At 34.9% G+C, this 72,089-nt stretch overlaps 2 protein-coding genes across 4 annotated transcripts; both read left to right on the top strand.

The window, feature by feature from the left end:
• The first annotated feature begins 35,762 nt into the window (after positions 1 to 35,762).
• Positions 35,763 to 41,493, top strand: LOC111888322 (paired amphipathic helix protein Sin3-like 4). 3 transcript variants are annotated; one of them, XM_023884479.2, is made up of 19 exons: positions 35,763 to 36,061; positions 36,150 to 36,183; positions 36,288 to 36,360; positions 36,441 to 36,581; positions 36,669 to 36,855; positions 36,926 to 37,024; positions 37,118 to 37,418; positions 37,535 to 37,671; positions 37,858 to 37,933; positions 38,180 to 38,376; positions 38,461 to 38,615; positions 38,715 to 39,097; positions 39,177 to 39,850; positions 39,935 to 40,029; positions 40,117 to 40,255; positions 40,341 to 40,493; positions 40,603 to 40,778; positions 40,926 to 41,037; positions 41,179 to 41,493. In XM_023884479.2, the coding sequence occupies exons 2-19, from the start codon at positions 36,159 to 36,161 to the stop codon at positions 41,362 to 41,364; spliced, it is 3,309 nt and encodes a 1,102-aa protein (XP_023740247.1). In that variant the 5' UTR covers positions 35,763 to 36,061; positions 36,150 to 36,158; the 3' UTR covers positions 41,365 to 41,493. The 3 variants fall into 3 exon arrangements, with proteins under 3 accessions (XP_023740247.1, XP_023740248.1, XP_023740249.1); XM_023884480.2 differs by lacking the exon at positions 36,150 to 36,183 and having other exon boundaries at positions 35,763 to 36,102; XM_023884481.2 differs by lacking the exon at positions 36,150 to 36,183 and having other exon boundaries at positions 35,763 to 36,102; positions 36,184 to 36,360.
• Positions 41,494 to 43,409: 1,916 nt separating this feature from the next.
• On the top strand, positions 43,410 to 49,155 carry LOC111888371 (DExH-box ATP-dependent RNA helicase DExH15 chloroplastic). The gene is made up of 18 exons (XM_023884559.3): positions 43,410 to 44,012; positions 44,123 to 44,298; positions 44,383 to 44,496; positions 44,574 to 44,682; positions 44,773 to 44,859; positions 44,929 to 45,047; positions 45,134 to 45,281; positions 45,366 to 45,965; positions 46,056 to 46,334; positions 46,540 to 46,746; positions 46,839 to 47,186; positions 47,265 to 47,504; positions 47,580 to 47,800; positions 47,998 to 48,097; positions 48,217 to 48,363; positions 48,500 to 48,598; positions 48,697 to 48,834; positions 48,925 to 49,155. Exons 1-16 carry the CDS (start codon positions 43,509 to 43,511, stop codon positions 48,596 to 48,598), a joined length of 3,498 nt encoding a protein of 1,165 aa, XP_023740327.1. The 5' UTR covers positions 43,410 to 43,508; the 3' UTR covers positions 48,697 to 48,834; positions 48,925 to 49,155.
• Positions 49,156 to 72,089: the final 22,934 nt, after the last annotated feature.

The following is a 72,089-nucleotide window of genomic DNA, read 5'->3' as shown; positions in this document are numbered from 1 at the left end:
TTTATGTGTGTGCACCAAAATTAGGATTCCATGACATAGTCCTTAATCCACTCACACACACTTGCAAAACATACACTAAAACAAAGTTTTAAGAATTGTAACTCAAATGTGTTGGGTTTTTCTTAATCAAAACTCAATGGAAATCATTTGTTGTTTTATTTTCTCAATGGTAACTCAAGAATTAGAATCCTATATTCGAATAAAAAACTGAAATCGTGTGTGTTTTTGTTTTTAGAAATCAATTTGAGATAGTGTGTGTGCTCTCATGTCTAAAAATCAATTTGTGTGTAGGTGATCATCCCCCCATAAATTGATTTGTATGCGGGTGTTCATGCCTCACTGGTCATTAGAGAGAAACAATTATTCCATTAGCTCTAATAACAATCAACCAAAATTTTGATTCAAGGCAACTACACCAATTCTTCATTAGTATCATCAAATGAAATAAGAACACATATATATCACCATCGATACCCAATTCATTTTTCCTTCAATCATGAATATAATATTTTCATCCCCCCCCCACACTCTCTCTCTCTCTCTCTCTCTCTCTCTCTCTCTCTCTTTCCCTCTTTATCTCTCTCATGGTGATGTTCCAACGACCATTACCATGCTCTTCCTATTGAATATGTCCTCCTATGAGATTCGATAGCCATGGTGACACTGAGATGCTTTTCATTTGGTCAAATAATTAATTGAAAATTCGATTAGGTTAATACTTTATTTTTAATAGGTTGATGCTTTATTTTTACTTTAAATGGACGCACTAAACTGTATCAACATTGCTTAGATTTATAAACGATTTCAATATGGGGTAATGTGATTTCAATGACGGTGGATTAATTTGGGTTGATCGTCATCAGAACTTGGTGGTCGTATTTTGAAACATAATTATGATGTTTTGATCAATGTCTTTGGTGGTATTGATCTTTGATGGCAGTGGAACAGTTTCACTAATTATAATGGAGTGTTAATGTATTTCGATGGCATCTAATGTATTAATGGTGGTGATATTTTACAAAGTGGTCAACAAACGAGAAAGAGAGAGGGAGAGAGAGAGAGATGATGTGGGCCCTGCCATTTATTGTCTTTATGTATATATATATATATATATATATATATATATATATATATATATATATATATATATAGAGAGAGAGAGAGAGAGAGAGAGAGAGAAATGAAAAGGGCATATAATTCATTTTAGACAAAACTATAAAATTGGTCCATGTAGTATTCAAAAAACTTTGGATAAGGTCCAAAAAGTCTCCAACTTGCATGGATGGTCCAAAATCAAGATTTTCATGTGTATTTGGTCCCTGAAGAACTTAAAAAGACTGTTTTGCCCTTTTTATTTATTTATTTATTTGTATTTTTTTATATTTCCTTTAATAAATGATTAATTAAAAATTAAAAATGAAAGAATTGGGCCCACCCTACCTCTAACGATTCTCTATCTTTCTCTCTCTCTCTCTCTCTCTCTCTCTCTCTCTATATATATATATATATATATATATATATATATATATATATATATATATATATATATATATATATATATATATATATCATGAACATTGTTCCAGAGACACTCAGTGTTCTATATCTAAAACATAGATTGTAAAATATCGATTTCAATAATCTTTAAAAGTTGCATCAAGATACAAGCTTTACAATTCCCACCTCCAATTTTACACACACAAATCGGTTTCTGGGTTTTTTTAGGAATAACGATTAACATAAACACATACAAATTGATGGTTGATGGAACTAACAGAAGAAGAAGCGATGTATTTAGGTTTGAAATTGGATGTAATGTATTTGGGCTGTGTAGATTTCGATCTGATATTCTACTTTTCCCCAGGGAAGAAGACACAATGAAGTTGGGTTTTGTTTGAGGTAACGAAACCCACAATCCACAAACAAATTTGGATTTCCGGTGATGCTAAAACCAAACAGCGTCAATGGTGGTGTCTCCGAATGGATCTCCGATGGAGAGGAGGAAGACGCTCTTGCTCCACCGCTAACTTCAAATCTTCGTCGATGGTGAATCTCCTAAGTTCGTCATTGTTCCAGGCGGTGTTCATTGGGTGTGTTCGAAGCGGTGTTCGTTGGAGTTTGTCTTCGTTTCAAACGGTGTTCTTCGGGTAGAGTTTTGTATGTGGTTTTCGTTTCAGATATGGCCTTCTCCATCTTTGTTTCAGACCACGAAAGAAAAAACCCACCTTCAAGAGAGAGTTTGATTTACAGAGAAGAAGAAGAAGATATGAGAGAGAAAGAGAAAGTATCAGTAGGGGTAGGGTGGGGTGGGCCAAATTCTTTCATTTTAATTTTTAATTAACAAATTACTAAAGGAAATATAAAAATACATAAAGAAACAAAAAGGGCAAAACGGTATTTGCAAGCTCTTCAGGATCAAAACAAAATTTTGATTTTGGATCATCCATACCAGTTGGAAACTTTTTGAACTTTTTGAACCATATCCAAAGTTTTTTTGAATACAGGACCAATTTTATAGTTTTGTCTTAATTTTTTTTGTTGTATTTTGTAATGTTATAAAGTCTTACCAATATGTTTTATATAATATTTCGCATATGTCAAAAATAATATTTTCTTTGAAAGGTTAGCAACTTAACATGTGCCCGAATGGAGACGACGCGTAAAGTCGTAAACAATGGTCTCCTCAATCATAACGAACCTAAAAAGGGTGCAAAATTCCTAATGCAATAATGGATGACATCATGCCACATTCCTAAATTATACCCTCTGTTACGCTATTGCATTGTAACATGCTAGAAAAGTATTTTTTAAAATACTTTTCTTAAAATCATTTTGTGTAAGTTTCTTAAATCCACAAGAAAAAATAACTTTTCTACTATTCTGTCGTACTCACATTAACTCAATAAATAAAAACGTGAAGATATTTACGTTATAGCAAAACTGTCTAAAAAAAAAAAAAAAAAAAAAAAAGAAAACTGCCGTTGTAACAAAATTGTTTCAAATAAAAAGTTAAAAAATGCATATTATTCATAGTTTTAACTTTGAAATAATTGTTTGATTACCAAAATACAGAAAGAGGTGTTTAAAAATATTAACAATAATCTTACAACTCATAAGAGAAGAAATCAATAAAATAATTAATTACGGAGCCGAAAATGCAAGGTTTGATTTATATAATTGAGCTATGTGTAAAACGCATGTATTAGATGAGTTTATTTAATAGAAAAAATAAATATGAAATTCTAAGCATTTAAAAGTTTGAATTTATAAGAAAATTAGAAAAATATTGAATTATTAAAATTAATATGTTTTTTTTACTTTAAACAAATAATTTAGATAAATAAACAAAAGAAACTAATAAAGTTTTAATTTATAAATTTTAAAATTAAAAGGAAAGTCAATTATTGAGATTGATATGCATTTATTATTACATTTAGACAAAATTTCAAAAATGGTCCCTGTGGTTTTCGAAAATATCAAGTTTGGTCCCTAAGTTCAAAAAACCTTACGGATCATCCCTGTGGTTTCAAAACTTTTAACATTTGGTCCTTCCGGCTAACTCCGTTACCATTTAGCCGTTAAGTCAGGGGCAATTTTGTCATTTTACTACACAGGGACCATTTATGAGGTTTTTAATTACTTTTTTTTAAATAAATAAATATATAATATTTAATATGCAAGGGGTCCCTCTCTCTCTCTCTCTCTCTCTCTCTATATATATATATATATATATATATATATATATATATATATATATATATATATATATATATATATATATAAGAAAGCATAAAGGTTTCGTTACCCTTGTTGATAAATCTTTAGATAGTTCATCTCTTTCGGTTCTTGCCCTCATCTTATTCTTCAATTCTCCAATAAATCAAATACCTTGTTGTTCATTCAAGAACTATGGAAACAAATCGAATGTACTAAAGGAAGTTAATTGAGTAGAAGCTCACAAGGTTCGCAAATCGCACTTGAATTTCCATTTTTGCTCATCCAATATGTACCTATCTGAAGGAACCCAACATCGAATCATAACTCAGTAGCAGATCAACAACGAAAACCTCTCACTGTTGATTTTGAGGGACTGAAAAAACTAGGGTTTCAGGGTGACAAGGATAACATAATGAAATCAAACGAAAGGGATGAGTTGTTGTGACTGAAGAAGAAAGAAGAAAGAAGAAAGAACTAAATGAATCTAGGGTTTAAAGAACTTGAAGGCGTCATCACCTACATGAATGGACTCAATAGAGAAGGCCACCCCGTGTGCTACAATGCTTAGGGCATCTTCAAAAACCATGAAATGCGGTGGAAGAAGATTCGTATTTATACGCTAATCGAAGCATAATTGGTGCGCAATTCTTGTTGGAGATAAAAGCGCGAAGCTCTCGACGAGCTTTATCAATCTGTTTGAGGTATTCGGTGTCTACCACAGGCATTGCCATTGATGAATTGCACACAGTCAAGATGAAAGTGTGTGTGTTCGTGAACTAGGGAAGAGCAGGCCACTGGTCTACAGATATAGAATTAGATAATAGATAGGCTAAAATTAGGAGCCAAAGAGAAACTGGGTTCCTGTGTGGTTGACCTCACGGCAATCGAAAATCAAGGTCAGGCAACGTCTTTTGACCAAGAGCTTATCGTTTGACTGGGTATACGGTACGTGGAGAGAGAGAGAGAGAGAGAGAGTGGGACCCCTTGCATATTAAATATTATATATTTATTTATTTTTTAAAAAAAAGTAATTAAAAACCTCATAAATGGTCCATGTGTAGTGAAATGACAAAATTGTCCCTGACTTAACGGCTAAATGGTAACGGAGTTAGCCGGAAGAACCAAATGTTAAAAGTTTTGAAACCACAGGGACGATCCGTGAGGTTTTTTGAACTTAGGGACTAAACTTAATATTTTTGAAAACCACATGGACCATTTTTGAAGTTTTGTCTTACATTTATTATAATTATTACATTTAAATATTATGTGGAATTTGATTAAAAAAAAAAAAAAACACACACAAAATGTCATGTGAAAAAAATTTAACTGAAAATAACCACAAAATTACATGTGTCCAAATCAATTAGAGTGTGACATATGTAAAAAAAAATTATTTATTAAAATAGATTATATCATTGCAATCTTTATGAAACCCATATATTTTAAAATACGACAAAAAAATATGTTTATGATAAAAAAGACAAGACAAAGTTGATCCCACGGATCTCTAAACAGGAGACCTCCCCAATCCTAGCTTTGAGTACTTTCCAAAAGCAAAAGAAGAAAGAAAGAAGGAATTAAATCAAATATTTAAACTAAAACATGTACATTATACAGCTGAAACTCAAACACTTTACCACATCTACAAATATCCGGAGTATTATCCTAGGACCAATTAAACAATGTCCATGAACTATAAATACCAAACAACAAAGTCATTACTAATATGTTTCATAATTATATCGGACCCCTAACGATTCCATGTATCTTTAGCAATCATCAATATTATATATTTTTGATAATCCCCTTACAACATTTTCATTACATTTAAAAAGAGTGTTATTACCATCTAAGTATATGATACAATTATAAATTATAAACCATATTTAATATAAGTTCAACATTATATATAAAAAGTATATTAAATCCCGCCTGCCAATTACCAATTACCTATTGCCAAATGCCAAAGAGGCCGCCCACATGATCCAGAATCCTTTGACGAACCTTCTGATTCCCCCTCATTATCACCTTTTTCATTTTTCTTTATATTTTCTTTTTTATTTTACGTCATTTGATGGATTAATAATTGATTTTTTGTTACAGATAATGGAGTTTTCTATTATATCCAGCAAGAAAATCCACATGGTTAACGTCATTTTGTGGAAAAAAAAAACAAAATAAAATAGTTTAAGATTTTTAAACTCAAATTTTGCAACCAAAACTCGACGTGTGTTGTTAAATGGTGACAAAGATTCACTCATTTTGACATGATTTATCAGGTTTTTATAAACAGCGGTTATATTAAAGTTTTTAATTTTTAATCTCGTGTTAAAAAATAAAAGAGAATAAAGAAATACAAGTCCGACAAAGTTGGTTTTAAGTGACTCACGAGTCACGAACCATTAACTTGGAACAAACTCATTGGTGTTGGCATTTCTAACTTTAATATTACCATATTCTTTGCTTTTTATATATATAAAAAAAAAGTTCATTGATTATTAGAATAAAATAACTATAATTTTTATTTTATTTTATTTGTTTTCATCAATAAACCGAAAGTAATGATCTTATATTTTCGATGAGATGCCTTTGAATAAATCTTTAAACAAGAAAAACAAGACAAACATTTAAAACAAAGAAAGTAATTGTTTTTATATTCAAGACAAGTTATGTTATATGATTAATGCATGTGGCGTCACAAGTCATAACTCTTTGGCATGTGCTTTTCTTGTCCATTGAGTGTGGATATGAGGAAGAATAGTCTTCAAAAACATTTCCAAAAATTATTTAAAATAATTTTTTCGTCATATATTTGTTAGTATGTACTTATTTTAACGGGTATTTCAAATATTAGATCAAAATTAATGTCTTTTCGAGATTAGAAAATATTAGTAAGGTATACAAATATAATAATTCTTCATGGCATGCTTATTTTACTCAGAAACAAAGAATATTGTTAGAATTGTCTTACGAACTTTTTATATGCCTATAGTATATGCAAATACTAACTTATTGATAATACCTTGATTACACATATTAAAACGGAAGTTGATACTTAGCTCCATGTCTAAATTACGCACTTAAACAAAATTAGGTCCAGTCCCAGATTTAGGATAGACCCGATTGGATATAATCATATAATCGAACCGACGGTTTAGCATTGGATATGAGAAATTGTGTGGATTGGATTTTTTATAATATTTATTATATGGGTTTTAAAAAGTATGATTTAATGTGTTATCTTATGTAGTAGAAAATGTCATTTTGGTCCACCGATTTAATCTTTTAGTTTTTATATAAATTCATATTTTTAAATGCTTCCACATGTTTCTAAAAATATAAAAGTTATAATTTCCTGTTATAGTTTGTCATTAACGGTTTCACACAAATAATCCTAAAATCAACATATTAATTAGAAGAGAACCTAACAATAATGAAATTATGTAAGCAACAAATCTTATTAAGTTTGTTAGCCTGATATCATCATCACTTGAGGCATGGGAAAAGGATCATACTCGATGCATACATATTATTACCATTTTAGTTTTGAACTAGTAGTTGAGCTCGTGCTTTGTTATGAGTTTTACGTGTATTATAAAAAATAGAGGAGGGAAAATCATAGTGTATATATATATATATATATATATATATATATATATATATATATATATATATATACACACACACACTAGACGTTTACCCGCACAAAGCGACGGGTGCGGATCAACAAAATGACATAAAAAATTTATTAAACAAAATGACGAACAGATAGAGATTTCTTATACCTGGGCTAGGATTAAACGTAAGACATTTTTGGGCTTATTCGATTTTAATAGAAAGAAAAACAAAGGAGGAGGTAGCGAGCATGAGAGAGAACCAATGTTTTGCGGTCAATGGCAAGACATTTATGATAGATGAATGCTAGATCAATGCGCATCTTCCAGTTTATATGAAATGTTTTATAACGTGTACATCGTATTAGACTGATTCAAATGGATATGAAGAACACTTGGTCAAACTTTGACCCATTCAAAATGTTATCATCATGTTATTTGACTTTTTCATTATTATTGACAGATTCAATATTTAACGATTCAATTGGATATGAGGAACACTTGGTCAAAGTGTGACTCATTCAAAATCTTATCCTCATCATCTTATTTGACTTTTTCATAAATGTTGACCGGATAAAATTTAGTACTTACCGATTCAATTGGATATGAGGAACACTTGGTCAAACTTTGACCCATTCAAAATCTTATCATCATCATCTTATTTGACTTTTTCATAAATGGTGGCCGAATATGATTTAGTATTTATCGATTCAATTGGATATGAGGAACACTTGGTCAAACTTTGACCCATTCAAAATCTTATCATCATCATCTTATTTGACTTTTTCATATTTAACCAATTCAATTTGAAGATAAGCTTAGAAGACCTATTCAAAATCTGTCTTTAACCGGATAAGATTTATTATTCTCCGATGCATAAAATTATTGTATATGATGCTTAAAAGCTTGTACCTCTTAAAATTCAGCAAAATCTTGTAAATGCTTTTTAAGGTGTGTGTGTGTGTATATATATATATATATATATATACACACACACACACTATGGGGACATGGGGATAAACATGAAAGTTTAGAAAATAAAAAGTGAAAGCGTGGTGGGTTGTCAAGTCCACCAAACAAATTACACCATTTGTTTGCAAATAAAACGTAATATAATGGTAAAAAGGGATATCGATCATCGGAGAAATGGTTGTATTTAATCACCAATGCAATCCAATAGAACTAGTATAAATAAACTAACTAACTACAATTAAACTAAAAGTGGGGGGGGGGGGGGGTGTTATGATTGCTTGAAAACTAAAAGACTTGAATAGCTAGAAAACTTACAATTAAGCAAAATGATGAGATGCTCAAATATTGGAGATAATTGGTTAACCAATGCAATTCAACACAATGAACATCTGTGTGTTTATCATTAGGATTCAATATGAAGTTTATCGTTCATCCCAAATTGGTTATAGCAATCATGAAGCATGATATGTCAAGATTCCTCATAAGTTGTATGGAGGTTAGAGTAGCCCACAACACACATTCTTAATAAAAATCAAGGATCCAATTGAAGTAATTGAACCCAAGAAGTTGATTAGCCTTAAGAATGAAGGAATCCTCAATTCCTAGAGGACGTCAATGTTTACGCATCCATAAAGGAGTTATGATTTATAAGCTAGAGATGATTTCTACCATCATAAAGCCCTTGTTCTAAGTAAATTCAATGATTCAATGCTAAACCAAAGAAATAAACAAACAATTGCTCATTCAAGTACCAAGCTCATGATCAAAGTATTAAACAAGCATAAGAAAATTTGAACTAGAATCATTAAACATAAGATAAATGATAAATAAACATGAATCCTTCAAAAAAACCCACAAATATTCAAAGGTTTTAGCCAAGGTTGACCAAAATAGAGACATTAGCCACTCATGGCAACAAAATAACAATCACAAAAGTCTAATTGCATCAAGAAACTACCAATTGCTTAAAAAGATGAGAAGAAATGAGTCTTAAGCTCCAAAGATCGCGCTCTTCTGGTCTCCAATGGTGGAAAATCGAAGTGATAGCTGAAAGATCCAACCCCCAAGGTAAATGGTAAACCAAATGACCAAAATGCCCAAAACTGGGCAGTTACGCGGGTACCCGCACACGTGAGAATCCACCCGCGCAAATATTGCTGAAATGCTACTGGCTCGTTTTTCCTCTACTACCCAAGATTCCTTTGGTCCCCTCCATATCTCACATGATTCAAATCAACCAATCATCTTTTAGCTTCAAATATGGATGCTCCAAGCCCAAAATAACAATCCATGACCCATTTTCACAAGCCCATTCCATCTAAGTCTTTAACTTTTTAAGCCCAAATCTCCTTTTATGGATCCACAAGGCCCAATAATTCCTTAAAAGCCCACAAAGCCCATTCCAAGCTAACCCACAACCACAACAAGCTCCAAAACCCTAAAAAATACCTCATGCAAAATAAAAAGTCTCCGGTACGATCCATGAAAAAGGAATAAATAAAATACAATGCAATATTGATAAAAAGATCTAAAAATCTAAAATAAACTAATAAACAGAAGGAAATAAAATAAGCTATCAAAGTGATATTTTATACAAAGTTAAAGGTGCAGAGGTGAAAGTGATATTTTAAAAAGTAAAGGAGTGGAAAATATCATTTTACAAAATAAAGGGGTTGTAGGTGACGAATCATACAAATTAATGGGATTAAAGTCGAACTTCATGCATATAGTTATACATTGTGCATTAAAAATTATACTTCTAGTTATCTTATACTCACAAACTCAATGTAGCATTATATATATATATATATATATATATATATATATATATATATATATATATATATATATATATATATATATATATATATATATATATATATATATAGGGTTAGGTTATTTTGTTTTCACTATCTATTGTGTGCCTGTATGACTTATTCTGGACCAATCATTTTAGTTATTTTAAGAAAGTAATTAATGCATATTACATGTTGAAGATATAATAGATATTAATTACATCTTCAGCATTTAATAAGCATTAATTACTTTCTTAAAATAACTAAAATGATTGGTCCAGAATCAATCATACAGGCACACAATAGATAGTGAAAACATTTGAGAACCAAAACTGGAGCCGGCACACCCTAAACCAGTCCAGTTTTTGGTCAAGGTAATTCAAGAAATTTGGTTTCCGGTCCTTGGGTCGGTTCGTTCTGGATCTGGCCCGTAGATCATCCTTACATATTACATTTTCACACCCTATTTTTATTAAATTTATTTATTTATTATTATTGTTGTTATTATTATTAAATTAGACCGGTTGCCGCTTATCAATGGGTGTGTTTATTATACTCTTGGGCTCTTGGCGTATTTCGCATATTAACAATTATATTTGAAACTATCTAAAAATCCTGGCCCAATACCCAAATTGTCTTTTAGATCTACATGTTCTGGAAAAACCCAATTTAATAAAATATCGTACATGGTTAGATTCAACTTATACAACGTTAGGCCCATTTATTTAATCTTTAACTTTTGGTTTCCTATTTTGATTTAAAAGTACTATAACTTTATATATTTTCATCTGTACGTACATTTTAGGAATCTTTATAAAAAAATGTTTTTTAAATGATCAATATTTTAAGATTTGAAAAAAGGACTATCATGATCTGACCGGGACATTCGGTACTATTTTGGACCATTTTTATGTTACATTAGAAATATTTTTTTGAAGAAAAATAAACCATTGCAGACTCAAATTCCTAATTCTCGATTTCTGGCAGAAAATATATATTTTGAAGTTTCAAAAAAAATCTGAAATCTAATGAATAATTCCGAAATATTGAAAAGATATTTCGGTTTTTGTATTGAAATCTAACAAACAAAAAGCTAAAGAAACATGGCAAATGAAAATTATATCCAATACAAGAGCTTAAAATATGACATTTGAGTGAAAAAAAATGATGATATAAAACAATTCAAAATGTTTATTTTGAAAATGGACAAAGTGAGTTTTTGAAAAAATAACAATCATTATCCGAATGGGACATATTGTACTGTTTTGGACCAACTTTGTCCCATAAAATATTTTATTCCCACAAAAAAATGCTTCAAACTAAAATTCTGCATTCTAGATTTCAGGCAGAAAAAAAACCTATTCTTGTATTTCATTAAAAAAATTGAAATCTAATGAACAATCATGAAATTTCGAGAAAATACTTCGGTTTTTACTGAAATATAACAAAAAACTAAAGAACACATAGCAAATGAGAATTAGATACAATATACGAACTTAAAAATTGACATTTCGTTGAAAAATCAATAATATACAACATTTCAAAATGTCTATTTCAAAAATGGATAGAATGAGTTTTTTAAAATTGTACGATGCAAATGAGAAAAGAAAAATACACATTATATGTTAGCGAAAATTTGATCTATATTGGATGTTTTTTCCATGATACAAAAGAATATTTGCAAAAAAAAAAAAGTCTTTGAACTTTTTTATCCAACTTAGATGACTGAGACAAATAAAGAAGAACCTTGAAATTACAAGTTCCTTGTTTGTTACATGATCCTAAACATATACACACTAGAATTATGAAATTCACAATGAAAGCCATATCTGCTTCACTTCATTCTGTTATCTTCATCACCAAACCAGAAGGAGCTACTAATGACAATGACTTCTTAAATTGGTCTTTCCAAATTTCCAACCAATCGTCATTGCCTCTAAATAACTTATTTGCTCATAACCCAAAGGCAAACCTAGAACCCTATTCACATCTTCTCTTGTTACCGGAATATTTCCACATTCACTCTTAATAACCATCTCCTCAGAATCCACAACAAAATAACATAATTTTGTTGGAATACTTTGAGTCTTCATATCAAGAAATGATCCAAAACCAATTCTTCTTACACAATCTTTTTGAATATCATTCATAGATTTGACAACCCCATAAATAGAATTAACAGAAGCACGAGCATACAAAGCTTTCACATTACCAATTTTACCATTTTTTTTTCTTTTTTATCAGATTTTACTATAAACTTCTTATACTCGCATCTTCATAATCTAAATCACTAGAAAAAGAATTAAAACCTACAAAACATATCCAAAAATGACATTAATAATTCGATTAAAACTGTAGACAAGTTTTCAATCTGTTTGTATTTGATTTGAAATACGTTAGTTTCTTTAACTTTAATTCATATTCCGTGAATAAAAATCAAACATTAATAGGGTGTTTTAATGCAAAAAAAAAAACAACATACCTATATTAATTGAATGTGGAATTAAAGAACATATAAATGAATACATACTTTGGAATTTGAATAACAGAATGTACAAAAAAATAATACATTACAAAAATAATACCATATAGTCATTTTTTTATTATGTAAAGAATTACCGGAATGAATGTGAATTGAATTCTTCACATCTAATAGAAAAAAAATCAATAAATAAATAAACAAATTATTTACAGGAAAAACAACAATGCAAAAAATACATACATTCATTGATTTTTTTGCCCTTGCAAGGTTCATCATCAATTCTATCTTTCTTAACCTTCAAAGAATTACTAGAATGGATCTCAATTGCCTTATTCACATCTGATAGAAAAAAAAACGATTGTATTATCTACTGAAAAAACGACAACTCACAAAACAACTACCTTCTTTGATTTTTTTTTTCCCGTTGCTAAGTACATCAACACTTGAAATAACGTCATCTGCCAATTCTTCGGGATCTTTCTTAATCTTCAATGATTTACTGGAATGTATCTCAATTGAATTCTTCAAATTTGGAACAAAATAACAGGAACTACATGAATCAATAAAAATAATAATGCAAGTTCTCAATGATTGTATTATGATGAATATGGATAAACATATAAACCTCCATTGAATTTTTCTTTTTGTATGAAAACTTCAACTGCACAATCTTCATCATCTTCAATTTCAATCGGATTATCAGCACAGTTCAAATTCCGATTCATGTTTAGTTCTACTTCCTTTCGCAATATGTTCTTTTTTATCCTTTGCGAATTAAACTTTTTTTCTATTTGAACGAGCATCCAATATGGCTTTAAACGCAAACATCAAATAAAAAAATGCAATCGATCAATTCTCAATTGTTTCAAACGAAGGTCTATACATGAAAATTCTCAGTTGTGTCAACCGAAGGTCTATACAAGAAAAACTAATTTGGTCCACTACGAATGGTAAGAAGTTCCCAAATGAATTCAAATTTAAAATTGGATTATCCACGTTAACTGATGCATACATTCAAAAAATATATAATTACAATTATACCCTTTAAATATTAGAAAATAATATTAATAACAATATACATGTGTCAAATTCTGAATGGTTCTCGCATTTTCGCATAATATATATATTTTCGCATGAACCTATATATATATATATATATATATATATATATATATATATATATATATATATATATATATATATATATATATATTGTAACGACCCAATTTTCACGTCCAAAAATTCCATTTTTAAATCAATACTTTGGAAAACATTTGTGAATAAACAACATTTGATCCTATCATTTCATAAACATATTTCGTGTCTGAAAACCAAAACATAAAAACAACCATAATGTTAGAGTACAAATCACAGAATAACTCATGGTGCGGAAAACAATGTGCGTGTATGATGTGTCGCTACCGCGCCAGCTCCTTCCCCTTCGAAGAAGAAGTACCTGAAAACAAAACTGTAAACTGTAAATACGAAGCTTAGTGAGTTCCCCCATCGTACCACATACCATACAATCACATAACATACAAATACTGTCAGGCATATATGGGTGCCCGACCTACCCCTTCGGTCCTTTCGACCGGACACTGCCTAGCATATCTGGGTGCTGGCCTCCCCTTCGGTCCTTTCGACCGGACACTGTCTGACATATTTGGGTGCCGGCCTCCCCTTCAATCCTTTCGACCGGTCACTACCTGGCATATCTGGGTGCTGGCCTCCCCTTCGGTCCTTTCGACCGGTCACTGCCTGGCATATCTGGGTGCCGACCTCCCCTTCGGTCCTTTCGACCGGATACTGGGGACTATTTCACCCTACTACTACCACTATCACAAAACATCATAACATGCTAGCACATAAACATATCAAGTAGTAGCAAACCTAGATGAATATCACGAAGACAATCATCTAACACATACAACTCCTACTGGTGGGCCAGCATTGTGGTCGTGGACCCACCGCTACTGGAAGGTAACTCACCTCGAAAGGCTGGCTACTGAAAAGCTGATCCGCAAATGTATGACAACTGCTCCGGTGATCCCCCGACTATATTTCCATAAAACACTTAATCAGACATTGATACTATTCCCAAGGTAAAATTGATGGGTTTTGGGCATAAGACATCCTATGTGCTCATACAAACCCTAAAGCTTGGATCTAGGTTTCTCTATTGTACATACTTTGAATCCAAGACTTTGAACCCTAATACTAGCATATGGAAATTAGAATTCACATGTAAATAGGCTTAAGAACATACCTTGATTGTTATATAGCAATAACAATCCAAATCCTCCTTGAATTGACCTTGGAAAGCTGAGAGTCACAAGTGTCACTCCTCTAATGGCTTACAAACACCATAAGCAAGTGGAGAAGGTATAAAGAGAGAGGAGGGAGGTAGGAATTCGTCCTTAGATGCTCTAGGGATCAAGTACCCGAATTCTAAGGCCTTAGGGATCTTTATATAGGGTTGGGATTAGGGTTTTAGTCCTTATCCTTATCTAGTTGCTTGTCCACCAAGCAACCATAAGATAAGTCCTAGAAATCCTTATCCTAGTCGAATTCTAAGAGATTTACACCTCAAATTCGTTCACCATATATATAAGATAATCCTTACCTTATTTTGTAACTATCACATAATTACAATTCAGCCCCTCCAGTTTAATTAATTACACTTGATCACAAAATTAATTCTTAATTAATTATTGACCAATATTAATTAAACAAATATGATTTCTCCTTTAATATATTATTCTTATAACATATTAATAAATCATAATAACCTCTCTCTCTATTTATTTCTCCAATCAAGTTGCTTTGGTGAAGGCAACCCAAAGGGACCATGCACCATCGGGTCAAGTACATACCAAAATAGTTATGGACTTAGACACTAATCCAACAAAAATGACTATTTTACCCCTGACCGATTCCAAACCAAAGTCAAGTCAAAGTCAAAGTCAACGTATGAACCTCCATTGAATTATCACCCTGCTGCGTATCTCACCTTCGACCCCTCGGGGCAGAAGCTGGTCAGCTGTGCGGACTCGATGTCTGCAATCCATCGTCTGGAAGCAATGGGGTCCTTCGCCCATGGAAGTCCGGCGCACCACTGCCCCTAAAGTCCTTAAAGGACAGTGTGCGAGATCCTGACTATCTAGATACCATGTCACTCCTGAACGCCCTGAGGCGGTCCTCCATCAGCTCAACTATCCCTTCCTTGATCAACCTGAAAATGATGGGGGTCGACTCAAGGATGCCTCTGGTGATCTCTGACGCGATGAACTCGCGTAGCCTCTCATCTACTGGCTCGGATCCTAGTCCCGAAACCGATCCCTCTCCAGAACTGCCACCTGCTAGCCTCTGACGTAGTACCACCATTCTGTAATGCATATAGGCAACCATTAGTGATACTGATACCTCTAAAGGGATCACATCTATTACAAGTTCCCTGGTCTTGCCTCAGCCTTCCTTAATTCGGGTACGGATCCTCTGCTTTCAGTAGTACGAGCCCATAATACCTTCCACATCTCTCAGTACCTTCCTTAAGGACAACTTTGACTCCACCAGATCCCTTTCCCCACTATTGATCCTCTTCTATTCCCATTCTAGGCTTGCCCTAGGGAAATCTCTGACCCACCCAAACTGGTCCTCAGCCGCTGAAGGTCTCCTTGTAATGTCAGTTAGCCATTACCTGAATACCATCACATGTGATGAGGCTCAAATAATCCTTTGAGTAACATACTCGTCCCTACAACGGTTAGACTCAAACAAGAGTTGCGCAATAGGGCCAAATCCAGTACTCTGAGATTATTCAACCCTGATCACATGTAATGTGACGTATTCACCTAATGACTAACTTCCACCACGCAGAGTCCCACGTAGCACAAAGCAAGTAGCATTCGGACGGAGGAAAACTTCTCAAGAAAATATGTCCTCAAAATGAGAAACTGAGCTAGCATATAATGCTAAGCTCATACTACCAGGCATAACCTAATTAGGTTATCCTAGTACTGTCTACTCAGTACTAGCATGCAATTCTCATAAGCTGAAGCACATAAAGCAGGCACATAAGGCATCATTCCTAGATCCTTAGTCCTATTCTAGCATGCTGTTCTACTGAATCTGATGAACATAATATAACATTGTATGGGTACTTTGGGGAATACTTACTTGAGCTCGGCCGGTCGCGCACATCACACACTTCGTTCTTTCTCAAAACTCTTTACTTAATCCTTTAGAAAACTTTTTCTTGTTTCGAAATCCTTTAATCCCTTGATTTGAGTTCAGACACCCCCAAAGGTGTGTCTGAATCCCGTAAACCAGGGATCTGATACCAACTTGTAACGACCCAATTTTCACGTCCAAAAATTTCATTTTTAAATCAATACTTTGGAAAACATTTATGAATAAACAACATTTGATCCTATCATTTCATAAACATATTTTGTGTCTGAAAACCAAAACATAAAAACAACCATAATGTCAGAGTACAAATCACAGAATAACTCATGGTGCGGAAAACAATGTGCGTGTATGATGTGTCGCTACCGCGCCAGCTCCTTCCCCTTCGAAGAAGAAGTACCTGAAACAAAACTGTAAACTGTAAGTATGAAGCTTAGTGAGTTCCCCCATCGTACCACATACCATACAATCACATAACATACAAATACTGTCAGACATATATGGGTGCCCGACCTACCCCTTCGGTCCTTTCGACCGGACACTGCCTAGCATATCTGGGTGTTGGCCTCCCCTTCGGTCCTTTCGACCGGACACTGTCTGACATATTTGGGTGCCGGCCTCCCCTTCAATCCTTTCGACCGGTCACTGCCTGGCATATCTGGGTGCTGGCCTCTCCTTCGGTCCTTTCGACCGGTCACTGCCTGGCATATCTGGGTGCCGGCCTCCCCTTCGGTCCTTTCGACCGGATACTAGGGACTATTTCACCCCTACTACTACCACTATCACAAAACATCATAACATGCTAGCACATAAACATATCAAGTAGTAGCAAACCTAGATGAATATCACGAAGACAATCATCTAACACATACAACTCCTACTGGTGGGCCAGCATTGTGGCCGTGGACCCACCGCTACTGGAAGGTAACTCACCTCGAAAGGCTGGCTACTGAAAAGCTGATCCGCAAATGTATGACAACTGCTCCGGTGATCCCCCGGCTATATTTCCATAAAACACTTAATCAGACATTGATACTATTCCCAAGGTAAAATGACTATTTTACCCCCGACCGATTCCAAACCAAAGTCAAGTCAAAGTCAAAGTCAAAGTCAACTTCCAGTTGACCCGACTCGCCGATTTGGCTTGACAACTCGTCGAGTCTATATCCAGTCGATTGTCTTTACTCCCGTCTCTACTCGTCGAGTTAGGCATTTACTCGACGGGTTCACTTCCTAATTGATACTCAATGGTCCTTCATCCAACTCGCCGAGTTGTATGAACAACTCGTCGAGTTAATTTTCATCCGATGAACACGTCCTGTCCTTGACTCACCGAGTTGATGAACAACTCGTCGAGTTCTACGAAGATTGCCTTGGACTCGCCGAGTCTGTTCATGCACTCTTCGAGTACCATGAATTTCCAAAACAATTTGCTTAGTCCAGAACGTTGGGTCACTCCCCGGGACTCCCTAAAACCTTCCCACACTCATCTGTTCCTTTTAACCCTCACTGATAAGGGACAGAACCCTTGGACTCGCCGAGTCCAGGAATGAACTCGCCGAGTCGGTCACATCCCCTCCTTAAAACTTCGATTTCTGATGTACAACACTTGTCCAAAAGATAGATCCAAGCCCCTAAACTCGATCTAGCACGTAAAGTTACAAACTTTACGTGCATGCATGGTACTTCTGAGCTTAAAAGGCTTTAAAATGGTTCTTTTGTTGCATGGGGCCTTCCATGGGTGCAAAAGCAACCCCAATCTGTCTTGTGACTCTAATAATGACATGATCCAAAAGCTCAAACCCCCAACCATGTTTGCAAACATGGTTGGCCACCAAAAATGGCTTATAAAAGCCCTAAATCACCTCAAAGAGGGATCTAACAAATGAATGAGCAAGGTTCAGACTTTATACCTTCTGTAGACTGCAAATGATGAACCAAACTCGAATCCTTCAGTCTCCGCTTCATCCTTCTATGCTCTTCCTTCTTCCTTGAGGTCAAAACTCATAGGAATCACTCAAAAGCCTTAGGTTTTCTCAAGAACGGCTAGGGTTTGCTATGAGGAGTGTTTGAGAGCATAAAGGGGGGAATGGAGGTTGCATATGGTCGTTTAAATATGGGTGCAAACCCATGGATTAAGGTTTTTGTCTAGACAGCGGCTACTCGTCGAGTCCGGGACCCGACTCGCTGAGTCCGCAACTTAAACTCCGCGTCTCATCCCGCTTCTACTCGGCGAGTCAGTCCTTCGACTTGACGAGTCCAAGGCCAAAAATGCAAAATAATTGAAGATTTAATAACAGAATACGTACCAAGAACCAGGTGCTACATATATATATATATATATATATATATATATATATATATATATATATATATATATATATATATATCCAAAATGCATTGTTCCTATACTTAGTGTTTATTATAAAGTGCAAAAAAGGTCAAGTACATTTATTCTAAATAAAGAAGTGGTATTTTTGTTGGTATTTCTATATTTCAAGGCGTTCATGAAACTATGAAGCACGGGTGTTCAAAAATAATCGCGTCCAAAAACCCGATCCGAAAAATCCGAAAATCCAATCCAAAAATATATGAAAATCCGGATATTCAAAAATTCGGATATCCGGTTATTCGAATTCAGATACAGATAGCGATTTCATAAAAGTTCGGATAGTTCGGATATCCGGTATCCGAAATCTATATATTAACTATTTTTAAATACTTTTCTAGTTTGAAGGGTCCACTTTAAAAAACCCAAACCCAAAAGGAACGTTGTTGGTTCAAAGATGTAGGTATCCCATTCTTTCTAAGATGGCTCGAGATATTCTTGCTATTCCAGTTTCTATAGTTGCCTCCGAGTTGGTTTTTAGTACAGGGGGCGAGTACTTGATTGTTTCCGGACTGCTTTGACTCCAATAATGGTAGAAGCATTGGTGTATACACAAGATTGGACACGTACTTCTTATAATCATGTTATGGTTGATGATCTACTACTTGAAATGGAGAAAATCGAGGAAGGTTAGGTTTAGCTAATTGTACTTGTGTTTATTGAGTTTCTTTCAATATATAATTTTACCGTTTTCTTTTTATTTTGATCTATAGGTTTGAATGACTTAACTTTGGAACAACCGACTATCATTATTGATGAAACGGTTGATGAAACATCTGGAATCACTGATCTGAATTGAGGTATATAAATATTTAGATGTTCCATTTCAGCTATTTAAATTACACCAAACTATTTTTTTAATTTGAATATGTAATCTATTATTCTATACATATCTATGTTTCTAATTTTGATTTCTATTTCTTCTAAATTGCAGCTTTAGATAGTAGTTGTGTAGTATGGACCTCTGAAGTTTTTTGTGGTGGTAAATATGGACTAGACTTATGGACTTAAGTTTTTTTGGTGGTAAATATGGACAAGAATTATGGACTACAGTTTTTTTGGTGGTAAATATGGATACGACTTATGGACTTTAAGTGCTTGGTTTGGAATTTGGAATGTTCTTTGCTACTGTGAAGCAAATGCCACATTCTCTTTTGCACTTTTTCTTCTGTTGATTATTAATATCGTAGCTATATAGTAAATACCACGCACATAAGATTTTTATATAACTTCAATATTATCTAAAGGTTGTACCCTTTGTTTGGAAAATATAATGTAAGTATTATACTATTATCTAATGGTTTGTATATGGTTTTAGTGATTGTGTTTGGTTTTGAGTTGATTCATGTACGTAGTTATTTACTTTAACCTTTATTGTTTGGTTTTGAGTTGATTCATGTGGTTACTTTAATATTTATTGCTTAGTGGTTGAATATTTAACTAAAATATTTCCTAAAGATATTTGTATAATCGTTAAAAATTTTCAAATAACTAGCTTAAAATAACTTACAATAACAATAGTTAAAAATAACTTTATATAAATAATTATACTGTTACCTTTAAAATCAAAAAATAATCTCTGATATTTTAAATAATTATAATGATATACATTAAAACATTAAGAAAATAAATTTAAAAAAAAATAATTAACAATAACAAAAACTATAAGTAACATTAAGACATATATTATATTTAATTTTATTCATGAGTAACTCGTGGGTAAAAGTTATTCAAACGGTTGAGATTATACAGTTATAATATATGTATATATTATCATATAATTCAAAATAATTAATATATTACATCAATTTAGTATACAAATTATTATATCAAATTTAACAAAAACGTTATTGTTATATTTAAAAAACATATATTTGTAAAGATTTCAAGTATATAGGTGTTTTTGCGCAACGCGCGGGCATTTGCCTAGTACTATACTATAAAGGAAACATTTTTCCTTTAACCACATCAATTTGAAACTCCCAACTATTTTTCCTTTCACAACATTGATTTGAAACTCCCATGACTTTTCAATTTCTTTCTAATAATGATTATAAGTTGGTTAATAAAGTTAAATAAATCTTAAACCTAAAATGTAATCATAAATAAACTAAATTTCAATATTAAAATAGTATATTTATTTATACCTATAAAGTTATGTCTTTAACTTTTAACATATTATACTTAATATAATAGATTTAATATGTTGTTGTACTTAACCATTATCACAACTTTTGAACAATTTGGATAAAATACTTAAATTGTTAATTTAAATATAAGATTACATGGTCAACTTAAATATAAATTTCAGTTCCACTTAAAAACCCAAATAATATTTTGTGAATAGTTAAAAGTAATAAATTGTAGTGCTAAATGCAAAAACTAAATTGTAATCACAATGTAACTAAAATATTTTCTAAATATATTTTTGTAATCATTAAAACTTTTCAAATAAGTAGCTTAATATAACTTACCATAAAAATAGTTAAAAATAATTCGATATAAATGATTATATTGTTACCTTTAAAAACAAAAAACAATGTTTGATGTTTTAAATAATTATAATAATAGAAATTAAAACGTAAGAAAATAAATTTTAAGACGATTGAGATTATGTAATTTTAATGTTTGTATATATTATCATATAATTCAAAATAATCAATATATTATATCAACTTGGTATATGAATTATTATATTAAATTTAAAAACAACGTAATTGTTATAGTTAATAAAACATATATTTGTGACGACTTCAACTATGTATGCTTTTTTACTTGTCCCACATGCATTTGAAACCTCAATGACTTTTCAATTTATTTCTAATAATTATTATAAATTTGTTAATGATGTTAAATAATGCAAAAACTAAATTTTAATAATAAATGAACTAAATTACATTGTTAACTTATTAGTTTAGGTATATTGTTGTATGTGAGCAATTGTCATTTTAAAGTCACAACTTTTGTATAATTTATGATTTTATGCAAAATAGTTAAATTATTAATTTCAATATAATGTTAAATGATTAACTTAAATCAAAATTTCAGTTAAACATTAAAAAAATCGAGAGACTATTCCATAAATAGCTAAAAGTTGTAAATTATAGTGTTAAACCTAAATTGCAATCCTAAATTAACAAAAAAAAATGAAACTATTTTTTATAATCATTAAGAAATTTCAAATAAGTAGCTTAAATATAACTTACAATAAGAATAGTTAAAAGTAATATTATATAAAAAAATATACTATTATATTTAAAAAGAAAAACAATGTTTGTTGTTTTAAATAATTACAATAAAAAAAACTAACAAAATTCATCAAATAAATTTTAAAAAAGTTAAAATTTTGAACCAAATTAAAATAATTAAGAGTTTTCAAATATTTTATTTAAAATAACTTACAACAACAATAGTTAAAAGTAACATTATATATAAAAAATATATTGTTACCTTTAAAAACAAAACAATGTTTGATGTTTTAAAAAATTGCAATGATAAAAATTAAAATGACAAGCAAATAAACATTTTAAAATTAACTAATCGTAATAACAACTATAAACATCATTAAACCGTATATTATATTTAATTTTATTCATGAGTGAGCCGAATGTATAGACCATTGAGACAACTAAGATTATAGAATTTTAAAAGATATCTTTATTAACATATAATTCAAAAAAGAATGTTATAAGAGCAAACAACAACATCATTGATATATTTAAAAAACATATATTTATAAATATTTCAAATATATTGTTGTATTTTACGCAACACGCGAGTATTCGCCTAGTCATACTATATTATAAAGGAAATATTTTTTCTTTCACCACATTCATTTGAAACTCCCATATAATTTTCCTTTCACTACATTCATTTGAAACTCTCATGATTTTTCAATTTATTTCTAATAATAATTATAAGCTGTTAATAAGGTTAAATAAATATCAAACCTAAAATATAATCATATATAAACTTAATTTCAATATTAAAATAATATCTTTACTTCTACTTATAAAGTTATGTTTTTTTTTAACTTTTAAAATATTATACTTAATTTATTAGTTTTAATATAGTATTTGATGTAAACCATTATCATTTTAAAAATACAAATTTGGAACAATTTGTATAAAATACTTAAACTATTAATTTAAATATAACATTACATGGTCAACTTAAATATAAATTTTAGTTTAACTTAAGCAACCCAAAAAATATTTTGTAAATAGATAAAAGTGATAAATTGTAGTGTCTTTCTAATAATGATTATAAGTTGGTTAATAAAATTAAATAAATATCAAACCTGTAGTGTAATCATAAATCAACTAAATTTCAATTTTAAAATAATATCTTTACTTCTACTTATAAAGTTATGTCTTTAACTTTTAACATATTATACTCAATTTATTAAATTTAAAATGTTGTTGTATGTAACTATTATGAGTTTAAAACTACAATTTTTGAACAGTTTGGACAAAAAATTTAAATTATTAATTTAAATATAACATTACAGCATCAACTTAAATATAAATTTCAGTTCCGTTTAAAAACCCAAATAATATTTTGTAATCAGTTAAAAGTGATAAATTGTAATGATAAATGCCAAAATTAAATTGTAATCTCAATTTAACTAAAATATTTACTAAATATATTATTATAATCGTTAAAAGCTTTCAAATAAGTAACTTAAAATAACTTACAATAACAATAGTTAAAAATAACTCTATATAAATGATTATATTGTTATCTTTAAAATAGAAAAACAATATTTGATGTTTTAAAAAATTATAATGATCGACTAAACTACAATATTAAAATCTCATATTATATTTATATTTATAAAATTATAACTTTAACTTTTTAACATATTACAGTTAACTTATTAGTTTAAATATGTTGTCGTATGTGGGCAATTATCATTTTAAAGTCACAACATTTGTATAATTTATGAGTTGATGCAAAATAATTAAATTATTAATTTCAATATAATATTAAAAAATTAACTTAAATCAAAATTTTAGTTAAACTTGAAAAAAATTGAAAGACTGTTTTATAAATAGTTAAAGATTATAAATTATAGTGTTAAACCTAAATTGTAATCCTAAATTAAAAAAAAAAAACCCCATGAAACTGTTTTTTATAATCATTAACAATTTTCAAATAAATAGCTTAAAAATAACTTATAATAAGAATAGTTAAAAGTAATATTATATAAAAAAGTATAATAATTTATTTAAAAAAAACAATGTTTTTCGTTTTAAATAACTACAATCATAGAAACTAACAATATTCATCAAATAAATTTTAAAAACGTTAAATTTCTGAAACCAAATTAAAATAACTAAGAGTTTTGAAATACATTATTTTAAATAACTTCCAATAACAATAGTTAAAAGTAAAATTATATACAAAAATTATATTGTAGCTTTTAAAAACAAAAACAATGTTTATTGTTTTAAATAATTACAATGATAGAAATTAAAAACTTAAGCAACTAAACTTTTTAAAATTAATTAATCATGACAACAACTATAAATATCAATCATATATTATATTTAATTTTATTCACAAGTAATTTGCGCAACGCACGTGTATTCTCCTAGTTTTACATATAGGGATAAGCATTATAGACCGAAATATCAAACCCAAATTTGTATCATACTGAAGCCAAACCGAATCCATATATACGATCTGATACTCTGTTCCATATTTTACCCAAAATCGGGATTTGCTACTACTCACTAACCCACTACAATTCCTAAGTTTTTTTTCTCAAAAATACTAAGCCTAAACCAGAAACACCTATATTACATATTTGTTGCAAGAAAAAACATTTAAAATAATGAAGACAATTGAACGAGCTCATGTTTGTGTTCATCTTAACACTAAAACAAATGTAATGAACAATTTGCATATTTAAATTTGCAATCTTCATATGTTTTAATAGATAATCTAAGCAATATGATTAATATGAAGGAAATGAATAGTAGTAAACTTAGTATATTAGCCAAAAAAAAAGACGGCTAATAAAAAAAATATAGTTATTTATAGAAGTTCTAATCATAAAAAAATATAGCCATTTGGGTAAGTTGTTTCCTGCAAATTAAATGAATAAGGTTAAAGTTGAGAATTTCTAACTCCAATATGACTTAGAAATTGTAAATATATGTGAAGCCCAATATTATCTCTTTAAAAGAACCATATGGAAAGAATATATATATATATATATATATATATATATATATATATATATATACACACACACACACACACACACACACTTATTGGACCGTGTCATACTGTAACGCCCGTGTTTCTAGGCTAAGCATTAATTTAATGGTGTAATAGTTAGGGTCAACACTTATAACCTATTTTGAAATAATAAATAGGAATTATTTGAATATTATGTGATTTTATGTGCCTTATATTTAATTATAAGATATAATAAGTTAAGAATAAAAATAAACGTCAAAAATAAAATAATAGATAGGTCAAATATCTATGAAGAAAGTTGTAGTGGTCGGGACAAGGATTCCGGAGATATAAAGAACGCCGAAATCCGAGTTATAACGAAGAAGATATGACATGTCGAAGTTTCGCGTCAAAACCGGCACGACACTGGGAAACGTAAAAAGTTAGTTTATGATAAACTACTTTTTATCCTTAGGAGTCTAAATGAAAGTTGTAGAGTACGTCTCCACCTATGCGTGTATATAAAGAACGTCAAAAACGAAGGGAGTATGCAAAAGTTATGACCTTCCGAAGATACAGTTGTCTAAGAGCATGACACGTGTCAGAAACCCTAAATTGATTGGACTCATGACGTGAGCCTGTTTTCTCACGACGTGAGGAGTCAAAAAGTCACATTTCGAAGCTAGAAGTCTACGGGAACGATAACTCAAAAGCTCACAACGTGAGTAATGAATTCTCACGACGTGATGAGTCAAACAAACACTATTCAAGCCTAGAACACAGATGTCGAAGCCACGAGGTGATTCATCCATGACTCACGACGTGAGCAATGACTTCTCATGACGTGAATGGGCCGAAATCAGCCTATAAATAACAAGTTCGACCTCATTCACTTCTTACACCAAATCTTCCTTCTCTCTCTCGTTTTCTGAAGCCGTTCCGCGTCCTGAGCCCGACGATCACGAGCCATTGACCGTTTTTAGATTCTATCTACTCCCGTTACTAAAGTGAGTGCATATTTATTTTCATCTTACGCATATATATGAAGTATTTTATATAAATTACATGCTAGGTGTGCATATTGTCTGTATACTTGTTATCTATGTTATACGAACACTATTATACATGTTTTAAATGATTTAAACTGTATATGTATTTTATATCTACAAATATGTTGGGGTAAAAAATGGGTAGATGAAATAGTTGGTGTGTGATGAAATAAAATGATGAGAGGTCTCGATGTTGTTGTTGATCCAGTCATCTAGCAGAGTATAGATGACAACCATGAACTATTCTAGACAGTCAAGTGGAACGCTAGCAGGCTCGCAACCTGTAGGTGTTTGTGAACGATGTGTTCACTGGTGTACTCTATCCCTCTCATGGATTTATTGTTGAGGAAACCCCTTAGCAATAGTGTCCATCCCGATGATAATCCTTAGGCTAGATCCCTTACAATAGGTGTTTTAGGGACGTAAAGTGAGGATAACGAGAATGGGTAATCGGGTTATTGTTGGTTGATGAAATTAATAAACTTATTTATTGCAGGTTGAAAACCCTATGTGCTCACCGGGCTCCCGAGCCTGACCCACTCAGTTTTCTCATATACAAGTAGTGGAAAGAGAGCACAAGAGTGATGATGTGATGAGAGATCAATGGATTATAGGCTACTAGAATAAATAGATATTATAATGCCTATGCTGTTTATGTTTATGCCTTTGATCTGTATTAATAATGATATCCCAAAGTTTTTAATATAATACATTTCTACGGAAATGATTTGATAAATTCTTTTTCATATTTTTTTTGGGAACAAATTCCGCATTATATTTCTTTAAAAATATACTCTGATTTTCAAATAAAGCATAAACAAATCGGTCTTTCTGGCCGTGAATTTGGGGATGTCACACATACTGATTTGAGATATACTAACACCTTCGCTGAGAGTCGGAGACTTAATGAGGATAAACAGGGATGTGTTGAACCATGAGGGTGCGGGACGTCGACTCTGATACCATGTGAATATAAGTGGGGCCCAATATTGTCTCTACAAAAAAGCCTTTGTGGAGAGAAGAGAGACTTTAACATATATAGACATTTATTAGACCGTATTGCACTAATATGAGATACACCAACATTATATGTAAATTTTTTGAGTTCTTTAAATAAACTTAACACATTATTGTCGGACCTCATTGATCTATCTCTGAAAGAGATTATTAATGTATCTTACATCGGCATGACACTATAACTTATGCCTTTATTCTATGAGGGTGATTGGCTAAGCTCAAAAAAGTATTTTAACTTATTATCGGTTTTATACCGATATATGTTAAAATTAGTGTTTGGATAAACAAAATTTTAAAAATACTTATAATGGTGTGGAATAGAAGATAAGTTTTTTTTTTTTGATAAGTCACCGACCCCTAACTTATTAAAATTCTTTATAACTTATAGACGTCCTGCATCTCCGGGAAACTTTTTATTGGTCATTTTGCCAAACGCTAAAAAATAATTATCAGCTTATAGCGTTTTGACATCGTATAAGCTAATCCAAACATTTTTTTAAAAGACTCATCAACTCTGAAGAATCTTTTCAGTCAGACTTAAGACCCGAAAATACCAAGTCAAGACAACGTGCAAATACTAGTTCAACAAGATTCCAGGAATATCAGACTTTTAGTTACTTGGCCTAGACTATATATATATATATATATATATATATATATATATATATATATATCATTACTATATATAAAAACCCTTTTTATCTCATTCCACCAAAATCAAATTTATAGAGTTCGTTTCACGCCACGTATCCTATCTTCGTAGGAACGACGTAACGTACCACAACAGGCGTTTTTAAGTTTGCGTATAACGTCTCACATCCTCCACATAAAGTCTTAAATAGCCCCCAACGATTCGACGACTCCCCTTTTCCTCTAAGTGCAACACCATATGCCTTCCCCAACAATCGACCGAGAGATACGTCCATTACCGCCCCCGCGTTCTTCCACCAAACACGATTCTTCGGGACACTTGGTTTTCACTTATCGCCTTTCGTAATACACCGCCATAGATGGCCCCTCACCGTGATTCTCTTTGTAGTTTTGTGACTACACCTGCTTCTTTCTTTTTATTGCTCGAATTTCTTTTCTGTTGGTGCACCAAAAATTGAATCGAACATTTTTTCCTGATTCTCAAAGTATTCATCCATCCCTTTGAAAGGTAATTCATAGATATCACTACTTTTTTCTAAAACATCTCTACTTCTTACTTCTTTTTTGATGAATTGGATTATTTGATTCATGTATTGAGTTTCTATTTCTCTTTTTGGATTGCTTGATTTTTAGTGAGTAGGTTTTTGTAGGACTGTGTCTAATTGACGTGTGTAATCAGAATTTGGAACCATAGGTTAGTTTAAGGACGATTTGTCCTTTATGGGGGTATACATATACATTGGGAAGATTTGGAATATGTCTTGCTAAAGAAGAGAATTTTATTATGCTCATGACGTGTTTGATGATGTCACACCCCAAAACCACGAACGGCGGAAACGTTCAGGGGTGGAGGACGTCATGTACAGTATCACAACAGTGTAATATAATAAACAAGCAACAACATCATCCATTGCATTATAAGTAGAATTTCAATACATGTGTGTTCTTTCATAATGTACAACAATAAAATGAATAAACAAAATAAGGCGAGTCTTGTATGTGCTCCATCTTCTCAAAAACCTGACCACCGCACCTGTCTAACTGATGACCTGAGAATACAAGTTATTTTGAAAGCGAGTATCAGCTTTAAAGCTGGTGAATTCATAAGAAAGTAAGTGTCGTTGTCTTGCCTATGAAAATCTGTTATGAAATTCATGTAAACCTTTAAATGAAAATGTTGAGGTAAGTATGAAATCCCTAGAAAAACCCTTATTTTCTATAAGTATGAAATTTAGTCCTTTACCAAGACCCGAATGTTTTGTAAGTAAAATGATAGTTTTCCTTTGGTTGATTAGTACTAAAGTACTTAGTCTAACTCATCGTTTATGTGAATATATCACAAAATAAAGTAAAATAAGAAAATGATATGACAGTCTTCTACCAAGACCCTAATGTTCTGTTATGACTAAGTAGTCTTCTACCAAGACTCGAATGTTCTGTTATGACTAAGTAGTCTTTTACCAAGACTCGAGTGTTTTGTAAGTAATATGATAACTTTTCCTTTCTATTGACTAGTACTAGAGTACTTAGTCTAACTCATCGTTTATGTGAAAGTATCACAAAATAAAGTAAAATAAGAAAATGATATGACAGTCTTCTACCAAGACCCTAATGTTCTGTTATGACTAAGTAGTCTTCTACCAAGACTCGAATGTTCTGTTATGACTAAGTAGTCTTTTACCAAGACTCGAATGTTTTGTAAGTAATATGATAACTTTTCCTTTCTATTGACTAGTACTAGAGTACTTAGTCTAACTCATCGTTTATGTGAAAGTATCACATAATAAAGTAAACAGGAAAATATAATCATGTAAGTGTTAGCCGGAGGTACTGGTGCTAACAATACATCGCGGTAAGCGAGATAAATAACCTAATGAACCTCCGAAGATGGTCCAATTGTCCTCTGTAGCAGCAACAGGTTGGAGGAAGGGTTAGTCCCGTAAAGGTACTCCTAGTATAAGTAATAACCGTAGGCATCCGTAGATGTTCATCACCCACTGTTGCTAACATATGAGTTCCGGAATGGTTAGTCCCGTACGTATATCCCGAGGTACTGTGGGATAGAGGCCCATCTAGGTATCCCGAGGTACTGGGGGATAGGGTCCTGTCTTAGATATCCCGAGGTACTGTGGGATATGTAGGAAGATTTACACAGAAGGTACTAATAAATCATCCTCGTAGTTCTAAGTACAAGTATACAGGTAGTAAATACAGGATAATGCACCTAAGTAACAGTCGTCCTATATGGTATTCATGTAAGTGTGCTCATGTAACAGGTAAGTATATGAAAACATATTCATGTATCAGGTAATCCTAAGTAAGTGTACTCATGTATCATGTAAGGTATTGGTATGGACTCATGAATGAACTGACTCTTGTGTGATTCCTTGTAATAGAAGCAATGTTTGATATCTTCTAACTATCCCTATGATAGCTAACTGGAAGGTAATTGGTTGTTTACGTAGGTTTATGCACTCTTGCTACCCAAGAGTATTGGAACCTAATGAAGGGTGAGAACTATAATCTCTACCATGTATATGAACATATGCGCATAAGTATAGTTTGATTCAAGAAGGTAAAATAATGGTTTTGCAAGATGTCTAGGAGTTTTGAACAATAATTTAGAGTGACTTGATGTCATTAAACATTTCAAAACTAATATTTTTGTTATCAAGGTATTTTAAGATAGAAAACCACTTCATGTGTCACCTTTTGAAATATGTGAAATCTACCGAGTGAAAACACAGTTACAAAATACATAAGATTGATTTAATAACATACTGTTTTCTAATTGTATCCCCCCATTAAAGCATTTAAAATCATTTAAAACATTGATTAAGGGGTATGAACTCACGTGTAGTTGGTGATTGGGATGAACGGGGCGGTATAGGATTGCTAGGTGTCAAGCGAGGACTTGTACACACACTACGATCCTAATGAACATATAATCACACATATATGCATTCAATTAGCCTTAAATCACTAATTGATAAAGTTAAGACATCCTACACATAATAAACACTTTATATAAGTGTTTTAAGCCCTAAGGATTGCATCTAAGCTATTGTGGGACAAGGTACTTGTGTTTAGGGTTCCAAAGGACCCTATATGAGAGTTTACTCTCCATAAACCATCACACATGGAGTTTACGGTTGTAAAATCTTGAGTTTACGGCCGTAAACTCCCAACCATGGGGTATTTGTGTGTTTTGAAGTCCCAAATGCTTTCTAGAATTATTCTAACCTGGTGGTTCCATCCTTGAAGGGGTTTAAGGTCTAGAAATACTCCAATTAGGAGTTTACGGCCTCAAGGCCATTCCCCTTGGAGTTTACGGCCGTAAACTCCCTTGGGGTGTTGTTTTTGTTGTTTTCAAGCCTCTTGCTTTTGAAGGACATGTTCTAGACAATTGTTTAAGGCAAATGAGGACCCTAGGCACACTTTGGTGCCATTCTTTTGAGTTTACGGCCCAGGAGCATTCTCTTGGCCGTAAACTCACTTTGATAAGTGATTTTGGTGAGTTTTGGTCCTTCATTTAAGTGGAACAATTTCTTGTAAAGGTATAGGGCTTTAGGTGTCATGAAAACACCCCTTATGTCCATTTATATGGAATTTACTGCCTAGGATACACTTGGGTCGTAAACTCACATTTTTTTGTGTCTTTTGATGTGTTTAAGGCCTCACACTAAATGAGAACTAGTCTAGATAAAAGCCTTAAAGTCTTAGAGTCCTTAAAACACCATTTTGAGTGTAAAAAGGGAGTTTACGGCCCATGAATCTCTTTGGCCGTGAACTCCCCAAACTTGGGTGATTTGTGGATGTTTTCTTGTTCCTAACATGCATACATAATAGTCTAAAGCATTAGCATAACACAAGGGTCGGTTTTGGCTTCGTTTCGGGAGTTTACCGCCCAAGAACACCTTGGGGAGTAAACTCCTAGATCTAATGATTTAGCCATCTAAATCATGTTATAAGCATCTAATAAGTATTCTAACACTACTAGAAGGAGTTACTCACGATTTGGGATAAAAACCCGAAGATCCGTCAGAGAGAAAATGGCTTTTCTCTAGTTGGAAATGTGAATAATGAATGAATTTGGTTCAGAAATCTATTTATAGTCCTGAAATATTTTGGCAGAAAATATTTTTATTCCTAAAATGATCTCTATTATAATAGAGTGTTGGAATAATAGTGTTGCACAAAACCCTAGTGCAACCACTCTCCTGATATCTCCTTAAGTGTAAATCCTGAAAACTACCAAACTTATACCCGAAGTCTGGAATTTCCCTGAAACTGTTCTAAGCTCTATTGTCTTGATATGGGTAGTTCAGAATGGAAATTTCGGGATGTCACAGATGAAATGCCTAGGAGCAATTTCATCTTTTAAACCTTAACGATTAAATGACAAGAAGAAAATAATGATTGATTTTCTATTTTTTTTTATCAATGGCCCAATGTCTATGTTTGATGTAGTCATTACTTCAAATCATCATAACGCAACAACCGTTAAATGTGTTATAGATGTTTGAATCTTATACTTTTTAATTTGATAACGACAAGGAGCATTGCTTACAGAGGCTGCAAAACAGATTAGATTTTGCTTATATATGAGTTCCAGAACAAGTATCCATGAACAAAAACTAATGAAACAATGAAGGGTTGGTCTCATATTTTTCGATTTAGATTATTGCCTTAGAAACATTCATGGCATTAACGAAAACTGCCTCTCCTTTTGTTGTTGGTGTCAGAAATGCAAAAGTGAAAAGATTAAACAAAATCATAATTTGAAATAGTAACAAGAATTTTGTAACGATATGCATTTACCGAGCATCCATCATATATTTCACTATACAACATAGATTTCCTTTTTAGATTCTATTCCATAACTAGAAGCATGAGACTGGGGACTGGAATAGATTGTGGAGCTTTTGAAGGGCATAACGGTCCAGTGTAGAGTTGTTGACTGGACACCAATGCCCTTTGTGCTGCACATTCATCCGCTAACATGACTGTGTTGTAATCATACATTTTCTTTCTTATTTTTATACAATTAGTATAGAAATTGTCAACAAAAAGTACTTTTCAAAAGTATTTCTTGAGTTTTTGTTATTTGAAAAATGGAATCCTGGAATTTTTTTTGTTGGTAATTGTATCAATTGTTTTCAATATCTTTTTGATTACAGGAAATAATGGGATGCAAGTCACATGGGATGGGATGATCTGCAGTTGTTTAACCTTAAACATAATTGAATGTAAATTATAATATAGCTATAAAAATTATAATCGTAAGAAATCCATGATTTTAATTATAACCTAAACTTTATTTATTTATTTTGGTAAAAATAACTGAATGTTTTTACTATAATCTCATTGTATGTTCAATTGTTTTCGTTTTGTGAATAAGAAGTTCTATAACTATAATTAAATATAATATACAATAGAATTGGGATTACCACATGATGATTTTACATAGCTCATATTTATGTTAATTCATCTCAAACCTACCCTTAGGTTTGAACTTCTTGATGCATGCAACGTTACTTAATAAAAATGTATTCCTCATTTATTTTCAATTGTTGAATGATTGTTTTTTATGCAGGCCAACAAGATAGGAGATGCTGCTGGTCAGCTATTTAGGTGCATTTAATTCTCAATTCTTTGGAACATATTTATGTAAAATCATTGTATAGTAAAGTACGTTGTTGTATTATGCTATGTGTTTTATACTTGAAAGCCCAACACCAATAACTAAGGGTGTTTACGGGGCGGTTCGGTTCGGATAGTAATAAAATTGTGAACTGTGACCACGGGGCGGGTACCTCATGCGCACTAACCGAAACCGAACCGTATTGACAAAAAAACCGAACCGAACCGTATGAAAGCGGGTAATCACGGTTCGGTTCACGGGTACCCGCTAAAATATAAAAATTAAATTCAATTGAAACTACAAACTCCATTTAAGTTATCTCTTTCTTAAAATTAGTAAGTCAAAGAGTTTATAAAAAACATAATGAAGTTTAAAAAACGTAATGAAGTTCAAATATCATATATTATAATTTGTATAATAAATACAATAATAAAAATAACAAAAATATCAAATGAACATAGAATAACAAAATTGGAGTTGTCGATATGGATTTTTGTTTAGGTTATTGGAATCGTAGATCAATCAAAACAATACTAATGAAATAATACTTTTTTACTTTATATATATATATATATATATATATATATATATATATATATATATATATATATATATATATATATATATATATATATATATATATATATAATATAATGGTTCGGTTCGGGTAACCGCGGATACCTAAATATGAAAACCAAAAACCGACCCGTTGATATCCGATTTTTTCGGTTTCGATTTTTTTCGGTTACGGTTTTTTTCGGTTTCGGATTGGCCGGTTCGGCTCGGTTTTTCAGTTTTGCGGTTTTTTTGCACACCCCTACCAATAACGTTTGTCATATAAGATTTGTAAAACAAAAAATTAAACAAACCTCCATGGGCGGTTTTAAGCACGATGGTTTTTCAATGAAATTCCAAAACAATACTCAAGGGTCGTGCTTAGCACGGGCCTCAAACTTTTCTAGTATATTTATATACACACACACACACTTGTAAAAATCGCACGACACAACTTAGGCAACTTAGACTTACTGAATCATCTATACCTGTATTTTCAAACTTACATATGTAGCTTTCTTTTCGATTAATAAAATCAAAGAAAAAATATGATCAAGGGTCAAAAGTTTCATTGTAAATCATCTGTGTCATTTTGATTTCAATCCAATATACAAATTCGTAACAACACCAGAGTTTCTTATACAATTTGGTTGATATCTTTTTGATTGATTTTTGAGAAAAACAATAACAAGGCTATGTTTGGCGGACTAGCTGAAAAGCTAGCTGATGGCTGAAAAGCTAGCTGTTAAATAAAAAGCTAGCTGATAAAAAATAACGTTTGGTAAAACTAGCTGAAAAGCTAGCTGAAATATATAAAATTACATAAAAGGACATGTAAGAATATGTGTTTCTATAATTAATTAAGGGGTGTATTTGGAAATTTTTTAAAAAGCTCCTAAAAAGCTAGTCTAAGTAGCTTTTGAAAACGCTAGCTTATAAGCTACTTTTTGGTTTACCAAACACGACAACATAAAAAAGCTCGAAAAATAAGCTAGCTGTGGCGCGCCAAACACAACCTAAGTATCTATCTTTTTGATTATTCCATTTTATAAGCAAATTATACGGATAAATCATTATCTTAAATTCTATTCCCATCTTTTTGACAATTCCATCTTTATAAGCAAATTATATGGATAAATTACCATCTTAAATTCCATCATAATGTAATCCATACATTCCATAGAATTCATTTCTGAAAAAAGAAAACATGATAGGAATATGATCAAATACTCCAAACGTTGTTTTCTAACGAACCAAACGTTCCTTAAATGTTTAAAAGATGAAAGATCGACTTATACCGTACCTAACTTGGAAAATTCATCAACCCAGAACTCATATGCTAAACGGCGTTATCTCCGTTTGCTTTTTCCTGGACAATTTTACCCTCGCTTCCCTCTTTTGCCCTAGCAGCTCTTTACATATAAAACAAAGTTACCGGATACACCGGTTACCCGTCATCCGGATCATTGAAAATAAAGACGTCAAAATGACCACCGCTACCCTTTGCTCTCTTCTCTCCTTTTTCTGCATCTCACACACACACAGTGTGTGTAATATATACACACATAAAATATTTATAAATAGCCTATACATACACAAAACTGTATCTATATCTCGACTCTAAATTGTATTTCTGAATTCATAGATACACTTTGTTAATTGGAAACGGATTATATGGTTTGATGCAAACACATATAGATAGTGGTATATGCATATTTATTTTTTGGAAACTTCGATGGCGAATTTTGTGAATTTGAAGTAAACTTGAAGAACGGGAAGATCTTACGGCGTTCCAAGAGTAAATTTCTCCAATTTGAATTTGTGTTATCGCATTGTTAGGTACTTCTGTTCACATTTATACTCAATTGCTAAATTTTGTTACTCAGAAACCAGGAATGGTTGACGGTGATCTGTTTACAGGTATGAATTGTGTGAAGTAGCTCTTGTTCAATTTTGAATTTTCGTTTTGGTTGTTCATCGGGGGTTTAAACTATTGGAAAGTTTAAATTGTTTGGGTTTTGAAGGGATGAAGCGGTCTAGAGATGACGATGATGCTTACAGCAGCCCTCAGTTCAAGCGGCCATTGATTTCTGAACAGTAAGCCTTTAGAATATACTTATATTGTTGGGAAGAACTGTGTGATTATGAGCTTGATGTGTTGGCTTTTATTGTTGAAGATCCAAGCACAAAGGCAGCACTCATAAATTGACGACTAATGATGCCCTAACATATCTAGAGAAAGTTAAAGATATATTCCAAAATGAAAAGGAAAAATATGAAGAGTTTCTTAAAGTCATGAAAGATTTCAAGACCCAAAGGTTTGGCTAAGGTGTTGCTTCTTTCAATTTTCATGCCATGTTTATGTAAAAGCATGTCCTTGATTATAATCACTATATTTCCCTTAGAATTGACACCACAGGTGTCATAGCACGGGTGAAGGAATTGTTCAAAGGGCACCAGGACCTACTTTTGGGTTTCAATCCCTTTCTTCCAAAGGGATTTCAGATCACCCTCCCACTAGATGATGAACAACACCATGTTAAGAAGCCTTTGGAGATTGAAGAAGCCATTCTATTTGTAAACAAAATTAAGGTAATGACAATACAGTTTCAATTAATGTTTCCATCTGACACTTATATTCTAACAAGATTTTCACTTGCAGATGAGATTTCAAGGTCAAGACCATGTGTACAAATATTTTCTTGATACTTTGAATAAGTACAAAAAAGAAAACAAATCCATCAAGGAAGTTCACCAAGAGGTTTCTCATTAAACTCTTACAATATTTGGTTCTTAAATCTTAACATACTTCTGTAGTTCTTGATTTGTAGGTTCCATTGTTATCATCTTTCAGGTTGCTGCTCTTCTTAATGATCAACAAGACCTGCTAAAGGAGTTCACCAATTTCTTACCTGATTCTTCTCATACTGAATGCAAAGTCAACGTTGACCAGCCTGATCCAGATCATGAAAAAGCATGTACTATACCTGATAAAGAGAATAAGGCACATGGTGAGAAACAAAAAGACACATCAGAAGACACAGAACAAAGAGAACACGATCAAGATGATAAAGATTGTGATGTGACACATCATTTCACTCAAAATAAACCCCCACGTACTCTTGAAGACTCTGTAGCTGAACTCTTTCATCAAGGTATCTACTAGTCCCATTATTCAAATATTTGATTTGATGATGACATTAGATAGAATCTGAATTGTGTTATACATGTATTGTATTTTCATTTTTATTGGATCTTTATATGTTGGAAGATGTACATGGACAAATGCTTTGTCTTCGTGAGAAGGTGAAGGAAAGATTGAGCAACTCAGATGATTACCAGTCATTCTTGAAGTGCATTGCAGAGTATTGCACAGAAAGTATCACTCGGCCACAACTGCAATCAAGGGTAAACTTATATACACAATACACATTATTTAAAGATTTATACTTTTTTGTTTCTAGTATTTGCTTCCTGCTTTATTGCTAGTTATCTGCATTCGTTGTTTGTGTATCCATTAAACTTCTAGATGACTTTTTGTGTGGCATCCTTAGATTTAATTTGATAAATTAAAGAATTTTTTATTTTTGTTAGGTAAATAGTTTGCTTGGAGCATATCCGGATCTTGTGGAAGAAGTCAATGAGTTTATAGATCGCAGTGAAAAGACAAGTAATTGTACACATAAGTTCTTATTTCCATGCTTAACAAGAATCTATTTTCATCTGCAAGTTAATAAAATCTTCATCTATTAATGTATATATATGCAGATAGCTTTTCCCCATGAGTAAGTTTACATATAGTTACATATATCCTAATCCCACTGCTGATTTTACATAAATGCCCCTCTATGTTATTTCCTCAGCAATGTTGGATGTGAAATTGTTTTTTCGTGACTCTCTAGCATGACTTTGACAGGATCTTTATGGAGTGATGGACATTTACCTGGAGTAATAAAGGGTAATGATGGGGGTAAAGATGGAAATTCTGATGGAGATGAAATGGACAAGAATAGTTCAGCCATCAAGGAGAAGTATCTAACAAAATCGATTCAAGAACTTGACCTTTCTGACTGTGAATGCTGCACTCCAAGTTATCGCCTTTTACCAAAAAACGTATGATTTAATATTTATAGATCAAAACACTTTTTTTTTAAACAAAAATTATATAAATTTGACAGTGTGTGTTTCTTGATACAGTACCCAATTCCTTCAGCAAGCCAAAGAACAAAGATTGGTTATGAGGTGTTGAATGATCATTGGGTGTCTGTTACTTCTGGAAGCGAAGATTATTCTTTCAAACACATGCGTAAAAACCAATATGAAGAAAGCTTATTTCGATGTGAAGATGACAGGTGGCATTGGCATATCATCTTTACCCTTTTACCCTTTTGGTCTTGAATGATTCTATATGTGTATATAATAATAATAATAATGATTTCCTTCTTCATCAGATTTGAACTGGACATGTTACTAGAATCAGTGAATGTAACAGCAAAACGTGTGGAAGAACTATTAGACAGGATTAATGATAATTCGATTAAGAAGACAGAGAATGTGGTTCATATAGAAGACTTTACAGCTATAAATCTGAGATGCATTGGGCGTTTATATGGTGATCATGGGCTTGATGTGATGGATGTATTAAGAAAGAATGCATCTCTTGCTTTACCAGTTATATTACATCGTTTGAAACAGAAGCAAGAAGAATGGCTGAGGTGTCGATCCGATACTAAAAAAGTTTGGGCTGAAATTTATGCTAAAAATTATCATAAATCACTCGATCATCGTAGCTTTTATTTCAAACAACAAGATTCAAAGAGCTTGAGTGCTAAAGGTAAAAACAATGATCCTAAATAAAACCATGGATGATTGATTATTGATGTTTGTTTTTTTTTTGATATTGGATACTGCAGCTTTATTGGCTGAAATTAAGGAAACAAGTGAAGAAAAGTCTATAGATGATCATATCCTTCAGTCTATTGCTCCTGGAAAAAAACAAAACAATATTCCACATCAAGAATTTAAGTACTCTGATTTAATCATCCATGAAGATTTATATCAACTCATGAAATATTCTGTCACACAAAGTGCTTCCTCTGAACAAACGGATAAATCCGTGAAGATCTGGACTACTTTTGTTGAGCCTATGCTTGGTGTTCCTCCTCGGTCAACATCCACAGTTGACCAAGCAAAAACAACCAATCGTGGTTCTTCCATGAGATCCAATGATAACATTAACATTAACAACAATGGTGTTAAAGAGAATGGTGAATTTTCACCAAATGGAGATTTTAAAAGGGGTAGTAGCCGAAGGTCATTAGATGATAATAGTGAGAACGCTTTTGATTCAGGAAGTGAATCCGCTGATGCGGAGGATCACTCCCCGTATGTAGACCATGGTAACAATGGTGGGAGTGATGGTGTGGTGGACGCATTGGGTGACGACACCTGTCCGTTTTCTGAACATATTTTGAAAAGAGTGAAACCGCTTATGCTTCATGTTCCTGAATCTTTGCAAAGTAAAGAAAAAAAGTCGAGGGTGTTTTACGGAAATGATGACTTTTATGTTTTCTTCAGACTTCATCAAGTAAAGCTAGCTTACTTTTATTTATTTATTTTTATTTTTCATATTTTCGTTTTTGCTTATTCATCTGCTATTCTTAATTAACAGATATTGTACTCAAGGCTAGAGGAGGCAAAGGAAAAGTCTCTAGTTGAAAAATGGAGGGGTTCAAATGATGCAACACCTAATGATTCATACGCTAGGTGTTTTATACTTTTATTATCTATTTTCTCTTTTCCCAATTTTCTCATTGGTCAGTTTTTTAATTTTAATTTTTTTTTTATTTACAGATTCTTGGATCTACTGTATAGTTTTCTTGATGGTGCTATCGACAGTGCAAAATATGAAGATGAATGTCGGGCTGTTCTTGGCACGTGGTCGTTTCCTGTCTTCACATTAGACAAACTGATCGACAAGCTTACAAAATTGGTAACATATATATATTTTTTTTACAAAATAAATTTGTATTTCCAAATCTACCCTTGGAGCTATAAATCAACAACGCCTTTAACAGCTGCTAGCGATTGCAACGGATGAGGTTAATAACAAGCTTCTTGATCTTTATGCGTATGAGAATTTGAGAAAAGGGGAGAGATTTGTGGATGAACTTTATAATGCAAATGCAAGTGTGATTGTTAATGACTCAAAGATCTTCCGGTTTGAGTGTGTGAGTATGATGTAGTTGTTCATCTGTTTTCTAATATAGCAACGTACTTTGGTACTTATGATTAACAATTTTTTTTATGTTTTTATTATTATTGTTTTTTTTTTTGCAGTCATCTATCCCTGAAACATATAGACATACGCGATTAACTATACAAATAATAAACTTTGCATATGAAAAATCTGAACCTCCAGCTTCTTTGATGGACCCAAATTTTGCAGCATATTTAAACACTCAACTCCTTTCAGTTGATCATAGGAGAAAGAGGCACAGGATCTTCTTGAAGAGGTATGTGGTTGTTTATGTAATATTAATTAAAATCCGTTATTATTGACAAATAATAAAAAAAGGAAAGAATATGACTGTTTCTTGTATTTATCACAAAAAAGTTATCTTGAAGCACATGTTGTAAGTTTTTGCATGATGCATCTACAGGAACAAGAGAAAAAATGGGTGTGGAGATGATGACTCAGCAATGGCAAAGGCCATGGAAGGTTTTCATATAGTCAATGGGCTTGAGTTCAAGATAGCTGCCTTTACATATAAGGTTAAAAAATTTACATATTTACCATCATTATAAAAGTTACCAATATCCATACATGTATTTACCATGTGAAATGTCTCAACTTTCATGGTACATCGAATACAAGGGTATTTTTGACATTTGGGCATGGTGTGTGTGGGACAGGTGTACTATGTTATGGGTACATCGGATTCTTTGGTGCGAAAGGGAAGAAAAAGGGTGAACAATAATAATCGTATGGTGTCTCGTGAAGTTGGTAATGGTAATATTTCAATTTCAAATGCTCATTCTCTTAAAGCATTGAAGTTCCTTAAGTTTTTGTTCTCAAGGATTCAATCCATGGGAACATGACAAGATTAAAGAATTCTAGTGTTTTGTAATTGTAATAGGAAGAGAAATAAATAAAATTAATAATAAAAATTTGTAATTGTGATGATACTGCATAACAAGTAAAAGACATTGAATTTGTAAGTTGTACAATCATCATGTAGGTTAATTAGACTACAATTGATATATAATTCAAAGAAATCTTATAATAACTTTATAGGATGCATTTGAAAATTATTCAAACCACATATTATTGCCTGGTTCTCACTCAAAATGTCTTAAAGAAGATTATTCACATGTCTTTTCGTTAAACTTGTTAATACACAACAATACTCAAGTTTCATAATGAATAAACTGTAAAGTAAGGAGATGTGAATGCAATTGGGTTTCATGAGCCTCTAATATTTTAAAATATTGTTAATTACACATTCAAATTTTCAATAAAGGGTTACTTATCTATACAAATACAAGTAACCAAAATGGGACAGGAGGTGTTAAAAGAGAGTTACCACACATTTTGATCAAATATCGTAAAAAAACCCTCCCTAAATAAATAAATTAGAATGGCCAACACCTACGTCCTTTGCACCTGTTCCTAAATCTGTCTATTTCTCCCATCATGAGACTTAAAACTCAACCACATGAGAGTATGAGACTTAAAACTCAAACATTTGACTGAAGGATATCTTTCTAATACATCTGATATTGTCATTGTTGGTTGACGGCTCTTTAGTACAAATATATAATCATCCATTATGTAATGTGTATAATGTAGGGATGTCAACAGGAGCAAATGGGACGGGGATTGCATCCCCCGCCCCCGCCCCCGACATTTCCATCCTTTCCACCCCACCCCCACCCCCGAATTCCCTTTCTTACCCCCGCTCTCGCCCCCGATTGATTTTAAGCTACCTTATTTGGGCTAAAGAAAATTTTGTTTAGGCTAAAATAAACTATTTTTTGGGTAACAAATAATTATTTATAGAATAATTTTACATGTTACAAACATCTTAAAAACATGTTTTGATTGAATTTTAGTACGTAAAAATCATTCTATTGTTTATTATATTTATAATTTATTAACGGGGTCTCCATGGGGTTTCGAGACGAGACTGCCAACCCCCACCCCTGCCTCCGAAATTAAAACGGGGGTTAACCATGCTCCCGCTCCCGTCCCCGATTTTTTTTAAAGAAAATACCGCCAAACAGAACGGGGTCCCCACGGGGTCGGGGTCCCACGAGACTTTTTGACATCCCTAGCATAATGGATTTTATGTTTTGACTTTGCAAAAGTCAATTGTCTTCCAAAAGTATCCACTATACCTATTTTTTATTAAATAGTTTGAACCATACACATTGAAAACACAATGAAAGCAATACAAAAGTCAAAGTAACTTGAAAAGTCAACTACAAGTCATGCAAAAAAATAAATAAATCCAAAAGTCATTCGAATAATCTAAACTTCCTTTCTATATTTCTCTCCCACGGCCTACAAGTCGACAACTTAAGGTGTAGCCAAACTTCAATAATGTCGACACTCTCACTGAATAGCAAAAGAGTTGTGTCGTATCTTGGATCAAATTCTCCCCGATCCAATTTTTCCAACTTCTCCATATCTAGTTTCTGGGCCAAAAATCAAACAAATACAAATTGAATACAAATTCTAGATTTGTACAAACAAAAAACTTTAACTACATGCGTATTCTAGTTTTTGGAACAGAACCGAGAAAATTCAAGAAGAAATTCCATACCGATGGAGGAAGCAAAAGGTGGCGTTGAGTTGTGGTGGTTAAGACAACATTGAAGGGAAGATTAGGGCACGAATGGCAAATATATGAAAGTGAAAGAAAGGACCGAATTATGCTGGGGGATCGAATCAGATGTCATGGACCGAGTTAGATAAAAGATTTAGCTGAGCCGAGTCAGCCGAGTCAAACGGAAATCAAACCCTGCTGTTTTTGGTCTAATATATCCGTACATCTAAATTCTAAAATGGTTAGATTCAATTTTTTAAAAAGAAAAGGTTCAAAAAAATTTGGGCCTCAATATTTAAGTTCCGTGTAGACTCAAAATTTGAAACGTTGCCGTATGACGCAACAATACTATACCGGAACAGAACTGTTATGTTCATACACAACCGTACATGACAACCTAATCTCCATCCCGCCATGAACACACTCTCTTCTTCATCCTTTATTCTCTCCCCATTTTCCGTTCTAAACCCTACACTAGAAATCTCTCGCTGCGCTTTTCATCGTTACTTCAGATTCACGATTCACTCCCAAAACACCTGTTTCCATAGTTCATTTCAAAATCGCAAGCAAAAAATTTATCAATTTCGAAGTAATTACAAGTTCCCGAAGTCAGATTTTTCAGTAGGGGAGTCTCAGGCGTCGGAGGATACCGATGAGGATGACGAAGATGATGAGGAAGCAGCGGAGGAGTACGATGTGGTTGCCGAATTTGGTCAGGAAATTGAAAGTGACGATGAAGATGAGGTCGATAGTGATGAGAGTAATGTTTTGGAAGTTGATGTTAACAAGTCTCAGTTTGAGGAATTCAAGTGGCAAAGAATTGAGAGGATTCGTAATGACGTGAGGGAGTATGGTGATGGAATCATTGATGTTGATGAACTTGCTTCCGTTTACAACTTCCGAATTGACAAATTTCAGGTGACTTTTACGTTTATACACTACGAAATCTAGCATTAGTGTATGATAATTACATGAGAATGAAGTTTTATGATGACGAAAATACCGTTGTTTGTGCCAATATTGTGCAGCGGTTAGCAATTCAAGCTTTTCTGAGAGGTTCTTCAGTTGTCGTTTCTGCACCCACAAGTGCAGGCAAAACATTGATTGCTGAAGCTGCAGCTGTTGCTACAGTAGCTAGAGGAAGAAGACTATTCTATACTACTCCTCTCAAGGCACTATCTAATCAGAAATTCCGCGAGTTTTGGTATCAAGCATTGCTACGTCTAAGAAAATTAATAAAAGTTAATTCTTTTTTGTTAGTTTCTTCATAACTCATCTGCTTCTACAGTGATGCATTTGGTGAAGACAATGTTGGTCTTCTGACTGGAGATTCTGCCATCAACAGGGATGCTCAGGTTCTAATTATGACCACTGAGATCCTCCGAAACATGTTATATCAGAGGTAAGTTCTTCATACATTTCGTTTACTACTAATATTTGGTGTATATTATCTATTTATATCCTTCCTTTGGGATGCAGTGTTGGAATTATGTCATCAGAAAGTGGACTTTTTCATGTTGATGTGATTGTTTTGGATGAAGTACACTATCTAAGTGACATATCTCGGGGTACAGTCTGGGAAGAGATAGTGCGTTGTTTCCTTTTCCCTGTCCCTAATATGTAACACCAACTAACCATTGGGTGTATTTTGATCATGTTTTTTTGCACATGTTTATAGGTCATTTATTGCCCAAAAGAAGTTCAACTTATATGCTTGTCAGCAACAGTAGCAAATCCAGATGAATTATGTGGTTGGATCAATCAGGTATATTAACTTCTCTTGGCTCCATTACAACAAAACTAGTCTATTGAATCTTGAATTTGTGGGTTATAGATTCATGGAAAAACAGAGCTTGTAACTTCAACAAAACGTCCAGTTCCTTTGACATGGCATTTCTCTACCAGAACAGCTTTGCTTCCTCTTCTTAATGAGACAGGAACCAGCATGAATAGGTTAACTGAACTCTGCAATCTTTGTTTTTTCTTTCTTTTTAATGATTGTTTTCAACATGTGACAACTTTATGAAAATCTTGAATAGGAAGCTATCAGCCAACTATCTGCAACTTAATTCCATGGGATCCAAGTCATATGAGGATGAAAGACCAAGAAGAAGGAACTCAAGAAAGTTTGAGTCTGATGTATCACCTTCTTCAAAGAATGACAGAAGCAACCTTCGTCGTTCACAAGTACAAATTCACTTCTTTAAGTATTTGGATGACCCTGAAAATTGGACCATTACAATCTTGAATAATTTTTTAAACAAATTTCAGGTTCCCCAAGTTATAGATACAGTATGGCACCTTAAAACAAGGGACATGCTGCCTGCAGTTTGGTTTATCTTTAGCAGAAAAGGCTGTGATGTAGCTGTTCAGTATCTTGAAGACTGCAAGCTTTTAGACGAATGTGAGATGGCAGAAGTTGACTTAGCTTTAAAAAGATTCAGAATCAAGTACCCTGATGCAGTCAGGGAATCATCTGTAAAAGGGATACTTCGTGGGGTTGCTGCTCACCATGCTGGTTGTTTACCTCTTTGGAAATCTTTCATAGAAGAGTTATTCCAAAAAGGACTTGTAAAAGTCGTTTTCGCCACTGAAACACTTGCAGCTGGAATCAACATGCCTGCAAGAACAGCTGTGATTTCATCACTCAGCAAGAGGGGCGAAACCGGACGCATTAATTTAACCACAAATGAGATTCTTCAAATGGCTGGACGTGCTGGAAGAAGAGGCATAGATAAAAGGGGACATGCTGTTGTTGTTCAAACTCCATATGAAGGTGCTGAAGAATGCTGCAAACTTCTCTTTGCTGGATTACAACCACTTGTATCACAGTTTACTGCTTCATATGGAATGGTTCTCAATCTTCTTGCTGTATGTATGCCAAATTATCTCTTGTTATCTTGATATATTTCTTTTTTGTTGTTGTTGTTGAGGTGACTGATGAAGAGTTGTGGTAGGTAGGGTGCAAAAGTTACTCAAAGAGTAAGTGAAACAGATGGAATGGAAGTTCATCGAGCTGGACGTACACTAGAAGAAGCAAGAAAATTGGTGGAACAAAGTTTTGGAAATTATGTAGGGAGTAATGTTATGGTTGCTGCACAACAGGAGCTTGATCAAATACAAAAAGAGATTCAGCTTTTGACTTCTGAAATCAGTGATGAAGCTATTGACAGGAAAAGCAAGAATATTTTATCAAAATCAGCTTACAAAGAAATGGCAGATTTGCAGGAAGAACTCAGAGTAATTATGCCTTCTTATCCTTTTCTTTTTCATAGTGTGTTCATTAAAGAGTCCAGAATTGAAATCCTTTTCACTTTTAGTCCTCATCGTTACGAAACCTAGAAATAATGACCAAAATTGAAAAAGATTTTAGTGCACAGGGACCATTTTTGTAATTTACTCCTTAATTAATCATCAGTAACAGTTTTTTTTCTCTTTTTTTTAGGCAGAAAAGCGTGTTAGAACAGAGCTACGTAGAAAAATGGAAATGGAAAGAATGTCTTCCTTGAGACCATTTCTGCAAAACTTGGAAGATGGACATCTACCCTTTTTATGTTTACAGTATCATGATAATGCTGGAGTCAAACATTTAGTCCCTGCTGTTTATTTGGGTGATGTTGACTCCATGAAAGGTTCAAAACTCAAGAACATGGTATGTATGTGTTCATGAGATTTCCTTCTACTCTACTTATTCAAGAATCAAAGATCACATTTTTTATTCTCACTTCACTTTGCTACTTACAGGTTGTTGAGAATAATTCCTTTGCTTTAAAAGTAACAACAGAAGGCGATGTGGAAACCAATCCAAAACCATCTTACTATGTGGCACTTGGTTCAGATAACACATGGTATCTTTTCACTGAGAGGTGTATCAAAACAGTATATAGAACAGGGTTTCCCAATTTACCCTTGAAGAATGGCGATGCTTTACCTCGAGAAATTATGCGTGCTTTTCTTGAAAATGGTGAGATGCAATGGCAGAAGCTGAGTCAATCTGAACTTGGAGGTATATGGTGCATGGATGGATCACTTGAGACATGGTCATGGAGTTTAAATGTTCCAGTTTTAAGTAGTCTTTCAGAGGACAATGAGGTAATTATAAATTATAGTATCAAAACTAATTTCTATGGATTATGGAATTGAAAAACAAAGATAAATGTTGTTGGTTAGGTGGTTGTGCAATATTCACAAGCATACTATGAAGCAGTAGAATCTTACAAGAATCAAAGGAATAAAGTTTCTCATTTAAAGAAAAAGATAGCAAGGACAGAAGGGTTTAGAGAATATAAAAAAATAGTAGATGTTGCTAAATTCACTGAAGAAAAGATCAGACGCCTGAAAGCAAGGTCAACTCGTTTGTTGACTCGTATAGAACAGATCGAACCATCTGGATGGAAGGAGTTTCTTCAGGTAATCTTGTAAGATAATAATATTAATGATTTTGAAAATCCAATGTTTATATGGGTTTTTAAAATAAAAATCCAGGTGAGCAGTGTGATACATGAAATAAGGGCTTTAGATATCAACACACATATGATATTTCCTCTTGGTGAAACTGCTGCTGCTCTTAGAGGAGAAAATGAACTCTGGATTGCAATGGTTCTTAGAAATAAGATATTACTGGATCTTAAACCTGCACAGCTGGCAGCTGTTTGTGGAAGCATTGTTTCTGAAGGAATCAAAGTTAGACCTTCCAAAAATAACAGGTTTCTATATTTCAGTAAATTACATTTTTGGTCCCTCAGTAACAAAAAATAGGCGTTTCACTTAAAACAGGGACCGAAAATGGATATGAAACCTTGAAATGAGGACCATAATTGAAAGAAGATTTGAATTTTGTAAAAGTCAGAAAGGACAGTGACCATTTTTGTAATTTAATTTTACAAAATTTTTGTTGGGACAGTTATATCTATGAGCCCTCAAGCACTGTTTTGGAAGTGATAAACTTCCTTGATGAGCAAAGAAGATCGCTGTTACAACTTCAAGAAAAGCATGATGTCAAGGTTAGTTTAGTTTATTAGATGTTATAAAATATGAAAAAAAAAAATTGGTTTTGGTTTTTATTATTATATAAAGATAAAGATAAAGATGAGATGACGTGGCAATGGCAATGACATTATAGATATCATGCTGTCTGGATAGCCAGTTTTCTGGGATGGTTGAAGCCTGGGCTTCTGGTTTGACTTGGAGGGAAATAATGATGGATTGTGCTATGGATGAAGGTGATTTAGCTCGCTTGTTACGTAGAACAATGGATGTTTTAGCTCAGGTAGGTACATCAGGAGGGCATTTTTGTCTTTTTATCAGAGATGAAGTTTTGTCACATCCACATTACTCCTGTCCCAACTTCTGTTATGTTTTGTAGTGTAGTGTAATAACATTTAACATTTTTGTAATGGATTCAGATTCCTAAATTGCCTGACATTGACCCTCAACTACAAAGAAATGCGACAGCTGCATCCAATGTCATGGATCGACCACCAATAAGTGAACTTGCCGGATAGGTACATTTATTTTTCAACTCCATTTTTCTCTTAATTATATTTTGGTTTTAAGACCAAAACGCCCTTGGATTTTTATCTTTTGTGTATAAATTTTCTAGTGCAGGTGCATGTACAAGTACACACAATTCAGGAGTCATCAGATTAATTATTACAGTTTATGTGATGCATTTGAATATTATGATTTACCAATGGCTGGTTATTGGATAAAAACAACAAATACTTGAACAAAATCCTTGGTATATTTTTTTTTTACCTTTTCTATCCCCAAAATTATACACCCTTCATTGCGGTGGCTGATTTATTTATGCTACATTATACTTGTGCAGCACAAGGGAGAAGACTACTGAGTGATAGAAATTTGAACCCAGCTCTCAAGGTAGGTATAAAAATTAAAAAGTCAGCAGGTCATTGATCAGCAATCTTTAGTTAGAATATTTAATTATCAACTTATTGTGGCTCATAATCCATTATAAAATTGAGTTTCCTGTAAGCATTTGTAAACTACTAACCAATTTTAGCATGTAAATAATGCCTTAAATGAAAATTATTTGTGGAAATTTATTTTAGACAAAACTGCAAAAATGGTCCCTGTGGTATGTATTTTTTCTGAGGTTTAGTTCAAACCTCGACATTTTTTGCTTCATGGTCTTTTTGAGGTAGTTTATTCGTGCTTTTGGTCACTTAGTAAACCAAAATTACTGTAATGCCCTTCTGATATATTTTTTACGTTTTTTCTATTTAATTTAAATGAAAAAGAAAATAATTAATTAATTTGAGCCCACATCTCTCTCTCTCTCTCTCTCTCTCTCACACACACACACACACACACACACACAAATTCTTCCTCTCATCTTTTATTCTTTCACACACAAACAAATACCTACCCATCACTTTCGGTCACCTCTAGTCCGTCCACCATTAATCCGTCCAAAGCTAGTTCTTGGCATCATTTTTCTTCATTGCAAAAAGGTTTCTCATTCCTGATTAACACACAATAATTCACATATTTAAGTGATCACTTTTCTATTTATGTAATTTCAATGAAAAAAGAGCATAAATGACATTGAATTCTTCAAAAAAAATTCACAAAACAGTGAAGAAATCATCTAGGGTAGTGACTGAGAGGTATTACTGGAAGTTGACTCTGGATTTCCATACAAACAAGAAGATTTTGGAGGAAGTTGCAATCATCCCTTCGAAGTTGTCTGAGGAACAAAATTGCACATTTCAAACTTGTGGATGAAATCGCATATGAAATTATACACACCAACAAGACCCAACGAAGAAATGAAGAACCATTCTTCCTAAAATCTTTCCTCCTCTCTCTGTTTCTCTCTCTAAAACCCTTCCTCTATTACCAATCCATGAGACATTTTGTTTTCGACCTAAAATCAACATCTAACACCCTTATGAAGTGTATCCAAAAAGGACTAGTAAAGCTTTAGGAGGAACAAATTTGAGGTTTCAATTTTTGGGTTTAAGGAAAATAAGAACCTCCAATTATCGCCACTTCCTGCCAATTGAGCCACTGTCGATTCAGAATCAAGTCCAGGTACAAAGCATAACCTGAAGATACATAAATCATTTGACAAAATTGATGTTTTTTTTTTGTTTATTTCATTTATAGAAAAATCGATTGTATTTTGAGATAGAATAGCTAATTACTGTGATAATTTTAATCATAGATTTAGACATCGGTTTCAATGAATGAAATCCAGGTACAGTTAAACCTAATCAATGGTGGCGATAGCAACTGTAGAAGGATAATCGACAGATGGAGAGGATGAAAAAGATAAAGCATATGGGGTTCAATGAATCAAATCTAGGTACAAACAAAAGTTGAATCGTTTGTGTTCTGTTCAAATTTTGATGGTTGATGTTGTTTTCATTGTAATTGAAGTTTCAATTGTTTTCAATCGAAACTAGATGTGTTTGATTTGCAAGCAGATGTGTGTATGTATGTGTTTATGTCAAAAATTGAGAATAATTCTTAGCGGTGGTGTTGAGAGAGAGAGAGAGAGAGAGAGAGAGAGAGAGAGAGAGAGAGAGAGAGAGAGAGAGAGAGAGAGAGAGAGAGAGAGAGAGAGAGAGAGCCTCTTTATTTGGTTTTACTTTAAAATTTTAAATAAAATAGGAAAATGTTTAAAAAAATGGAAAAACAAATTAAAAAGGTAGATTAGTCTTTTTTAAATTTAATATGGACTAATTCTACATACAAACTACCTCAAAATAACATAAAAAAAATAAATAAATAAATAAAGATTTGGACTAAACCTCAGAAAAAAAATACATTCCATATGGACCATTTTTGTAATTTTGTTTTTATTTTATTCACAATGGCTTTTGAGACATTGCATACGACTTGAAATTTGCCCCTTAAAGTTCATGTAAAAAGCTCCACTTTTTTTATTATTAGACCCAAAATCCATTTTTTTTTAATTAATGCATGAAATGATGTATACTTTGGACCCAATTATTGTTTCATCTTTAGCTAACTCTTTATTTTACCCGTTTGATTTAATTGACCTTATGTTTATATAAATCACCAAATATTAATAATAGTGATGGCTACACCTCGAATATATGGATCCAAATGCAATAGAACTAGAATCCACTTTCACAAATCGAATAATTTTTCATCAAAAAATGGATAATCAATTTGGGCAACTTACCAAGTAACATTTTGTGCGTCCTTATTGATGAAATATTATATATTTTTTGAAAAAAAAAGGAACGTGGCCTATGATGAGGGATCTTAACATCATATTTATGGAGTAATATTAAAATTAAAAAGCAAGTATTTGAAAATTGCTAATTTTAGGATTTTTTCTAGTGGTGATAAGTTGTCACTTGTAGATGGTTTTTTCTAACGTCAATTTGAGGCAACTAAACACAAACGACAGATCTATGGTATGAATAAAATATTTGTGGTTGTTTTCTAACAAGTATAAAGTTTTATTCGAGTTTATACATATTTTGATATATGTGTTCTGTTATCTATCATCTATCAAATATGTGATTTTAAATGTATCCTTATTACACAATTGTGTGATTTAAAATAAATTCTTGTGTTAGTTTTTGGTTGTTAAACTAAAATATATTCGAAAGCATGACAATCCCTTATTCATACATTTATTAGACAACAACCTTCACTAAATTAACTTGCAATAACTACATATACTTTTTTAAATGTAATTCCATTTGTAACAATAGTACATGTAGAAATAATTGATGAGGTGCATACTCATACCCTAGTGACATTAATCATGCAAATTATTGAGCTATATAAAAAACAAAGTTTCAATTTAATTCACATGAGACTACCTATACTTTGTCTTTACATTTATGATAATGTAATAACAATAAATACAATATATATATATATATATATATATATATATATATATATATATATATATATATATATATATATATATATATATATATTTGGATTTTGCTTTGATTGTCGATTTATCTTTGTAAGCTATGTAGAAGTAGAAGAAACATTTTACTTGTGTTCAAGCTACCTTTTAGTGTTTTGCATGTGTTTCATGTTCAATTGTTCATTTTGAACATAAGTAAATTTGTAGTCATTTGAGCAGGTGATATCATTAAAATATGGTTTATAGTGTAGTTTTTATACAGATCAATTTATACGTTTCATGCCTACAATATTTTGACAATTCACAATGTTCTTCATGAAAATGATTTTTTAAATCCGCTATTAATATTAATATATGCATTTGAAATAACAAAAAATACTACTCACCTCTATCTAGTATGAAACCCTTATACTTAACTTGAGATATTACTTAATAAGAAATAAATAAATATTTGAAAAAAAAGTACTAAGCGTTTGTCCGAATAACCAAAAGATACTTAATAATAATCAAAACCAGAGTTCTAAATAACGTAAGACGTGATTTGACGGCAATATCAAGAATCAAGCTTTTTCAAGTCTTGGCGAATCACGTCGTATGTAAGGCGCGACTTAAGAAGACAATTTTGTATATAATTAATATTTTTATATGTATTTTCAACTATTATTCATTTTTATATACATATATGAGTTAAGACAGTATTTTGGTAAAACTTGACGGCGGGTACAAGCCTTGGAGTCATGATGAAGCCATGAAAAGCTTTGTAGAACTTTGATCAAAACTAAACTATTTTGAATTATGATAATAGAAATATTTATCCGGAAAAAAAAACTTTAATGACTCTTAAAAAAAATCAGTAATCTAATAGCCAAAGAAAAATGTACTAAACATTCTTCCTAATAATAAATAAATAGCTAATTAATGATAACAAGCAAATATTTTGGAGTGGTTTAATTTTAAGTTGCAGACTTATACAAGCGTAACAATTTGACTACTTGCATTACTAACAGTTTGAGTAAATTACATGGATGGTCTTCGTGGTTTGGGGTAATTTATATGTTTGGTTTCTAACTTAATAACATAAAAAGACGAGTTTACCCTTATAACTTAATATTCAGGATTATTTATTTATTTATTTATTTATTTAGAAAAGATATTTATTAAAATAATCCATATGGTCCCACCATAGAAAACTCACTTCCCCTGTACCCTCTCTCTTGCATGTTGATTGTAATCTGCAACCCTCCTCCATCTACACCTCCCCACAGCCGACTCTGCCTCCCCACCCTCCTCACCGTCAACTTTAATCTCATCATTCCCATATCTCCACCTCTGCAAGTGCAACTCACAACACCGCCGCCATCGCCGCTTGCCTTATCTTCAACGTACGTCAAGCAACATCCACCGGACTCCATCGTCAAGCAATCATACGACAGCCTCCATGGTCAAGCAATCACCCGTCATCCTTTCTCTATTTCGTCGATATACTTCACCTCTCTCTATTTCACCAGTGAACAAACATCGATGTTTAATTTGATAGAATCGGGTGCTGATTACAAGTTGTTTGCTGATCTGAGTATTTACAAACCAATTGTCAATGTTTGCTCGATGATCTGGTTTTAGGTTCTAGGAATGGCCCGAGATAAGTTCCCTTTAGTTACAAATTAGCCATGTCTACGATGTATCTGTTGGATTAGGTGTCTAAGTTCATGTAACACCCCGGGATTCAGGTACATTTCTTTCATCCTTGTTCTTTGTTGATTGGGCATATTTAGTCCTTGAGTGGAGGGTTTGTAGCAAGTGAGTACGCTGGGCATACCGGAGGGGTACGTTTCACGTACTCATGCGCTTGATTTGGACGCGGAGTCGCCAAGGTACGTTGGGCGTACCTAGAGTTACGCCGGGCGTACCCGACCCAGATGTAAAAACCCTAATCAATCTTGTGCACTATTTAAAGGGTGTTAAGGCTCATTTCTTAGCCTCCATATCAGTGAGTGAAACCCTAAAAGAGAGCCCCATCGTCCTTAGTGTGTGAGAGTGTTGATTTGAGCTTTTTGGTGCTTTAGTGACTTAGTGAAGAAGGAGGAAGGGAGTTCTTGGAAGCTAAATCTTGAGGTGCCATTTTGGATCTGAGATCTACAGAGAAAAGGGCTACACTTGGAGGTATAAAGTTCAAAACTTTCCTCTTCTTTTGGTTGTTGATGTATGTGCCCTTTTTAGGGCTAAAAACCCCAAAGGTGGAGACTTTATGAGAGTAAAGTGCTCCATGGTCCGAGATCTGTCCCTTTTCAGTGGTATTAGTGATTTAGAGCCATAAAGTTTCCATCTTGGATGTTAGTTTGGAGTCATGCATGTGTATTAAGCCTTCTAGAGTTAAAGGTTGGATCATTGTGGGAGTTGGTGACTTGTTCAACCATGCAAAGGCTTAAAGTCATCAACTTTATGGATTAAGGGGCTTAGATGGGGTCAGATCTAAAATTTGGACGTAGGTCTTAACTGTTTAAGACCTCAAGAGCTAAAGGGCTGAAGCAGGGGAATACGCCGGGGGTAATCCCTAGTACGCGCCGCATACTAGGTGGCGTTCCTCGATTCTGAGGTACAGCCGGGTACGCTCAGCGTACACATCTGGTACGCGCAGCGTAACCTGGAGAGTTGACTTTTGGTTGACTTTTGGGGTATGGTCTATTGTGGGGCCTTTTGAGTTATAAGAGGGGTAAAATGGTCTTTTACCCTTCTGAGAGTGTCATAAGAGAGCATAGTCTAGCCTTTGAGAGTTATATTAAATAGTGTGTTTATTTCATATGATTAGGTGGAGGCTAGGCCAGCATTTACCGAGTCAGAGATTTACCGAGATACCCGAGGTGAGTCTTCTCACTATACTTTACCTAGTGTGGTAATAGAGTATGTGACAGAGTACTATAGAGTTATATGCCCGTGTGATTGCATGTTATTTATGTGTTGTGATTTATTGTGATATATGATATGCATGATTCAGAGTTACAGAGTTGGGACTTTCGGGTCCCTAGAGTTAGGGTCAGAGGGCCCACAGAGAGTTGGGGCTGGAGGGCCCCACTGAGACACATTGACCTGAGGGTCAACAGAGTTATAGCCTCGAGTGGCTATTATGTGTTAGTGTGGTATTTTGGGGAACTCACTAAGCTTATGCTTACAGTGTTCAGTGTTATGTGTTTTAGGTATCAGTGATGACCGCGGAAAGGCGCCGGCTTGATTCGTACACACACATGGGATTTGATGTATTTTGATCTTGGGAGATATTTTGTGAAACAAAAACATGATGCTATGACATTTTATGAATGAATGGTTTTTGTTAAAAATGTGTTTACAATTGCGAAAAATTGTTTTAATTTTTTACGGTGTTACAGTTCATATCTATAATTGGTATAAACTTGAATTGATAGTAGCACAGTCCTTTTGGGTTGCCCTTAAACCTAGCAACTAGACAAGATGATTTTGGAGATAGAGATATTGATTTATTATTTGAGTAATAAATTGGAATAATTGATTTATTAATATATTATGAAGATAATATATCAATTAGAAATCATATTATTTAATTAATAATTAATAAAAAATTAATTCGAGTTAAATTTTGGATTAATTAAAAGTGCAGGGTCTATTTGGTTATTTATTAAAAGTTGATGAAAGAAGCCCAAGGACCTCATTGAATGAGGTGGACGAAAATCACTTGGGCAAGCCTAAGGAGTTTTCGTCCAAGCCCCTTGAATCCTAGCTTTGGCACCAAGCTACCTCAGTTATATAAAGGACCTAAGCCCTTCAGAAATTCAACACTCCTTCCCTTGAGAAGGTTTGGACGAAAATCTTCTCCTCGCTCCTCTCATCCTCTTACTTGTGTTGGGTGTGATTCCATTAGAGGCATGACGATTGTGGTGCTTGCTTCCAAATGATCAAGAATAAGGTGTTCATTGTTATTACAACAATAACAATCAAGGTATATATTTCTAACCCTAATTTTGTATTTTCAAAAATAGCCTAGTGTTCTTAGGGTTCTTGATTTGTTGTTCATAGTTATATATTCAATAGAGAAATATAGATCTTTATTAGGGTTGCATACTGTAACATCCCAAAAATACAGGCCAAAAATTTCATTTTTAAATACGTCATTATAAAACCAACAGTGTAATAAAACATTTGTAATATCATGTCATGTCAAAACCAAAATAGAAATAATCAAACATGTTATCATAAAACAATATCAGAGTGTAATCCCAAAGATCTCATGTGCGGAAAACCATAGTGTGATGCGTTGCGATCAAGCCAGCTCCTTTCCTTTAAACACGAACTACCTGAAACCAAAACTAAAAATCGTAAGCACGAAGCTTAGTGAGTTCCCCCACTGTACCACATACCATACAATCACATAACATACATATACTGCCGGACATATTTGGGTGCCCGACCTACCCCTTCGGTCCTCTCGACCGGATACTGCCTAGCATATCTGGGTGCTGGCCTCCCCTTCGGTCCTCACGACCGGCTACTGACTAGCATATCTGGGTGCTGGTCTCCCCTTCGGTCCTTACGACCAGATACTGACTAGCATATCTGGGTGCTGGTCTCCCTTCGGTCCTTACGACCGGATACTGACTAGCATATCTGGGTGCTGGTCTCCCCTTCGGTCCTTACGACCGGATACTGCCGGGCATATCTAGGTGCCCAACCTACCCCTTCGGTCCTTACGACCGAATACTGTCGGGCATATCTGGGTGCCCAACCTACCCCTTCGGTCCTTACGACCGGATACTGTCGGGCATATCTGGGTGCCCAACCTACCCCTTCGATCCTTACGACCGGATACTGGGGACTATTTCAGTACCCCCTACTGCTACCACATAACACATACCACATAGCATCATATCATACTAGCACATAAACATAACACAAGTAGTAGCAATCCTAGATGAATATCACAGAGACAATCATCTATCATACAACTCCTACTGGTGGGCCGACATTGTGGCCGTAGACCCACCGCTACTGGAAGGTAACTCACCTCACACTGTTGAAGTCCCGTAGACACAATCCCACACTGCTGAAGTCCCGCAGACTCAACCCCAGCTGCTGGCTGACAGATTCCCGATCTGTCAATATCAAAACATCACCCAAGTAATAATTGGGTCACACTGCATAACCATAAACACTTACTTTGGATAATTACATTGCCCCAAGCTTGGCTTATTCAAGCCCAAGGCCCAATCCGTAGGCCCCAAAGTCAATTAGGAATCAAACCCAACGCATGGCCCAGTTTTCCAAATTGGGCCTAGGCCTACACATGGTCTCATTCTAAGGCCCAACACCATATAATCATTAAGGCCCAAACTATGGCCCATCTATGGCCTAATTTTCCAAATTAGGCCCAAGCCCCTTACATGGGCCTTACCCCAGGCCCATTAAATTATTTTAGTTAATTGGCTTGACTTTGGATGGCCCATTAATTACCCAATCCTCAAGGCCCAAAAGAAAGGCCCAACAGTAAACCCAAGTGAAATTAGGGTTTCACATAAAATGATGATTAGGGTTAAGTTTCCTACTTAACCCATTAAGGACTTAATCCATTAAGTCCATTTTCGCTTAGATTAATCTTTGCCAAAGTTTATTATTTAATATCTCAAGTTATTAAATAATTCTTGTGTGTGAGTTACCCGATTAATTCTTTAAGTTAGGGTTTCATTGGCATTAGGGTTTTCCAAACCCTAATTAGGGTTACCAACCCAATACTAGTCCATTAATTAATTTGTTGGGCTTTTAGATCAATTAGGGCTTTATGGGGCCTATTAAGCCCACTAAAATATCATTGAGCCCAATAGGGTTTTATTGGGTCAATTAGAGTCCATTAGACTCATTAGGGTTTTCACTAAGCCCATTTGGCTTCATTGGGCCCATTAGGCTAACAAGGTCCATTAGGTTTTCTAGCATCCCCAACCGAGTCAAGTCACAAGACAAGCACACCGCCACCCGACACAGCGGCCGGTGGCGGCAGCCACCACCCTACGGTGGTGGTTTGAGATTTCATTTCATTATTTCGACACTATTACAGTTACAATGCAAAATCTCAACATAACACACACTCACACTAATACTAACACACACACAACCACCTAATGGTGGCCGGCGGCGGCGCATGGCGGTAGCCACCATGGCCGGCGGCCATGGTGGTTATCTTCATAGTTTCCGGCTAACCAACATCCACACAACACCCACTCTACTGCAGCAATAAACCACGCGCACCAAAGCACGCACAACCACCTTCTCCGGTGGATAGTGGCGGTGGACTAGGGTAGCGACCCCTATGCATTTTGCTCGGACCCCGAAAGCAGCCACCCACATGGTGGCATTCAACGAACGACAGAGACCCACGAAGGTGGCAGTAACGGCTAATGATCGAACAAAAGCGGAAACCACGCTCCAGCTCCCCGGCGGCGGCAGCAGCAAGGTAACCATGGCAGTTGGCGGCTCGCAGCCTTGTCGTCGACTGATGATGCGGCTCCACTGACGGCGGTTGAAGAAGGAGAAGAAGAATGAGAACGGTGGAGGCTAGGAGGCAGTCGGTCGATTCTTCATTACGCCTCGAGTTCGTCGGCACTCGTCGGGGAAACATCTCCGGTCTCGGTGGCCCTCCAAGCCACTCACAGCGTCACCGGTAGCAATGAATTGTTGTGTCGGCATTCATTAGCGAGGCGGCAGGCGGAGAGGAGGCTATCGGACCTGCGATGCAAGTGGCGGCTGAGGGAGTTTCTCATGAGGGGTGACGGCTGCTCACTTCCAGATAGGGTTAGGGTTCCTTACGGGTTATATACCCGACACCTTTAAAAGGTTTGCCATAATGACCAGAATGGTCCCTCCCCATATGATTCCTTTCACAAGAAGTCCACAATTTACACTTCTCACCCCTACTCACATAATTTCTTTCATATTTAGTCACACAGTTACCATTCAGCCCCTCCTTTACAATTTATTCTCAAATAACATCCATATGTTACCCTTTTAACCCCAACCTTCAAAATTCTTCACAAATGGAGTCCGTAATTTACCATTTTGCCCCTGCCTTCATTAATACTTACAATTTACGTCCGGATTTTACACTTTTACCCTCCATCTTCTAAACTTCTGACAATTAGCTCCTCAATACCATCCTTTGATATGTAATTATTTATTTTAGGGCTTCTATTCATTTGTAACGACCCAATTTTCACGCCCAAAAATTTCATTTTTAAAACATTACTTTAGAAAACATTAATAGTTAAAAACATTGTTTGATCAAACCATAACAAAACATAAACCATGTCTAAAAGCCAAATCATACAACCATCAAATATCATAGTATAAATCTCAAAGAATCTCGTACGTGCGGAAACCAGTGTGTGTGCATGATGTGCCGCTACCGCGCCGGCTCCTTCCCCTTCGACGAAGAGGTACCTGAAACCAAAACTGTAAACTGTAAGCACAAAGCTTAGTGAGTTCCCCCATCGCACCACATACCATACAAACAAATAACACGCATACTGCCAGACTATTCTGGGGTGCCTGACGACCCGGTACGACCATTCTGTGGTGCCGACTACCCGTGTCAAGCCCTTCTGGGGTGCTGACTACCCGTGTCAAGACATTATGGGGTGCTGACTACCCGTGTCAAGCCATTCTGGGGTGCTGACTACCCATCAGTCCTAACAACCGATCCTCGGGGACTAGTCCCCTCCTACTACCACTATCGCATATAACATAACAGGCCAGCATGCAACATATCATCACGTACTGTCAGACATTTCTGGGGTGTCTGACTACCCTCCGGTCCTAACAACCGAACTCTACTATTATCACATATAACATATCATGCTAGCATATAACATATCAGATAGTAGCAACCTAAATGATATCACAAAGACAATCATCTAACATACGACTCCTACTGGTGGGCCGGCATTACGGCCGTAGACCCACCGCTACTGGAAGGTAACTCACCTCGAAGTAGCTGCTGATCTGAGCGGGAACTGACTGTCTACTGCTGCTGCTGCTCCGGAAATCCTCCGGCTGCAATTCCCACAACATACTCAATCAAACACTGCTAACTGTCCTTTGGGTAAAATGACCATTTTACCCTTGATCATGACCTAAGTCAAAATCAGAGTCAACTTTCAGTTGACCCGACTCACCGAGTTGGCTTTCCAACTCGCCGAGTCCCTACCCAAACGTTTGCCCTGAATCCCGTTTCTACTCGTCGAGTTAGGCGTCGACTCGACGAGTTCTCCTTCTTAACTGATACTCAAGTCCTTCATCCTACTCGCCGAGTTGTATGAACAACTCGTCGAGTTCATTTTCATCTGATGAACACTTATGCTAAGACTCGCCGAGTTGTATGAACAACTCGGCAAGTCTGTTCTTGATCTAAGGATATTGCCTTGAACTCGCCGAGTCAGGGCATTGACTCGCCGAGTACCTCCATAGATGAGTTCAGCTTCCGACTCACTGAGTCACACCCCGTGACTCACTGCTCACTCGACACTACGAAAAGGGGACAAACTCGGAGACTCGCGAACAGACTCGCCGAGTCACATGAACGACTCGCCGAGTCGTTGCCATGCACCGACTAAATACACAGATTTGCTCGATTCCAGTCCATGCCATTCACAGATCTGGACTTCTAGGACACGAATCACACGTAAAGTTTCCAACTTTACGTGTAGATATTCACCAATATGGATTTTAGGGTTCAAAATGCCTCAAAAGGGTAGATCTAGGGTGAACAAGCAACATGGGTCCATAAAGCTAACAGATCTGAGCTCCTGGAGCTCAATCTTGCCTAGATCTAGAGGCCAATCAACTTATTACGAACCCTCAAGCATACACAATCTTGGAAATGGCTCAAAAAGGACTTTAATGGAGCTATAAGGGACAATAAGCTTAAAAACAGAGGGGAAACGTTGGAATGACACAGAGATGCTTGGCCTCCTTCTCCTCTTCTTGATTCCCTCTTCTTTTTCCCTCAAAAACTTCAAGAATACCACAAAAACACTTCAAACTCACAAGGAAGCACGGCTAGAGAGAGATACAGGGCTTTGAGGGTGAATGGGGGCGAGGTTGGGGCGGATATGTTGTTTAAATAGGGTGCAAACCCCTGAAAATTAGGGTTTCATCCAACAGTTGTGACTCGCCGAGTCCAGGATATGGACTCACCGAGTTGACAACTTAAACGTGTCCCGGGTCCCGCATCTACTCGGCGAGTCGGACCTGTGACTCGCCGAGTCCAAGGCTAAAAGAAGAGAAATACTCAAATAAGATTTACGTACCAGGAACCAGGTGCTACATCATTCATTAATTTATTTATTTATTTAATAAACAAACGGGGTTTTACACATACACACTTAAGGGGTTAAGTTTATTGTTTGCACAAAACTCATCAGTGGTATCAGAGTGTAGGGTTTGTTTTCTGTTGAATTGTTATAATTGCTGAACTTAAACAAGGAGGAGAAAAAACAGAGTCGCCTTTCTATTCCGCCACCACGACGTGGTGACTTCCACCACTACGTGGTGACATGCGATTTCGTTCGACCACAACGCGGTAATTGTTTACCACGACGTGGTGGACGACCAGATCCATACAAAAATTACTTTTATGCATAAGGGACCCCTAAAATGTCCAGGTCGAAAGGGTTAAGCTTCTGAAACGACATTAGCTCATAAGGACCAACCAAAATGGACCAAAATAGCCATAAATAAGCCCATAGTAGATCTATATAAGGATTTTTCGAGTTATGGACTTTATACCTCAAAAGTCACGAAATGAAGAAGCTAAATCTGGATCTCTAAGCTCTTCTTCAAGAAATGAGTCTTCAATCTTCTTCTACCACTTCAAAATGCACAAGCACACACCAAAATGCTTCACAAGAGCTGAAAAGCACCAAACCAAAGTCTAAGGAGGAAATTATGGGTTTGAAGATATGGAGGTTGGTCTAAAATGTCAAATAGGTGGGTTTAAGAAGCTTAAATAGGGCACAAACCCTAAAAATTAGGTTTTGTCTCAAGCCAACGTAACCCCACATACACCCAGTGTACGTGGACGATGCTCGCGATCATGGTTTAGCTATTACGCTAAGCGTACCCGTAGAGTATGCCCCGCGTACTAGCCAGAGGACCAATAATGCAAATATTTTGTTTAGCAAGGGTTAAAAGGAACTTACTGATGGATTTTGAGTATTACAACATTCCTATGTACACATGCAACCCTAAGTGCTTTGGATATAGGTTTTTCTCAAGTTATACATGCAAACAATATTTCCAAAGCAATAACCCTAATTCTAGGATATAAAGTCAAAACTAATAGGTTTTAGATCTTACCTTTCTTGTTATCTTGTAATAACAAGTAATCCTTCTTCAATTCCTTGACCTTCGAAAGCCTAGTGCCCCAAGCGTTGCACCTCTAATGGAGTCACAAACACCACAAGCAAATAATGAGGGATAAGGAGGTAGAAATCATCTAAGGTCTCTCTTGAGAAGCAGGTAGTCCGATTTCTAGAGGTTGGGGTTCCTTTTATAGTTGAGGCTGCTAGGGTTTTTAGTTGGAAACCTTAATTTCCTTGCTTAGGCCCTAAGCAGTACTTGGACCCCCATATGACAGGCCTTGGACGAAAACTCTATGGGGCTTGCCATAGATTTTCGTCCACTCCCTTTCAATTAGGGGTGTCAAACGGGTAAAATTTTTGGGTTTCGGGTAGAAAGGGTATTTCCTTAAGAAAATAATACCCGATACCCGACCTATATTGTAATTTGGGTTTTTGGGTTTCGGGTATTTGGGTTTGAGGTCGGGTCGGGTAATTATCGGGAATACCCAAAAATTTCTTAAATGACACTTATTGATATTTTTTTACATGTTGGTTGGTTTAATAAAGAATTGGGTAGGAAAATACTCCATACAATTAACAAGTACATCTATAATAACAATACAAATCATTATAATATGTTATGTACTTTTTTAATTCCATTACATGCGATAGAGAGAAACTGAGAATTGTGATGACGGTTCAGGACTTCAGCTTCAGCATCGTATTCCCTTTGCAAGTTTGCGTCGACTGTCGAGTCGTTGTTCATAAGAAGGAAACGAAGAGTTTTGTTTTATTTGAAGTGTGCGTACGTGACTGCATTGTATATTTGGTATTATTTAAAAAATGAATTCGGGTATTCGGGTATACCCGAAAATAAATATTCATATCTAAAACCCGACCTATATTATTATCGGGTTAACCTATTACCCGAATGTTCATACCCGTTATCCGTTCTACTCGACCCATTCTACCCGAATTCGGAACGGGTCGGGTGGGTAGAACGGGTTTCGGGTTTTTTCGACAGGCCTACTGTAACGCTCGCAAATCCGGGCTAATCAATTTAGAGACAATAAGCATCAAAAATGAGTTTTTGATGGAATATTATTTAGAAGTATTAATCTTTTCCAAGTGGTAGCTTATGTTACAAGGGTTCCGTAGATATAAAGAACGCCGAAATCCGAGTTATAACGAAGAAGTTATGACCCGTCGAAGTTTTACGGTTAAACCGACACGACATCCGGAATTGTAAAAAGTAAATTTACGATAAAATACTTTTTAGACTTAGCGATCTAAACAAAGGTCATAGTATATGTTAAATCGAGAGTGTGCATAAAAAGAATGTCCAAATCTGACTTCGTATGAGGAAGTTATGATTTTTCTAAGATTTAACATAGTAGTGCAAAGCCCGAAATCTGAATTTTAGATCGGTCGATTTTTAGCCAAAATAATCTAAACGAGAAATGAAGATATCGTTAATAGGAGTTAAACGATAAAAAGACTGTCGAAAACGGAGCTCGTATGCGAAAGATATGGACGAAGCTTAGTCCCTATTCTTCGAGCGCGGCGAATTCGATACAATTTTGTAAATCTGAGATAGAGTGAGAATTAGCCAATGCGTCCAAACCACCGAGTCTATCTTGAAGCCCGACGCCGGTGGAAGTGATGAACTGGATCTCTGAGATGGAGACGATGTTTGAGAGTTGCGAGTGTAGCAACAGGCAGAAGACCGCTCTCGCGGTTCCTCTGTTGAAATCTGGAGTACCAAGCTGGTGGAAGTTACTGGCTGATTCAATGCCCAAAGGTGAAGCAAGCAAGATGTCGTGGGAGGATTTTCTGGTGCAGTTGAAGATGCAATACTACTCTGAGCAGGATCTTCTGGAGATCAACAACGAATTCCAAAATCTGAAGAAGGGAAGAATGAGCGTTACCGAATACGCTGCAAGCTTTACTGAGAATATGAAGCTTGTTCCTCACCTCGTCCCAACAGAACTCTCCAAGGTTAACAAGTTTGCCCTCGGATTACCAGAGGACTTTGGTCCAATGGTCAAGCAAAATACCACTCTGAAAGCCGCCATCTGGGCTGTTAAAAATGTGGAGACCCGGATACGAGAGAAGGGTCTGGAGAGAGTGGAGGTGGGAGAGAAAAGGAAATTTGAAGGATCTTCAAAGTCCAACAAGAAGAGAAAATTCTCAAAGAAGTTCGAAAGAGGAGGAGGAAGTGAAGAAAGATGGTGCGAAAAGTGCAAAAAGAAACACACTGGAAAATGCGGTGAGGAGGTGACTTGTTTCAAGTGTAGGAAGCATGGGCACTATGCCAACGAGTGTACATTCAGCAAAAGGGTTTGTTACGGATGTAACAAGGAAGGGAACTTCAAGCAAGACTGCCCAAAGAGAGAGGGGGCTACAAAGCCATATGTGCCGCCAAAGCCAAAGGCAAGAGCATTTCAAATGATTCTTGACGAAGCAGCTGACGATGCAAGGAATCAGGAGTAAGGATGGATACATGGAGATCAAGTTATGAAGAATCCATGTAGATAGTGTCATATGGTGTAGCCTATTAGAGGCATAATCTAGGGTGAACTTGAACACCCATGTAATCGTTTCAAGGAATAATATAAAACATTCGTTTTGATATTTTATGTGTTAAGTTTCTATGAGATTTTCTTGTATGGTGACTTGGAAAACTACGAGACAATACTTGGGAAAGGTAGTAGAGGCCTATACTACCGGAAGCACAGGACTCACACTTGGATCATGGAAAGTCACAAGGTTACCAAGAAACTAGTAATTGATTTTGTTTTATTCAAGTATGTCGTTACCATTGTTTCGGTAATGACTAAGAAGATTGTTGTTATCCCGACCCTAGTGGTCATATCACATTGAGTCCGACTACAATGAGTAGGTTACGTGGTTCAGAGAACCAAGTTTGATGTAGCGTCCGACTTAAACCAAACGATTGAAATCAAAGCGATCAATAGAAGTATCACGATCGTTGTTAAAGAAGTTGGTAGCTAGAAATGCTACATGTTAAAAGGTGATTATATCACATTAGACGATGAAGGAAGGCATATTCCATTCCGGAATTTGACTCTAAGAGACCTGAGTCTAAGCGTTGCAACATACGATGATAGGTCATTAGAATATGACACATCAGTCCATTATAGTAATAAAAGAACTTATCTTAAGTTCGTATCTAGTGAGGATTGAGATTGTGACTTGAAGGCCATAATTTGAAGTCTAACATGAGATAGGAAGCAAGTGCAAGATCGAGCACCACCTGTAGTCAAGGAGTTCGGGATTCAAAGCAACAAAGAAGTTACGATTATTACCTAGGATGACGAGATAACGTATGGAGTCATTGTACTGCCCTTTTTTGTTGATGATTCCGGGACGTAATCATCCTAAGGGGGAGATAATTGTAACGCCCGCAAATCTAGGCTAGTCAATTTAGAGACAATAAGAATCAAAAATGAGTTTTTGATGGAAGATTATTTAGAAGGATTAATATTTTCCAAGTGGTAGCTTATGTTACAAGGGTTCCGTAGATATAAAGAACGCCGAAATCCGAGTTATAACAAAGAAGTTATGACCCGTCGAAGTTTTACGGTTAAACCGGCACGACATCGGGAATCGTAAAAAGTGAATTTACGATAAAATACTTTTTAGACTTAGAGATCTAAACAAAAGTCATAGTATATGTTAAATCGAGAGTGTGCATAAAAAGAACGTCAAAATCTGACTTCGTATGAGGAAGTTATGATTTTTCTAAGATTTAGCATAGTAGTGCACAGCCTGAAATCTGAATTTTAGATCGGTCGATTTTTAGCCAAAATAATCTAAACGAGAAATGAAGATATCGTTAATAGGAGTTAAACGATAAAAAGACTGTCGAAAACGGAGCTCGTATGCGAAAGATATGGACGAAGCTTAGTCCCTATTCTTCGAGCGCGGCGAATTCGATACAGTTTTGTAAATCTGAGATAGAGTGAGAATTAGCCAACGGGATCTGAATGAAAGTTGTAGTACTCATAAATACCAACGCGTGGATATAAAGAACGTCGATAATAGAGCTGGTATGCAAAAGATATGGATGAAACTTAGTCCCTACTCTTCGAGCGCGATAAATTCGATACAATTTTGCAAATCGGAGATAGAATGAGAATCAGCCGACGAGGTCTAAATGAAAGTTGTAGTACTCGTAAATACCAATGCATGGATATAAAGAACGCAGAAAACGGAACTCGTACGCGGAAGATACGGACGAAGCTTAGGGGCTACTCTATGATAAAATCCCTATAAATAAAGGATGAATCCTTCATAATTTCTTCACACCATAACCTTTCTTTCTCTCTCTAACTTCTCTCTAGCCTCCTTAAACCCCTCCCAAGTCTAGGGAACCTCCCTAGCACAAGAAGAAAGCCCCGGAGCGCCCGACGGCTCCGAGAAGAAAAGCTTTCGGTTCGGAAACGCTGCTCTAGCGAAGCCCGGTTTTTAATAAAAACCCGCTGTAAGTGAGTTACGCTTATACTATATTTAATATAGCTTTTATTTAATTATAGTAACATTATTAGGACCTTAAAATAATTATTTGGGCTATTATTATGAGTTATATTGAGTGTTATTTAACGCTTATATAATAGTAATAATAGCTAGACTATTAATTAGTCGCGATTAACGTTAAAACTAAACTCTAGTGGTATTAATACTAGGTTTTGGTCAAGGAAAAAAATTGTTTTGAGATAACGGAGTGCTGTTCAAGTACCGAGTCACCACCTAATCAAGTGAGTGCATGGTCCCTTTCATCTTACACGTAGATATGAAGTATTTTATATAAATTACGTGCTATGTGTGCATATTAACTAAGTACTTGCTGTCTATGTTGGATGAACGATTTTATACACATTTTAAATGATTTAAACTGTATATGTATTATATATCTACGAAAATGTTGGGGTAAGACATGGGTAGATGTAATAGATGAAATATGAGTTGGATGATGAGTTGAGAGGTGAAATAGACCGTGAGGTGAGGGTGAGAGGTGGACGATGTGAGAAGCTTTTTTCCCAAATGATGGCCCTGTCATTCAGCAAAGTATGGATGATAACCACGGACTATTCTAGACAGTCCAGTGGAAGACTAGCAGACTCGCAACCTGTAGGTGTTGTGAACGATGTGTTCACCGGTGTACTCTAAAAACCCCTTGATATGTATTGCGAGTGGACTCTCGAAAACGATACTGTCAATAAAACCTTGGCAGATGCGCCTAGGGATGAGCATATGGACCGGGGAACCGGCCGGAACCGGTACCGGAACCGGAACCCGATGGAACCGGTCGGGCCGGGACCGGGGCGTTATTTTTGTGGATTTTTGGAACCGGGAACCGGCAAAAACCGAAACCGTATGATGCTATTTTTCAAGGACCAGTTCCAACATTTGAAGACACGACAAGAACCGGTAGGAACCGGGAACCGGTAGAACCGCCGGGCCGGTTTGGTTCTTGATTTTGGCCGAAGCCGGTCCCGGTTCCGGTCCGGTTCCGGCCGGTTCGGTCCTTTTGCTCATCCCTAGATGCGCCTAAAGGACTCTACCGGCAGAAGCGCCTAATAGAGAACCTCATAACCCCGGCAAATGCGCCTAAATGACTATTCCAGCAGATGCGCCCCATAGAGAATGTCACAATTTTGGCAGCTGCGCCTAAGTGACAGAACTACCAGTTGTGCTTGACAGATGTGTCATTTACAACGATGGAATTCATACCTATTCCTTAGGATACTCCTTAGGAATGAATGAACAAGAAATAGATGATTCTTAGGGTAGATCCTTAAGAATAAAGAAGATAACAGGGATGGGTAATTGGGTTAACTGTTTGATGATTAAACATAATAATTATATTATTGTGGGTTGAAAACCCTATGTACTCACCAGGTTTCCCAACCCGACCCACTCAGTTTATTTATATCACAGGTGTCGATATGAAGTGACATTACACTGAGAGATTAAAGAGATGTAGATCACTAGTGTAAATAAATGTAAGTTTCGTTTATGCTTATGTTCCTGTATTGACAATGACATCCCAAACGTTTTAAAATGAATAAAATACGTTTCTTCGAAAATGTTTTGATAACGTATTTATCGTATTTTTCTGGGAACAAATTCCGCAACATTTTTATGAAAAGAAGTACTCTGATTTTTATAAAGCATAAACAAAAATCGATCTTTTCTGGCCGTGAAAATGGGGATGTCACACCTACTTTCAATGGAGTCCATCAGCCCAAAACTGCAACTATCACTGATTTACATAACTAGTCCCCGTTCTTTTAATCAATTCCTTTAACCACTAAATTAATTAAGAATTTAATCTATGATTAAACACTAACTAAATAATATTATTACTAATTAATATATTAATAAACCATTTATTAATCTCTTTCTCCAAAACTCATCTTGTCCAGTTGATATAGTGAAGGCAACCCAAAAGGACCATGCTACAATCACATCAAGTACATACCAATCATAGTTATGGGCTTAGACACCTAATCCAACACTTACAAGGTCCGAATGTTACGCCCTAACCCTAGATTGAGCCTTGTGAGCAAAAAGAAGGTGCTTTTAAGTGCTTTGGAGAAGAAGGAACACATTAAAGAAGTATTGGTTGCATTGGAGCTTGTAGATCCAGACTTTTTCACTTTGATCTTTCTTCTAGAAGTATAAAGTTTGAATCTTGATGATGAAATTGTTAGATCTAGCTAGTTTTGGGTGTTATGAGCTTTTGGTCACTTTAAGTGCATAAAGTTAAGATCTTGAAAGTGTGTGACCTTGTTATGGATAAAGTTAGAAACTTTATCCATCTAAACATAGTTTTGATTCAGATCTGAAGGTTACAGACTTGGACTGGATGGATTAAGTTGAAAAGATGCACTTTTGGGCCCATTTGAGACTTAAAGATTAGATCTTGTTTGTTGGGACCATTCTAATGGATAAAGCTGGAAACTTTATCCATTATGGAGCTTTTATGAACCATAAAATATGATCTTGAGTGTTGTATGTAACCCATGCATGTGTTAGATGGTCTTATTGGGTTAAGAACATAGGGTTTTGGACATTAAGCACTTAATAGTCATGCAAACTCATAAAGTTGGAAACTTTATGAATTAGGACATCATTTTTGGGCTTGGATCTGAGATTTGGACGTAAGGGCTTAATGAAGTTTGGGACCAGGAGCATATGATAGGCGTATCTGGAGGTACACTACACGTACATAGTTAGCACCCCGCTTTTTGGTCAACATCAGGGTACGCTGGGCATACTCTCTTGGTACGTATGGCGTAATCTGTTGGGAAGGGTTATTAAATTTTGGGACCTTGACCATTGACTTTTAATTTGACTAGGGTTGACCAAGTTTGACTTAATGGTATTTTGGGATTTTCGAGCTATAGTTAAGACTTGGTTTCTATATGTTGAATTGGTGACCTGTAGAGCCGGCTGTCGGAGTAGAGATTCATTCAGATTATTTCAGGCTGAGAGGTGAGTTTTCCTCATTGTGCTTACAGGTCGAAGGCACCAACGCCGACCCATTAGATTGATATTTTGGTTTATCGTATGTTGCTATGTTGTAGTGATCTGTTAGATTTGTATCCTGGTATATAGGATGTTGCTATGCTGTAGTGATCTGTTAGATTTGTATCCTGGTAGATAGGATGTTGTTGTGCTGTAGTGATCTGTTAGATCTGTATGACTACCTATATCTGTTGTTATTGATTGATTATTATGATATATGTTATTGTGTTATGGTTGGTTGGGTTGAGGCGGTCCAACTTTGTGCTGAAGGCCAAGACACCAAAGGCGATATGGATAGACTAAAGGCCTGCGAGGCGGTCTGGTCAAGTTGAAGGCTCGGAGAGCGGTTCATATAGGTTGTAGGCCCGATGCGGTGGTCTAGTAATGATGAAGGCTCCAAGAGAGGTTCAGATAGTAAGTAGGCCTGCGAGGCGGTCCAATCATGTTGAAGGCTCACGTATGCATGCTATTGTTGTTATATCGTGTGGTGGTACTTTGGGGGCTTCATGCTTACGATTTCAGTTTATTGTTTCAGGTATTACAGAGGATCGTGGGAAAGCGAAGGCGTGATAGTACATATCTTCATGTATTTATGACATTGGATCTTGGGATACTCTGATTTTGAATAATACTTTCGAAACATTGGTTTTATAAACACTTTATGGAAGAAATGGCTTGTTTTGAAAAGTTCAAATTTATTGTGATTTTTGGATGTTACAATGGTAATTCGGACCACGATTAGTACGCTGAGTATACGTTCTGTACGCTAACCCTAGTACACTGGGCGTATACCTCATACATGGGGCGTACGTAGAGAAAATGCAAACCCTAATGCTTAGGGTTTAGTCTATATATAAACATCATTATCTCTCATTTCTCATTCCTTCACCAGCCTCCCTCTGTGAAAATCGACCCAAAACAAACCCTAAGTGAGAAGAGTGCATTTTGAGCCCATTGGTGTACTTTGGTAGTGTTCTTGAAGAAGAAGAAGGTGGTGAGAAGAGATTGGACTTTGGAAGCATCTTGGATATGAGATTATCTTCTTGTTAGCAACTTACAGGAGGTATAAAGTTCATAACTTGATCACTCCATCTTGTAGATCTAACTATTTCTTCATTTAGGGTACTTTTGGTCCCAAATATGGTGATTCTTGAGCATGACATGCTCATGATGAAATAAGTCGTCCTTTCAGACCTTATGGGGGGTCTTCAGTTATAAAAATGTGGTCTTGATGGTTAATTTTACTCCATGCATGCTATAGAAGGTCAATGCATTATGATGTTGAGATTTTGTGTTTTAAGCACTTAATGGACATGTAAAATCATAAAGTTGGAAACTTTATGAATCATGATGGTATTTTAGCCTTGGATCTGCAATTCGACGTGTTAAGTAGAAGAAATAAGTGCTTAATAGGCTGAGAGGAGGGTTGTTGCGTACGTTGGGCGTACCGCAGGGTACACTATGCGTACATAGATCTAGCCCTAATGCCTCGCGCATGCGTGTACGCCCCGCGTACGAAGCATGAGTCAACTCGGTTGTGTTGACTCGGGTAGGTGTTGACTTGAATTTTGACCGCTGACCAAGTTGACCAAGGGTATTTTTGGGGAAAATATTATTAATGGATAATGTTTTGACACTTAGGATTTGGGTTGAGCCGATATTTGGGAGCAGAGTCTTGATCAACTATTCGTCAGACTGTGGGGTGAGTTTTCTTCACTGTACTTATGGGTTGAAGGCACCGGGACTGGCCCAATTAGATTGTTATCCTGTTATACCTTAATTAATGATATGCTGAGTATGGGGTAAATATATATGATTATATGATATTTACTGATATGCATAGACCAGTAGATTTGTAGGACTATCTATGAATTCTGTCTGCATGGTTATCTGTCTGTTGAATATTTGTTATCTGTTATATGTCGACATATGGTGTTGGGTTGAGACTTTACTACTATGTGCGTGAGTTAATAGACCGGGGGTATTCCAGTTCGATGACTGAGTGGACCCGAGGGTATTCTAGTCCAATGACCGAGTGGGCCCGTTGTATATTGGCATTCCAGTCCGATGACTGATTGGTCCATGGGTAGTCCAGCCCGATGATTATGGACCCGTGGGTATTCCAGTCTGATGACTGATTGGACCCAACATGCTTGTTTGTATATGATATGTGTATTGTGTGGTGGTACTTTGGGGAAC

Source organism: Lactuca sativa, chromosome 3 (assembly GCF_002870075.4).
Source record: "Lactuca sativa cultivar Salinas chromosome 3, Lsat_Salinas_v11, whole genome shotgun sequence".
Taxonomy (NCBI): domain Eukaryota; kingdom Viridiplantae; phylum Streptophyta; class Magnoliopsida; order Asterales; family Asteraceae; genus Lactuca; species Lactuca sativa.
The sequence above is the reverse complement of the archived record's forward strand: the minus strand, read 5'-3'. Positions and strand labels throughout refer to the sequence as shown.

Bases quoted from the DNA above. Each gene is read 5' to 3' on its own strand.
- LOC111888322 (XM_023884479.2), top strand. From the start codon at position 36,159: ATGGTTGACGGTGATCTGTTTACAG. The intron at 36,856-36,925 runs GTAATGACAATA...TTTCACTTGCAG, and splicing joins TATTTGTAAACAAAATTAAG to ATGAGATTTCAAGGTCAAGA. The intron at 39,851-39,934 runs GTAAAGCTAGCT...CTTAATTAACAG, and splicing joins TTTTCTTCAGACTTCATCAA to ATATTGTACTCAAGGCTAGA.
- LOC111888371 (XM_023884559.3), top strand. From the start codon at position 43,509: ATGAACACACTCTCTTCTTCATCCTTTATTCTCTCCCCATTTTCCGTT. The intron at 45,282-45,365 runs GTACAAATTCAC...AACAAATTTCAG, and splicing joins GCAACCTTCGTCGTTCACAA to GTTCCCCAAGTTATAGATAC. The intron at 47,187-47,264 runs GTAATTATAAAT...GTTGTTGGTTAG, and splicing joins GTCTTTCAGAGGACAATGAG to GTGGTTGTGCAATATTCACA.